At 46.8% G+C, this 58,566-nt stretch overlaps 7 protein-coding genes across 7 annotated transcripts; 5 read left to right on the plus strand and 2 right to left on the minus strand.

Moving 5' to 3' along the window:
• Nucleotides 1-7,325: 7,325 nt before the first annotated feature.
• PtA15_4A635 (uncharacterized protein) lies at nucleotides 7,326-9,533 on the plus strand (the record flags this gene model as incomplete). Its single annotated transcript, XM_053168539.1, has 4 exons — nucleotides 7,326-7,527; nucleotides 8,444-8,557; nucleotides 8,982-9,133; nucleotides 9,495-9,533. The coding sequence occupies 4 exons, from the start codon at nucleotides 7,326-7,328 to the stop codon at nucleotides 9,531-9,533; spliced, it is 507 nt and encodes a 168-aa protein (XP_053019738.1).
• Nucleotides 9,534-11,229: 1,696 nt separating this feature from the next.
• PtA15_4A636 (uncharacterized protein) lies at nucleotides 11,230-13,762 on the plus strand (the record flags this gene model as incomplete). The annotated part of the gene is made up of 15 exons (XM_053168540.1): nucleotides 11,230-11,461; nucleotides 11,534-11,590; nucleotides 11,661-11,756; nucleotides 11,823-11,891; nucleotides 11,958-12,053; nucleotides 12,123-12,182; nucleotides 12,251-12,343; nucleotides 12,405-12,473; nucleotides 12,551-12,634; nucleotides 12,705-12,776; nucleotides 12,881-12,943; nucleotides 13,017-13,181; nucleotides 13,273-13,338; nucleotides 13,427-13,591; nucleotides 13,674-13,762. The coding sequence occupies 15 exons, from the start codon at nucleotides 11,230-11,232 to the stop codon at nucleotides 13,760-13,762; spliced, it is 1,476 nt and encodes a 491-aa protein (XP_053019739.1).
• Nucleotides 13,763-17,611: 3,849 nt separating this feature from the next.
• Nucleotides 17,612-20,924, plus strand: PtA15_4A637 (uncharacterized protein; the record flags this gene model as incomplete). The annotated part of the gene is made up of 5 exons (XM_053168541.1): nucleotides 17,612-17,650; nucleotides 18,654-18,941; nucleotides 19,016-20,219; nucleotides 20,281-20,387; nucleotides 20,490-20,924. 5 exons carry the CDS (start codon nucleotides 17,612-17,614, stop codon nucleotides 20,922-20,924), a joined length of 2,073 nt encoding a protein of 690 aa, XP_053019740.1.
• A 4,883-nt stretch (nucleotides 20,925-25,807) lies between these two features.
• On the minus strand, nucleotides 25,808-27,872 carry PtA15_4A638 (uncharacterized protein; the record flags this gene model as incomplete). The annotated part of the gene is made up of 5 exons (XM_053168542.1): nucleotides 25,808-26,547; nucleotides 26,624-27,283; nucleotides 27,351-27,386; nucleotides 27,471-27,674; nucleotides 27,773-27,872. The coding sequence occupies 5 exons, from the start codon at nucleotides 27,870-27,872 to the stop codon at nucleotides 25,808-25,810; spliced, it is 1,740 nt and encodes a 579-aa protein (XP_053019741.1).
• Nucleotides 27,873-29,256: 1,384 nt separating this feature from the next.
• On the minus strand, nucleotides 29,257-34,080 carry PtA15_4A639 (uncharacterized protein; the record flags this gene model as incomplete). The annotated part of the gene is made up of 11 exons (XM_053168543.1): nucleotides 29,257-29,898; nucleotides 29,969-30,123; nucleotides 30,189-30,321; nucleotides 30,402-30,710; nucleotides 30,771-30,902; nucleotides 30,980-31,192; nucleotides 31,333-31,508; nucleotides 31,656-32,272; nucleotides 32,363-33,121; nucleotides 33,214-33,330; nucleotides 33,452-34,080. 11 exons carry the CDS (start codon nucleotides 34,078-34,080, stop codon nucleotides 29,257-29,259), a joined length of 3,882 nt encoding a protein of 1,293 aa, XP_053019742.1.
• A 3,978-nt stretch (nucleotides 34,081-38,058) lies between these two features.
• PtA15_4A640 (uncharacterized protein) lies at nucleotides 38,059-39,184 on the plus strand (the record flags this gene model as incomplete). The annotated part of the gene is made up of 4 exons (XM_053168545.1): nucleotides 38,059-38,152; nucleotides 38,225-38,329; nucleotides 38,429-38,719; nucleotides 38,820-39,184. The coding sequence occupies 4 exons, from the start codon at nucleotides 38,059-38,061 to the stop codon at nucleotides 39,182-39,184; spliced, it is 855 nt and encodes a 284-aa protein (XP_053019743.1).
• Nucleotides 39,185-55,564: 16,380 nt separating this feature from the next.
• Nucleotides 55,565-55,890, plus strand: PtA15_4A641 (uncharacterized protein; the record flags this gene model as incomplete). Its single annotated transcript, XM_053168546.1, has 2 exons — nucleotides 55,565-55,812; nucleotides 55,884-55,890. The coding sequence occupies 2 exons, from the start codon at nucleotides 55,565-55,567 to the stop codon at nucleotides 55,888-55,890; spliced, it is 255 nt and encodes an 84-aa protein (XP_053019744.1).
• Between the last annotated feature and the right edge of the window lie 2,676 nt (nucleotides 55,891-58,566).

Raw genomic sequence — 58,566 nt, forward strand, 5'->3', positions numbered from 1 at the left:
TCACCCCCAAACTTTCTCTTGGAGAGCTGGAACATATCCTGATTTCCAATAGTGTTCTTCCTGGAAATCGGTTAAAGGTCCAGCTTGCCAGGAACATACCTATTTCTGCGGGCTTTCCGGGAGGAATTTAGACCTCTTGGCAAGCTAGGCCTTTGAACAGCTCACTGAGGGTGTTTTTCCCGGCAAGCTGGTAAAATTCCAGCTCGCACAGACCTCTTGTCAAGCTGGTCAAATTCCATCTTGCAGAGAGATACGTACTTCTCTCAGCAACATAGACCTTTGACCTGCTCGCCAAGAGGTATGCATACCTTTTGGTAAGCTGGAATTTGACTAGCCTGCCAGGAAAAACACCCATGGTGAGCTGCTCAGGTTCTAGCTCGCCAAGAGGTACGTAGTACTTGCCGGCAAGGAACATATACATCTCCACCTGGCCAAGAGCTCTCCAGGCAAGGAATTTGTACCTCTCCAGCTTGCTGAGAAATCTTGGCGAGATGGATTTGTACTAGTGCGTCAGAATTGGTGTGCAAGGCCTGGGAACGCCAAAAATATTGGGGTGCCCAGCTGTTTTACGCCAATGTTTCTTGGTAAATTGGTGTCCTTAATCCCCCATGCCTGCAGAATTGGTGTACAGGACTGGGAAAGCAGGTTTTCTTTGCTTGTACATCCCTTTGCGCCAAAATAAATAGTGTCTGTGCCTGTGCACACCATTATTGGCGTACATGTAGTAAGAAATTTGTGTGCATTTAGCATGACCCTTTTTTTAATTTCTGCCATTTGTGATTTTTGCAAAAATTATATTTCCAACTAACTTTTGGTATTTTCATTTTTGACTTTGGACTACCAAAATGTGCCCGTGTCAATTTGGGTTGGCGTGCAATCCTCCCAATGTAAACTCCATTTGGTATTCAAAAGTCAATTAATCATGAACCTCAAAATAAGATCATATTTTGAAGTCCTATTGTATTGTATGATGCAACCACCTGTTTGCACAGATTTGTGTGAAGTATAGATCCACATATGCTGGGGTGAGATTGAATACACAGGGGGGAAGAAATTAAAATTGCATCTGCAGTGGCAAAGCCACCTTGGCCTCTAGTTTTCAAGAGAGTGACAATGGTTTCAGGAAGCATGCAGTGAGATAAGAGGATAAAAAGCTTAAAAAAGGAGGAGACTGGGATTTGAGAAATGTAATAAGTACTAATAGATATAAGATGAGTGATTCTAGATGGGTTTCATGATGAATGAAATAGTACTAGTGTGTAAGATATGTGAAGGCTGAGTTGTTGGTGAGACAGCAACAGCAAAAAATGATAAACTGAGATACAAACATGAAAGAATGGGAAGAGATAAGAATTTGCTCTTGAATGAATTTAATGATTTTATGATGACATGAGACTTGCAAAGATTTTCAATTCTTTGATTTAATGATGTTTGAAGTTTTTTTTATTTTTTGATTTAATGAAGCAAGGGGAGACATTTTGTAGCTTTCTCACTTGAAGTTTAATTTTTAATTGATTGGTCAGGAAGTAGGGAATGGATGATTTGAGTGAACATATATATTTTTGATAAATGGTTGCAATTTAAAATCAAAATTTAATAAACATTGTAAGCCAGATGTGTTTGTTTCTCTTGGAAGATAGTAAGGGCTGTGTCATTTTGAGCTGTATGTGAATTCTGGGTACCAAGCAAATAAAAGTGGTTTAAGAAATATTTAATCTCAACCATTCATGAGTGGCACTCATGACGACTATGGCATTTGGTACAAGTTCCACATGTCTCACAAGCAAATCTTGGAGGATGTGTATTACAATGACGTTGTTCTTTAGTACTCAGATAGGTGAGATTATCTAGTTCACGTACTTCAGAACCTTTAACTAGAACTTCAGCAGAATGGACATCTTCCAAAAGTATGATAGAAATTAATGAAAATAATTTGATGATTTTCATTTTATCTAATAAACTTGGCAAGTTGATCTAGAAAGTTTTTATTGTTAAGGGAAGTTCTTGATTTATTTGTATAACCAACCTACTGATGGTTGTGTAATTTTTTGGAGGGTGATCCCGTGTGATGAGTACTGGATTCAGGGAGGGATTGCTGGGAGAAGAGCCCTTTTATGATGCCTGAAATAGCCTGGAAAGAGATAGAAAATAGGCAGCCTGGCGTATATTGTTTCATTTATTTATTTTTTCAGAAATTTATATTAAAAAATCCATGAGACTTGTTTCAAAACAAACTTCCATTACCGCACTGCTAAGCCTTAATTGGTATCATCTTTGCATTTTGTTCAAGTTTCAAATATTCAATGCACCACCTCTCAATCACCCCACAAGCCTTTAGGTTTGATCTAGGTTCATGATAGGTCATAGGTAATGTTCAATTCCTATGAAACACTGAGTATTGTTTGGAATAAGATGCAATCAAATTGCTAGGAGATGATTGGGAGAATTCCCGTTGGCATTCAAAGTAATACTAGGTTTAGGAAAGCATGTTTATTTTTGCCAAAAATTATGTTTTGGGGTGTGTAAATTTAAATCTGGAATTTTTAAATCTTCTTAACTGTTTAGATATAATGTGGTCCTGCCAGAGTTGATTTAGAGCCTAATAAGCTAGATCTACCTGCAAAAATCTAGAATTTTGGTGTGTGGACTGGAACATCACCTGCAAGGGTACCAGATTTTACAGGAAGTCACCCATGGCTGCCATACTCCAATGTTTGGCATATTTTTATTTTAGTTTGGCACCCCCTTGGTGGGTTTCTCCTGGCATAGGGAAAAATACTTCAACTATTATAAACCAAAGGTTCCCAGATGCAGGTAACTGTGGTGTATTAAACCCTCTCAGGTGGGTTGAGGGCATGCCAGAGGTTGCACATCTTTGAAAATAACAAATAACCTGTCTGAGGCTTTACCAGGGCTTAGGGGTTCATGCCCTATCAGTAATTCTTGGATGCCAATATTTTGATTCTTCAGAATTTGAACAAATCACAAATCAAGATTCCAAGCTTACTCACCTAAATCCCTGTGTATTATTTTATCAATTTTTGTTTTCTGAATAAGATTTTTAAAATCATTGGTTCAAGAAACATATCAATTGGAAATTACATCTAACAAGCCATAAGGAATGTGACAAAACGTGGGCTCAAATATCCAAAATTCTCACTCTGTGGTAAGCCAATCCTGATCATCTGAGAACACAAGCAGCTGCATATCACATTGGTATCACAAATACCAAGGCCAACTCAATACTTATGATGTTGCAAGTTGGAATTTATGCATGCATAAATTCGTAAAAGAAATTGACTGGGAAACCAAAGATTTCATAAGCAGTCTCCTGCAAACAAAGCTTTATTAATTTATGATTTACACATTTATGCATGCATAAATTTCAACTTTGAACACCATAACTAACTAGAAAGCTGTCAAGAAAACTCAAACCCCCAGAGGAGCATACTTGCTCACTGGATAATATCAATTCCCCCTCCAATCAAGGACAATATCACCTGAAACTTCACCAATAAAGCTTATGAATATTTAGACTATAAAACTCAAAATATAATCCCTTATCTTGCACACTAGTACTATTCCATTTATCATGAAACCCCTCTAGAATCACTTATCTCATATCTATTAATCTTTATCTCATCTCTCATACCCCAGGCCTCTCTTGTTTCAATCTACATATCCTATGATCTTAGTACTGTGCATGTTTCCTGAAACCATTTTCCCTTTCTTGGAAATTATTCTAGTTTTACCTTATCCACTAGGGGCCAAAGCGGCTACACCGCTGCAGGGTGTATGCCCACTTTCCCCCCACTCACCCCCAGCAAGCCACCAACTTCCCTCACAGGCAACAAGCATCCCACTCAATTTGTGTGGGCCCCTTCAATCCCAATGGCAGCTCTGTGTTCCTGACATGGCCTCAAAGGATATGTGGACTTCTCCGGACAAGGATATCTCTGGAAGGCACCTGGGCGTGTATTGTCAACAAGTGTCACTTGATGTGTTGGTGGCAGTCATTACTGTGCAACAGCATCAGAAGATATAGTACATGTAAAAGATAACCATTTAGCTTGACTGAAATCAACAAAATTATGTAGTCAGGAATGATCAATCCCACAACTTGCACTCATGGGATTTATCAATGCTATCATAGGAAACGTTGATGTGTAATGATTGCTAATCAGTTGCTGCAATTTCTCTGCATCATATGTTCTGGGACATTTCCTCAGCTCAAAGTCGATCTGCCCAATGCCTATGCACAATATCAATTGACTCATAGCTCATCTGAGCCCTCAGTATATACAGATTTTCAATAATATGGTGGGTGGAGCAATCAAAAGGGTTCAGAGCAAGGGAAAGTTTTAATCTAGCACAGTCCTATGTGCACAACTCAATTCCCAAATAATTTTACAGTTCAATGTGGCATCAAGCAGGTGTCAAGGAGGATACTGCTGCCGCTTCATCCTCCAGGCTCCAAACACCTTCTTTGACAGTTGTTTACCCAATTGAAGCTAATCACAGCCCAGGAACACCAAATACAGAGACTGGACCAGGCAGTTAGGAGGGGTTAGTGGCGAACTTGATTTAGCCAGAAGTCACCTAAGACAATAATCCTGCCTGTTGATCAATAAACCTTCTCAACAACGTCAAATTCAAGCATATTGCAACTTGTTACAATCATCGGTTTACCGGTATTTTGTTGTGAAACGTCCAACCAACCCAAGAACCACTCCCAACAGCCAATTATGTTGTCCTGCAAATACATCCTGAGGATTATTGATAAATTTGAGCCTGTGTCTCTAAAGTTATAACAGGACACAAGAAATTGGGAAGGCACTGTTTGTATTTCTTTGGAAAAGGACCACAAACAGAAAGAGAAAGTGAGAGTGAGTGTGTGTGTGTGTGTGTGTGTGTGTGTGAGAGAATAGTAAACTAATCTGCTCTGATTTTCAGACTAAGTCTAGGTTTAACAGAGGAACCTTTGATCTTGGTGGAGTTGGGTAAAAGAGAAGGGAAATAAGCAGTCAAGAGACACATAGTTTCACTCTGAGATAATCAAGGTTCAAATAAAAAGTATGCTTACTGTCAATATCCTAGGCGCCTGTGAGTCTGACGGTAGGTGACTATCCTCTTTGGGGTGATCCTGGGTTATCTGGGGGTGTGGTTCTGGTTGTCTGAAGTCTGTGTATCCTCTTGATGCAAGGGGGGCCCTGACTTCAAAAATTTTCAGTTTCCTTATGTAATTACATATGTACATGTGGTTGGTGCGCCTGGTAGCGCTTACACATCACAGTTGCGCATGCGTGCCACAACTCAAGAACTCAGGGAAGGAGTAGAGTTAAAAAGAAGTGGTAAGTTTTAACTAGGTTTAAAATTTCATGAGGAAACAGAATCTTAAGTATAAACAAATTTATCTCTCCAGATGAAAAAGATATGGGGTAATTCATATGTAAAAAAGGTATAAAAGGCAGCTTTAGGTCAGCCGTGCTGACTTTAAGGCTGAAAGTGGCGCTGAAAGTTTGCAATTTTTATCTCCCAAACTGCTGCTGCCTACTTCAGCATCCACTGCGTAGGAGCTATCCTGAGAGCTCAACTTGGCTTTCACCAATCCCCAAGCAACACTGGGACGCTACGCTAAACTGGCGGTGGCATGTGCTATCTGCTAGTTTAGCGTCCTGTAGCTCTTGGAACAATGCCGTTGGCGGTAGCGCCCCTCCGGGGCCACTACGCTACGCTAACAGGCGCTGACAGTGCCATATGCCTTTTTAGCGGCTATTTAGCACTGCTGGCATCAATACCGCCAATAGAGGCCCCATAGTTTTCAAGGGAGCCCCTTAGCAGTAGCCAGAAATCATTTACTGCTAATATAAAACCCTGCTGGTGGTAGTGTAGCTCTGCTTAGCTACACTAAACTACCTACTGGAATTAGTTTAGTGGCCCACCATTGCCCCAAGTGCGGTAGTGGGTGGGCTTTGGGGGTGGTGAGATGTCAACAAAAGTTGAGGTGTCACAGGAGCTATTTGGGAGCTCAGGTGTTTACAAGCTTAATACAGCCTTTCCGAGGAGGCGCAAAGCGCCTCCAAAGGAGAGGCTTACCTTTAATTTCACATCATTGGCCCTTCAGACTGAAGTTTTTCTTGTAAAAAACAGTATTTTATTTTTTGAAAAAGATTTAAAAAGTTAAAAACTGTAGTTTGTGGTTTAAAAAAACTGAGTAGACAGAGGCGTAGCATGCTATCTCAGCTCTCATGCCTTGTATTTTTAGCTTACTTCCCCTCATCATTACTATCACAATCCACCTACTGTGGACTGGCTCTGGAGGAGTCTTCCAGGCATTTTTGAGCTCCAAATTTGAAATTCCCTGAGCTTGCACGGGCTCCAAGGGGGCGGATTGGTTACAGAAATCCACCATGTAAAAAAATTTACAGGATGTTAACTTGCCAGGGGGGAAAGATACAAAGGTGTTTGAAGTGTGGAAAAACTATCTAAGAAGCCTGCAATCTTAATGGTGCAAAAGGCACTGTGAGAATCAGAATTCTAAAGGGAGGTATAGGGGAAATTAGGGCAGGGTGAGATCTCCCCTGCCATTTGGCTTGATTCTGTAGGGCAAGACATGCCACTTGAGAGGCAAGTCCCTCTTTTGGAGGTTGCTACGCTCCCCCAAGGAGCCTCTATGATTCTGTTAAGTTCAAGGTGTTGCTATGTTTGGCACCACCTGAGCTCACAAGGCTCGTAACACCCTGGGTGGCCCTTGAAGTTGTCATTCTTGGATCTAAATGTCACATAGCACCCCCGGTGGAGTTGCTCTCAGCAGGCCCTGTAAGCTTGGAGGGCACTTCAATACCCCACACGCTTGTGGCCCCTCCATTAAAAAAACTTTGCAAATATAATTATATTATTTTTTGCCTACAGCGCACTCCTTGCGCGCTACCTATCTCTGTCACATTGCGACCCTTCTCTCTCCCTGGGCATGTGCACCGCCACGGAGGATCCGAAAACCTTGAGCGTTGACTGAAGAATGGGAAGATGAATTATTGAGCGCGTTGATGTTGGGCGACGTTCTGTGGCATCCGGATGCCGGCGATCTGCCATGCAGGTGTCATGCAGTCTCGGGTACCCGAGATGACGCACCGGGGGGAGGATCCCCTCATCTGAACAAATCAAGAGCTGAAGGTCAAGGATAAGGATCCTTCATGAGTGGATACAGGTAAGTCATCGCTCAGTTGCCTGCTATTTCTTCAGGCGAGCTTTTTTTTTGTTGCATTCTGAACTGACCATCCTGTCTTTCTCGCCGATCCCAAATTAACTCGGGCGCAACGTACAGAATGGAATCGTGCTACCACAGTCCGCTTACCTCCGTTCGACCCCCAAGGCTCAAACCCATCAGGTGGCCTTACATGAGGAAATGTGTGGACCCTTCTCCGGAGTATGACGTGGCCAGATTCGGCCAGAAATTCCGCGAATCTTTCGGGATCCTCGATCCAAATCTAACTCCCTTCTGCCCATCGCTACTACTGTGTTCGATACGTGAGCTTAACACCACACATACCAAGTTATACCATCCTGCAAAAGGCTTTTCCTAGGGATCCTAACATAAATTTCTTTTCCTGCTGTGCATCAGGACCCATCGACCGCTGATCAGACGAGCGCTTGTGGACACTTGCTTGCAAAATCCCTAGCTCCTCAGGCCGGCCGGCCCAAGCTGCGAGGCGAGCGAAATGTCGCTAGACCTCCACGTAGATGATTTCATCTGCAGGCGGGTGGCTCAAAAGAATTTTGCCACAAAGCACAGTGTAAGGTTCCTCGGTTTAACATAGAGCCCCAAAACTCACATTGTAAAACATGTGGCTCACCTTAAATGTCTTTCTGTTTTCCAGGTCATACTCTATGCATATACCCGTTCACATTCATTCACCCAAACGGCGCAAAAGTGATTGGCGATTCAGTCGAGGCGCTATGACATCGGATTATGGAAGTTGATTCCACCGCGGCCTACTAATACCACGAAGTAAGGAAATTTGAACACCTCAAGCTGTTACCGCATACCATAGTAATCCATGGGGATCTATATAAGAGCGTCAGCAAAAGAGTATCGGGAGCCAGGACATCGGGGATGAATCACGTCAGCGTGAATCTTGTCGGCTGTGATTAGCCTTCACTTGAGTGAAATCAATGAAATGTAAAGCATTATAAAAATAAACTGAAGTCATGTTTTGCGCCTCAGGAGCTGTCGCCAGTGAATCCAATTTCCCCATACCGTGCCATTTAATTTCAATTAGGCACCTTTTCTTTCAATTTGGCCCTATTGTAAGAGATTTTAGTGTTTCGCGCCTGAGGGACTGTTGCGAGTCAATTGGATTTGCCCACAAAATCTTCTTCGTTGAATTTCAGTATGTTTTCTTTCAATTTGGCCGTGTGGTGAGAGATTGTGTCTGACGTGAAGGTCTGACGATCCCCAAAGCCAAGCTTCGTCTTGTTCGTGTCGAAAGGCCTCAAGTCACTCAAACCGAGCCCGCGTCATCTGCAAACACACCAGATGATGAGGGGAAATACGAAGGTAAATTGTCTCTACAAAGAAAACAAATTCCCTTTGGTCTTGCGACATGCCTATAAGAACAGGACAGGGGCACATGAGAACCCCGAAGCCAATCTGATCCGGCAATTGAAGATAACCCGTGATACTAGGCATTTTTGGATGAACGGATGCCATGGCCACGATACCAATTGTTTCAGTCTGCCACCCGCCCACAAATTGGTGAACGTCATACCAGGAGTGGGGATATCAAAATACTAAGTTCGGAATCTTTTCGCCCCGCAGATTGAAAGGGAATGGCCAGCGTGCTCGAGGTAGGGTCCGACGATGTTCCAACCCTCGGACTCCAAGCTTCGTCTCCCTCGGTCAAAAGACAGTCTTGGTGGGACTAGTATTACTACCATCAGTCCGGCCAATTGAGAATCCAACCTGCGATATGCCAATCAAGCGAAGAAGATCGAGGACAAGGCGGTTGTCAATGAGGGCCCTAATGATAAACTGGTCGGACAATGGAAGGAAGAAGTCGATACTCTGCGGCCTCGGACCACAGGAGGTCATAGCCAAGACACCTGTGATGTCGGTCTCTCGCCAGACGAACAGGTGTCTCGATATCAAAGCAAGAGCGGGGAAATCAAGATGATAACCAAAGCCGCCATTCAAATAAGCTGGGTAGAGTCGAGTTGTTTTGTCATTTCTTCCCTGCCAGTGCAGATGCATTACCTGATGCTGAGCCATTCGGAAATTTGGAAATTTCTTTGTCTGTTTTCCGGGGGGGCTTAGCAAACATTGTACCAACATCAATAAGACCGTTGTCTGAATGGTTGCGCCGGCGCCGGAGATGGATGTGGTTGTGACTGTGTAAGTTGGTCGTGGTGCGACCTCGGTTCGCGCACGTCTGTGATCTTAATGTATTAACCCCCTCGCGGCATGGACTGACTGCTTCCCCTTTAGACCCCACTAGATCAGTGACCCCCAGGACCTCACCCCACTAGATCATTGACTTCTACCCTGCAGCTTTTTTCGGGAGACCGGGAGGTCGTTGGTTTCTCCGGCGTAGAAAAATATAAGCGCCTCACCATACAAATGAAAATGACAATACATGTCTGAATGACATTGTGAGCTTTGCTCGTGGCTGCAGACTTGGCTGGCGCATTTCTGTGATCATATGTTAGTCTGTCTTCACCGCGGCACAAATACCGACATGGACTGACTACTACATTTCTACACCTCATCAGGTCTTTGATCCCCAGACCCCAAGTTTAGAGGGATGGAAATGTGCTGCATTACCGGCGCTACTTGCCGTGGCCATTTTGACCGCCGTCACTGCAAAAGACACTTCATCGAGGACACATGGATAAAGCACCACAAACAAACCATCATCATTTCAATCATGAACCACAATCTGTCAGAATATTGCATGGACTTGTGCAGGGAGTGGACTTTTTCATCAAATCATTTGTACTTTTTTTTTATCACTGACTGTTTGTAAATACTTCTCGTAGAAAGTTTGTAAACCTGCCAAATACAATGCCCAATAGAATTTGAACTTTTTTTCCAACTCAGTCACCTCCAACAAAAAAATAACAATAAGAAAAACTGGCCGCGCTTCACGTAACCAAAAACAAACTTCCATAGCAACGAGATCAGGGTATCCTGCCCTCTCATTCCTCTGAATTGGCGGCGGGTAGATGTTTGCAAGCTAGTGCCATGGCCGAGTTCGTATGTTTTTCCGGTTTTAAAAAAAGTTTAGACTTGTACTATTGTGGTGGCCACACAACTAGTGGTAACCGGACACCATTTCTCCCCAAACAGACTGCTTACATGACCTGGCCATATCTTTCCTTAGGTCCACAGGGTATATCGATGCCTATTGCAATACTCTACAGCACCTCAGCTCTGGCCAAGCCCAGGGGAGTCCTAGGCTAAAATTCATCGCTCGAAAAGTCACGCCTCTGAGCTGGCTGCTGTATGCTGGTATTCTCTCCTCAACAATATCGGGTCTAGGGGTGAGTGGGGCATTGCGTAAGTAAAAAGGATCCATGAGATGTTCAAGTTCAGCAAAGTATATGCCACCTTCCATGCACTTTATGGCAGATCCCCTTAGGACGGAGCAATAAAAAGTAGGGCGAGTCACCGAATTCGATTGTCCTGCCTCCAGAATTTTTTCCACCAGCGATCAATAGATGTTGAACAGGTGGTAACCAGCGCTGTATCTATTTACCTCAGGGAAGTAAGGCAGTTTGGGTGGAGTTAGAGCCGGGGACTTCTGATCGGCTAGAAAGAAAACTGAATACTCTCCCCAGAACAAAGGTGCTGATGGTCACCACCACAGAATTCTTCTCTAGGCTGGACGGAGAGAGAGTCAGGGGCTAACAACTCTCCGGCGCCAAAGAAAAATAACTAAACTCTACCGGCCAAATGAGAGAAGCAATGAGGCCGAGGGCAGATGGATATCGTGTCCTCGTCTATAAAAGAGGTACAGACACGCTGGCAATCAGATTCTCCCAAACCACCTCTTCCACAGACACTCAAAGCTACATCATTCCCTCTTCCACAGACGCTCAAAGCCATATCCTTCCTCCCCTTCCATAAGCTCATCCTTCCTAGCCTTCCAGAAACTCGTCTTTCCTACCCTTCCATAAACTCATCCTTCATACCCTTTGATAAACTCATCCGATCCCACTCTCAATCACTCAATGGAATACTCCGGCTTTGTTGAAGAATATCCCTGCAGCGCCTCAGATATTGATAGGTATGCATCTATATCCGATGAGGACGGCAAGTTCTGGGGCTCTGCTCTCCCCGAGCATTTGCGACTACCCGTCCCAGTGATTGCACCAGGACCAGCAAACCCGGATGTGCCCATTGCGCCAATGACTTTGGGGGAAAACGATCCTTTGCATTCCGAGGTCACTCCGCCTCAAGATGGTGGGTTCAAAATTTTATCATGACTTCCGTATTGTTGCTGATGTATTCCTGTGACTTGCACTTTTAATTTAGCCCAATTTCTTGCGCCCAACCAGGGCAATGTAGCACCCTCCTTACATGCTTCACCGTGTAAGCTTTCACATTCATCTAGAGTTGTGCAGCATGACTGATAACATGCCGTGGAACCACGCATCTGAAGCATCGGCGCCAGCAAGCCCAGCTGAACCAATGGGGCCAATGGCACCGCAGTCATCTTCCGATGAGGGATATCTATCCTTGTTGCAAAATTTAAAGGGTGAGGCGATGATATTTTCGGGATTTTAGCATTGTTATTGATTCATTTCTGTGGCTCGCATCACAGGCCACATTCTTCCACCCAGCCATTGCAATGGCGCATCCTGCTTGGATGCTTCATATCTTGAGTCAGATTGTGAGCCTCATTCATCGACATTTATGAAGTATGACAAAAGCATGCTGAGGGAACACTTTTACGTAGCATCGGCCCCAGCAATCCTCACCGGATCAATAGGCCCAATCTCAGAGCAGCAACTTCCCCTCGAGGAACATTCAAATTTTTCGCGCACAATCAATCGTGAGTTGATGATGCTGATGATTTCCGCATTTTCTTGACGCACCTTTGTGACTATCATCTCTACTGCAGCCCCATCCTTCACACCCAGTCTGGTCGACGAAAGCTCCCCATCCTCACTGCAATCATATGGTAAGCCTTGACATGCACCTGATCCATACAATATAGCTGAAACTACCCTGTGGAAAACCTCTTTGTAGCATCGCCATCAACTAATCCGGCTGGATCAAATGTGCCGATCCCGTACATGGCGCTTACTCCTGGAGAATTTGAACAATTTCAGGCTTCAAATGGTCAGTTCTTATTTCTCTCCATGAATTCTGCATGAATGCTGATAAGCTTGTGTGCCTTCAGCATTTCCCACAGCCATTCCGCGTACAACCAACTTCGCCGAAGGCTGCCCCCCTTTCTTGGCATCAGATCGTGAGTATTCATATGCGTGTCAATTTCACTCATAATTCCGACAACTAATACAATTCTGTGGAAAACCTCGCCCGTAGCATGGATTTTGACCAACCCGGCCGGGTCATCTCCATCGGTGGCAGTGGGTCCTCAACGCCACGCCTCTAGGCCATCCCCATATGGTGAGTCATTTCTTTTACTTCCAATCCTCCATCATTGCTGATACAATTTTCTGCACAACCTTGACCACAGCATTGTCACAATACGAAAACGCTACTGCATTCAGTCCGCAGATGGCAATGGGTACACATGCTCATTTTGATGGTTCGTTCTATTTCCCTTTGAATGATGGGCCCAGATTGCCCCCATTGATACATCTTCCATTGTTCCTGATAAATCATGTCTCTTCTAATGTCTGTCTACCTCAGCCCGTCAGTTCGCGCCCAGTGTGGCCAATGGCGGCCAGGCGACAACGTTCCGGTCCTCACATGGTGGGTCATTATATTTTCCTGCACAAATATCTGCACTGCGACTGATATGATATTGTCAAAAAATTAACCGTAGCTCCTCAACTGCCACGCCATGCAAATGGTATTCGAGCCGCGGCAGCCGGCATAGTTGCCCCCGGCCCCTCTTCCCTTGCCAGCCAAGCGGAATTTGTTGGCGCATCCAAAAAGACTGCCAATGTTTCCCAGTCTGTAAAAACAGTGCGGGCGAAAGGCAAACGAGGTGACTTATCCCCATTTTGCTCAACGTTCTTAGAAAATTCATAATAAAAACAAATTAGAGTGACTAGAACTAACTCTGATTTCCCCTTCAGCCGCTGAACCAACTGAAGGCGATCAGTCAGACGAACCACAAAACAAGAAGCCACGTTGCATGCTAGGTAACTCATTCATTTCCCTCCAAGCTCTCAGAAACGTGATCATAAACCCAGATAAGAGCAACCAGAACTAACTTCTTTTTGCATTCAGGCGAAGATTCAGCAGTCGATAAGCATGTGCTCGAGTGGCCGCATGGGAAATTACAATGCCTTGCCTGTCTCAACAAGGGCGTGACAAAAGTGTATGAGAGGAAAGATCTCTACAACTTGAGGCGGCACCTCAGGGGTCCGCACAAAATTGATCCGGGACCCTCGTGTAAGTTTTCTTATTCACCCATTTCTGCAGGCAAAGAAATTCCAGCACTGAAGATTTTTATTGTGTTTTTGACTTGTACCAGATGAATGCACGTTCCCTAAATGTGAAAAAGAATACAAGCATTTAAGTGACCTGGTGAAACACCAGGCGAAGTGTAAAAATCGACCTTAGAAATGTATGTCCCTTGTCATCCAAACGACCTCTCACTCCTTGTTTTCTTTTCCTAATCATCTTCGTGTCAATTCTTTCAGTTAGTTTATGAAGTTCCGCACAAGCAGTTCCACCAAGGTCAGATGGACTTTGCAAGCCCAGATGATTGGCCCGATGGCAACCCTTTGTGGGACAAACATCGCGAGGTTTTGTGTCCAGGACCCGTCCGACGCAAAATAGTGCCCACTTCCCATCGGCAGGATGGTCCGGCTCCAGTCCCCGCAAGGCGGCTGAACCTCTCAATCTTTCCTTTCGTGCTTATTTTCTCTTTTTATCTTGTTCTTCTTGTGCATTAATATTGCTGTAGTTGGAAAGCAGTACTGTATCTACATTGTGATTATTTGTAATAAAATGTACAACAGCAGGACGTTTGGATTTCAATTCATATAACACATTTTCCGTGACTGTGCTCCAATATCAAAAAATTGATCAGGTCTTTGGGACTGCTGAGCAAAAAAAAGGTACATAGCCCTTTGCTCCACCAGCCACCGGCGCGTCTTGACACTCCAGGGCCTTGGGGTCGGGCAGAATGGGGAAAAACTCTCAATAAGAAGTTTAATGAGTGGCTAGCAGGTTTAATTTCATTGTTGAAAAAGAACAAAGTGGTGCTGCAGGGTGGTTTATGTCGTTGGCAGTAATCATTTAATCCCAGGGACAGTTGCACATGACATAATACACATTCCTGGCACCCTCAACCATAAAAAAAAACTGAGAAATAACATGAACAAGTGCAGGTATATTTGTTTTCCAAGAAGCTTGGACCCTTTCAATTTTTTGTTTTGTTTTGGTAGATTCTTGCAGATCCCATATCTTAATAATTATTGAGAGGTGTCAGATGCAGCCCAAGGCTAAAATTAACCCCAGAGCCATCATCCCCCAGAAGACAGTCAATAAGTAGACTTCAGTAAAAAGCAGGTTCATATTTGGAACCAGAGACACTAAATTACCCCTCCTGCGGCTCCTCATGGTACTGGACAGGTGCCCTCAGCCTAAATGGAGGGGCCGACTGAGCCCAGGATTGTTACACTAGCTACAAGAATGTCAGTCGGGCTACCAATGTAAGTTAAATCCCAAAAGACAAAATTTACACTTGTAAATAGGAAGGCTGCAAGCTCTGCAGCCTAGAGAATAGAGGAGCAAATGCCGGCCAGTCTACCCACTCAGAAGCAACAGGTAGCGCGGTAAATAGAAAAGCTAACACATGTTATATTCAATACCATGGATAGTGTTACAGTATCTGAGCCGGCTATTTAAATATTAGCTGGAGAACTATAAAAAGCAAGACGTGTATAAAGAAAGAAAACACAAGGATGAATGAATAGGTGAACTAGAGAACACCCTAGATTTCACTATCCTTCTGTGTTAATATAAGAAAAGACAGAACAATACTGCACAAGTGCTTCACCAAAACCAGGCACAGGCAGAAGGGTAGTGCCAGTAGCCACACCTCCATAAGGCATAAAATAGAGGGTTCCCAAGAGTTTAGCAGGGCAGAATTGTCAACCACCTCTATGACCCTGTGGATTTCCTCCTTTTCTTGCCAAAACATTGCACTCTCTCTGTTAGATATACCTGTCTTATTCCCTTATCTGCACCAGGACTTTATCCTGGTGAGCACCCCATTTCCCTTCCCCGTTTGTCAACCTGTAGGCAACTGAATGTGTCTGAAAGGGTTGTTACTAGCAAGATGATGGTGTAGGATTCCAATGATGAGCATGTCAAGACCTATGAAAAGGTTTTACTCAATCAGTATAACTATAACTGAGAGGCTTGCTCAATGAAGGTGCATCCAGATCAACACAGGGTTTTAATAGGCATCCAAAGAATGAATCAACTTGGTTTTGTGGTCTTACCTACAAAAAGGTAAGGGTAATCAAGAGTAGATTTTATTCCTGAATTTAATGACAGGTGAGAATTAAAACACTGTTTAAATATAATATGGGTTGAAAATTGCTGTAATAATATTCTGGGGGATAAAAAGTACATGGGGGAGTGTTTATATATTGAGGAAAAGAGAAAGAGGGGGAATATTGAGGCTCTCCAGGACCGGGGGGAAAATGGAGGCACTAAGAGAAGGACAGATTCTCTGAGGGATCAGTATTGGCAATGATCAGAGCAGTGCAATTATCAGTACTGATAGTTGGACTACAAATCAAATCACTGCAAGAAAAGGTTAAGCAACTGCAAGCAGTTGACATGAAAGAACTCCAAGCAAGCTTGTTGTATTACACAAGCCTTTGTCAAGGCTTACTGTTGACCAAGCTTCAATACACAGTCACTGTGCAGAAAAAGCTTATGTGTGTTTGGGTGGATCTAGAACAGCAGTTCCACAGCAGTAACCCACAACTGCTAGCAGTTGCTTGAATTTTTCTCTTGCAGTGATTAGTGATTACACTAGATCAGTAATGATCTGTAGCAGTGTCACACTAGCTGATAATTGTGAAATTGATCCCATTAGAAAATCTCAAAGTGGACCTGGGTACCAGTACCCGCGTTCCAAAAAACTGGCACCATTGAGAACTGCCTGGCGGGTACCAGCGGTACTTAAGGCGGGTACCACAGGTACCACCAGGGCCTTTATTTTCAATCTGCTCCACACACATACATTCTTTACACTTTGCTAACTATTTATTTATCATTTTCATATAATTGGAGCTTATTTAACTTGGGCAAACTACTATATATCATATTGTAGCAGGCATACATATCAAAAAAATCAAATCAAGCAAATAATAGTTTTTTACGGCGGGCATAGATCAATTGTTGTTGAAAACAAACACTTTTACTTTTTTATTTATTTTCTTCCCACTCTTCTTTCCATCATTGATTCCGGCTTGCCATGAGGCCAACACACCTTCTTTTATCATGTTATTTTACAAGTAGAATGCCATGGTCTTCCCCCAGCTTATTGAGAGGGGTGCAAGTTGGTGATGCTTTGCCAAAACATAATCTCAACCAAAGCTAAATGCTTGCGTGAAATTGACAGACTTTGTGACAAAATCAAGTACAAGAGGTATCAAATTTAGAAAACCCAGAATCTGCATCATGTTTGACTCACCTGGACAGCTTAGAACATACATTGCCATATTTACAAGGCCACCATGCAGGGTACCGGCATGATTCTGTTTCATCCACCACTTAGAGGGTTGACTGGCTTGCTGCCATCCAAGATGGGACCTCTGGCGAGCCAGATATCAAATGTGTTGGTCAAGCCATTTCCCCCTTGTACAGATTACAATCAGATTTGCACAGGGGTTTGTTTGTGTAAAAGCAGGCGACTTGCCTTGGAGGTGGAAGGTGGGGCAGTCAGGGGAATCAGCGGTGGTTGGGGCTTGTAAAAGGAGATCCACATTTCCTGGGCTAGCAGGATGGCTTCAGCCATCCAGCTGTGCTCCCAATTAGCCAACTTAAAACACTTTTCCTTAAACAAAAGGTGAAATACTGTAATCTTTCTTTGGTTAGTAAGCAAAAAAACCCGGTTGAGAACAAGAGAATCATATGTAGAAATAGAGATCCTGTAGAGAGGAGAAGCTGTAGTATTTGTTGTTTAGCTTTAAACCATATATGCAGGTGTTCCTCAGTGCTGGAGGGTATTTTAAATCACTGATAACTGTTGATAAGTGCTTGGTGATTTTACAATGGTTGATAGGCAAGACAAGCTGGTGGTGGATACTTGAAGTGTTAATGCCTTGGAAAATGCCAATGACGTGATCCTGGGCCCCACCCAGCAGGTAACAGTTACATTCCCCCTTGGGTATGGGTATACTTGCCTGACCAAAGGCAGTACCTGGTATGCCGGCTTCTGAGGACATGTCCTATGACCCGCTAGAACCTCCACAACCGGCCCAGGTTAATAGTGTTGGAATTACCCTCATCTTTGCTCTCACACTCCCAGCCTTTTTTTCTCTTTTCACTCTTCTGTCACCTGTTTCACGTGTCTGCTTTTGCGGTGTTCAAAATTGCGTCTGTCATGGTTTACATAAAACCATCAAGCCAACCAATTTTGGCTGGGAGATCTCAGCATGCATGAAACTTAGAGTGACATCTCCAGGCCAAAATTGCAGTTTCATCAAAAACTCTTGTGCAATTTTGAACACCATATATGCTTGGGACTCTTTTCCTTAAGCACTGCTCCCACAAGTTGATCTATGTGTATGTAGTCTCCATTCAGACCCCAAGGAATTCAGTCCCTCAGTGAACAATCTGTTCCCTTGAATGACATGCATTAAGCCTCTTCAAGGACTTACCTGAAACTGAAGGCTCCTCAAGTAAGTAAGTAAATCAGTCCTTTTTCCAGACTTTGTCAATCTTTCTCCCATGCCCTTCTGTTGCATCGGGCTGTAATCTCTGCATATACCTGTTGGACCCAGATAGAGGTTCCAGTGCTGTTCCACTTCAGCCCACTACCTCAGAGCTGGACTGTGTTGAGTTCACATTTTCCTGCCAAAAACTGCTGGATCAAGGTGTGCCAGCCCACACATTTGTTGTCTTGTTGGTGATGTTTGGTGGTTTCCTGCCGCATCAGTTGTTTTGGTGATATGTAGTCCAAGCTGAGTCTGTCAGATGATTTTCGGACATGGTCCCCCGTCCCTGCTCATTAGCTGGCGGGAGAGTTGAAAGAAGTTGGGATGTTTGTGTACAGGTCATGTGAAGCCCCTTGTCGATGGGTTTTCTTTTCCGAGTCTCGGTTTCCCGGGGAGTGGCGATGAACCGCCTCGCAGTCCTGGGCCGCCTGGCCAGCCTCCGCCGGCCCTTCTCCCTCCGCACCGCCTTCGACCAGCCCAGCAGGACCAGCCCCGCCCAGAGCAGCACGACGCCGGCGGGCATCTTCGGCTATCCCGGGCTGCGCCAGCCGGCCGACCTGCTCGCCGCCGCCGGCCACACCCTCCAGCGCGCCGCCCTCATCGTCGCCCGGATCACACACCGCCCCGCCGCCGAGCCCGCCGAGCCCCGCGCACGCTTCCGGGCCTGCATCACCCAGTTCGACCGTCTCTCCGACGCCCTCTGCCGGATCATCGACCTCGCCGAGGCCCTCCGGAACCTCCACCCGGACCATGCCTGGCTCGACGCCGCCAACCAGGCCCACAGCCTGCTCTCCCGCTACATGAACACCCTCAACACCCACCAGGCACTCTACCAGGTCAGCCATCCCGCGCACACATGCCTCTCGAGAAAAGAAAAAACAAAAAAAAACTGACGACCTCCTGTCCACAGACCCTCCACTCCGCACTCGACCATCCCGAAGTCAACCACCCCGACCTCTTCGCAGCCAAGACAGTCGCGCTCCAGTTCCTGCGCGACTTCCAGCGCCACGGCATCCATCTGCCCGAGGACGACCGCCGGAAGCTGGTCGAGATCTCGGACGAGATGCTGACGGTGGGCCAGCTGTTCTTCAGCGGGAGCGCCGGGAGCCTGGAGCCCACCTGGGTGACGCGGGGCGAGGCGGGCGAGATCGGCTCGGGGTTCGTGGCCGGGCTCGACTTCGCCGGGCGGGGCGGAAGGGCGGCGCTGGACCCGAGCGAATGGCCGGCACACATGCTGCTCAGACAGCACCCCTCGGAGGCCGTCCGGCGCCGGATCTGGCTCGCCCAGCGCCAGGCCCCGGACGCCCAGGTCGCCCTGCTCGACGGCCTGCTCCGGCTCCGCTACCAGTTCGCTCGGCTCACCGGGAAGGACAGCTGGGCCGACGTCGTCCTCGAGGACAAGATGGCCGCCAACGCGCGCAACGTCACCGGCTTCCTCGACGGCCTGGCCGCCAGGACCCGCCCGATCGCGCTCGCCGAGCTCCAGCGACTGGCCCCAGGACGCCCGGCGATCGCCCCCTGGGACCGCGACTTCTACGGCCATCTGGCGGCCTCCAAGGCCCAGAAGGCCGGCCACCCCGCCCTCCCGGCCTACTTCTCCGTCGGCAGATGTCTCGAGGGTCTCTCGCTTCTCTTCACGCGCATCTACGGGATCTCCTTCCACCTCGAGACCCCCGACGGGCCGGGCGAGCTCTGGCACCCCTCGGTCGTCAAGCTTGCCGTCCTCGACGACCGCGAGGGCCGTCTGGGCACCATCTACTGCGACCTCTTCGACCGCCCGGGCAAGAGCCCCGGCGCGGCCCACTACACCGTCCGCTGTTCGCGCCGCACCGACCTCGACCAGCCCCACCTCGACCCCTCCTTCTTCCACACCCTCGACCCCTCCACGCCCCTCCTCGACCACATCTATCCCCACCCCCTTCCGCCAGACCCCCTCCCCTCTCCCGCCGCCAAAAGAGAAGGCCTCCCCGGCACGTTCCAGCGCCCCATCGTCGTCTTCAGCTGCTCCTTCAGCCCCCCCTGCGCCCACTCCGACTCCTCTCCTGGCCAGCCGAGTCTGCTAGCATGGAGCGACGTCGAGACCTTGTTCCACGAAATGGGCCACGCCATCCACTGTAACTACCCTTCCCCTCCTCCCCTAAAAACACAGTGACTGACGCCTCTTTGTGTGTGCAGCGATGGTGGGCCAGACCGAGTTCCACAACGTCTCCGGGACCCGGTGCGCGACGGACTGGGTCGAGCTGCCGTCGATCCTCATGGAGCATTTCGCGAGCTCGGCGGAAGTGATGGGGCTATATGCGCGGCATTGGCGAGACGGACGGCGGCTGGATGCGGCGACGTTTGCGGGGGAAGTGACGGGGCGGGGGGGGATGGCGGCGACGGAGACGTACCACCAAGTAGAGCTAGCGCTGCTGGACCAGCGGCTGCATTCGGCGCGCGTCGCGCGCTCCGCGTTCTCCTGCACCAACGAACACGCCGCGCTCGAGCGCCAGTACGCCCTCTTCGCGCCGCAGACAGAGGACCGGTGGGTGGCCCGGTTCGGCCACTTGTACGGCTACGGCGCCGCGTACTACGCCTACCTCTTCGACCGCGTCATCGCCCGCAAGATCGTCGCCCGCCTCTACGACGACAACGGCTCCGGCCCGGCCGGGATGCTGGACAGGGCCAAGGGCGAGCGCATCAAGACCGCCCTCCTCGCCCCCGGAGGCTCCCGCGACCCCTGGCACTGTCTCCAGGACCTCCTCGGCCACGACGAGCTCGGCTTCGACGGCCCCGCGTCCGCCGTCATGGCCGTCACCCGCTGGGGCCTCTGGAAATGATCTTCCTCGCCAATCGTGTTTTTCTTCCGGACGTGGTGCTTGTTGTCTCTGCTCCACTCTTATCTCATAGATTCCTTGGCTCCTCCGAGAGAAAATACAGTACAACCTGTATCATATCTTTTTTTTTGATATGATACGTGGTATTAAAAACAATATGATCCTTGGTATCAGCCAATACCAGTCTTGCATTGGATTGGTTCCACCATTGGAGAGAGGATCAGGATCTGGTCTAGCCTTCTGATGCAATTGGGGAATGATCCTTTGGAGGTGACAATGCTCAACCAGTGAAAGTTGGCACTCTGCTGTGCGAGATCGATCAGTGCACCGGCCTCTTCAAGCACTTAGGTAACAGTGAGAGAATCAGTGGGACTGATCAGCCCTGGTTTCCAGATAGTCAGGCAAGGTTTGGAGAAGGGTGCCATGTATATCCTCTTATTGGGCAGAGAAGGAGGGCAAGAGAGACAGAGACAGATAGCCTCTAGAGCTATCAAATATTCAAGAGATGGGTTTGAGCGCTCAATATCTGTTGAGAGTACTGGGAGTGAGCCACCTTCTTACAGCCATTCCGAAAAAGCTTGGCTTTGTTGGAAGGAATTTCCACCCAAACTTGTCTTGGATTTGCCAATAATCACTGGCAAGGTTGGACATATGTATATTCATGCCCACCTCATTCTTACATGCAGGGTGCATATACAGCAGCCAGATGCCCTCAATCATCTTGTTCCTTTCATTTTTTCCTAGTTCTGAGTTCAGAATCAAGCAATTTGGCTGATTCTGTCCTCGATGGCATTCTGGTCATGGTCGCGAGGTTGGAAGGTGCTGGTCCCAGCGGCCGGCGTGTTTTTTTTTTTGCTACCGAACGGCTTGATTGGTGGGATCCTGCAAGCGACTGCGCTTGCAGGTCAGGAAATCATGTGTCTAACCTTGATGTTGGATGCACATACATTGGCAAATCCAGAACAAATTTCCAGCGGAAATTCCTTCCAAAGAAGCCAACACCAGGGGTGATTTTGACGCACTCTCCAGAGAGTGCCATACCGTACCCTTTTTCCAGAACTGTGCTGGATGCTTTTGGTGAAAGGAGTGTAAGAAATAATGAACAATGCTTGAACTCATCCACAACTGTTCTGAAAATGATCCTGGATTCATCCATAAATCATCCAGAAGTCATGCAGAACTCAACTGGAACTCAATCAGAACACAGTTGAAACCACTAAGGCACAATGACCACAATTAAATCATAACTCAATTTGACCTGTTTGTTGATTTGGATGATTTCTTGGGGTTCAATTCATATTATTCACATACTCATGAAGGTGTTCATTGTTTTCACTTTGCTAATTTTTCCCTCATGTGCGCTCATAAAAATTTGTTCCAAATTGCAGGCTGGGCCTCTTCCAGATCAACAACACATACACACCCGTAAGAATGATGTGAAAGGCCCGCCTTAATTGTCATATTTCCCTAAAAAAAGGCAGTTATCATCTATAATTGAGTCAAAAAAGGATGAAAATAGGGTGAAAGTATGTTTCAAGTGAAGCTTGGAGGTTTGTGGTATGGTGTATCAAGCCCATCTGGGCACTTGGCCCAGTCCCGCTGGGCACTTGGCCACGCAAGCTTGGGAGTGTGCACAGCGGGCTGGATTGGGCGGGTTCCGCGGGGCCCGATTCTTGGCACAGAGCCAAGCCCCGGGTGAGCCTACACAACCGCTGGGCCGATCCAATCCATTGGCTTTGAGCTCCTCCGGCCACCCTCTAACCTCACGAACACAAAATGACCACCAGCACAACTAGCAGGCCGCTTGAGTCAGGTGAGCAGACGTGTTGCATCCATCTGTACACACTTTTTCTACAACTTTTTTCTACATTTTTTTCTTCTGTTGACCGTCATTTTTCTTCTTTTTAATTTGTTGTTCCAGAGTACGTTCAGTGATCCCACCAAGTCGCCACTGAAGATTCAGGCAGACGTGGGGAGGACTCTGCATTGCAGAGTGATACACCCCTGAGCTGTGGGGTGCATCACTCATCGTACAAGCCCACGGTGATACATTGCTCGGCGTGTGTGGCACGCTTTCTTGGGTATCGGCCCAGCGGGACTTGTCTCTGGACCCCCCAAACTTGGCTATGTGCCAAGTGGGAATTGTGTCTCGGCCACACGCGCTTGGGGCTCGGCCCAGCGGGTTTTGGCCTGGGCACAAGAACTTGTTGATTTACACCCGGAAATTGGGCAAGTGCCCAAACGGGCTTGATGCACCATACCAGATTTCAGCCAAACAACTTGGCTTCTTAACGCATATAAGCTTTTGAGTTGTTTTTATGGTTTTTTGTTTTCCAATGTCTCCATGCACATGCATGTGAGCTGTTTTTCATTTTGACAATGTCACCTTTGTGTACGCGCGTACATTGGGGTGACAGATCACCAGAGCAGACTTTCACAGCTCCATGACAAGTAAAAACTGGTCAGAAAGCCATTAAAGCCCCAGCTATTCACATTTATGTTGTGTGAAACCCCTTGCACATAGAGAAATTGATCAACATAAATTCACCTGCAATGATTGATAATTAGGCATTGATCAAGTAAATATCATTTCATTATAGGTTATAATTGAGTTATCCTTAAAGAATGAAACAGTTCTATACAACATTGCATGAGGTCCTGTGATAATTCCTCATAAATTATGACAGACTTCCAATTGACTTCTGAACTATTTATAAATCATTTCCTAATACACATCTGACTGACATCAGAGCCAGAACAACATAAAATTACAGTCAGGCACTCTCTGGAGAGTGCGTCAAATTCTCCCCTGGTGCAAGCTTTTTTGGAATGGCTGTAAACTCGGTTGCCGCTTGGCTGGTCTTGGGGGTATGGTTCTGGCTGCTGGCTGGGCTTGGGTATCATCTGGAAGTGGGTTGAGACTCCACTTGGGGAATCTTCAAGGCTTGATTACATGATATCCTGTGTGCGTGGGGGTAGTGTGCACTGTTTCACTCATGCTGCATGTTACAACTTGCACCCTGAGGAACAGGAAGGAGCAGAGCAATCCACAAGCACCCAGTGGACACTAGGCTCACCAACAGCTTGTTAATGTATGCTCCATTATCTGTGCGTCCCAGGAGCGTAACCTTTCAAGCAATTGCCACACTACTTTGCCGCTGCCTGTAGCTGGTAACTTACACTTCAAGCAGCAGCATAATTCCAGTTTTTGTATCAAAGAATTACCTAGATGGCTAATATTTGGCCACAAAGGTGATATTCCAAAATCACACACAAACCAGACTGCCATTGGGGAAAAATGGGGGCTATACTGTGAGCCAAGCAGTACCCGCCAGCTTGTGCCGGCTACCTCCCATTGGGCACTGCAAGACCATCTCTACATTTGAGATCACCTCTAGGATCCCCATTTAATGAATTTTCACTTGGCTGGAAAACATTTAAAACAAAAAAAAAATGGTTGTGGCAACTATGGGCCGCTACGCCACACTGCGCTATTTGAGAACTACAGGTTAGAGTAGCGGCAATCATTTTTTGCCAGTAAGCTGCAGCATGAGCAGGATTTTACGGCGCTGAAATGAGCTGTAGTTTTTTTCTGTGCTAAGACTTTTTTCTAGCATTAGCGCAGAAACAATTTTGCTACACTAACATTTAGCATAGTGGATTGGCTGCTAACAGATTTTTGCCCCCCCCCCAGTAGTGTAGCGGAATAAACTCCCCACTGTGCTAGGGCTTGAGAAACCAGGCCAGGTTTTTCCCTGTATTGTGTGACTACAAACAAAATCTGGCCTGTTATCTCTTCCCACTTTCATCCCTGTAGTTGTGCAGGGACAAAACTGGACTGTTTCTTCCCAGTTTTGTGCCCAGGAGGGGTTAGCATATACAAAAGCTACGCTAACAGTTAGCCTAGCTTTATTCTACGCTAATTCTACCCATAAAAGATTGTAGTGTTGGCAGCTGTAAAAAAAAACCCACTAGCGCTTTCTTTGCACTTTTTTTTTTCTTTTTGAGTAGTATTAGCAGGCAATTCCAGCCGCTGACAATAACACCTCTGTAGCTTAGTGTAAAAAAGCTAACACCACGCTTGCTAGCGCTAATTTTAGCGTAGCTGGACCATTGTTGGCTGTGGTGTGCTCTTTTGCACATGCAGAATTGGAGATCCACAAGGTGCCAAGTTATAAGCATGGTGTACCAATGATAATCAAGATTCAATGTGTTTTCTCCCCTCCTCTCTGCCTGTTCTTTTCTCTTTATCATTGCTGTTGGTTTCCTTTTGTTATGCCGGTTTTCTTGTATGTTTTTGTTTTATTTTCTCAGTTGTAGTGCGCACAGGGTATGATGACATGTCCTGCAAGATGTCACAACCCCAGAGTTTATTTTCATCTCAAACTCATACAATGGGGGGGAGCATGGAACCTGTTATGTGCCAAGACAGACCTATCAAATTTTATTTATCATTGTTTACCAATTACCCAATTCTTTCAATCACTTTCTGTAATGAAGATTCTGAGTCCTTCACTATCACTGCAAGCCTGGATTGCTGAGATTGTAGGTGGCCCGGATCACAGGAGCCGGTGGGCCTCCCGCTTAGTAAACGAGTTTAGTTTGCGCCAACTTCAAGTTCTGGGTCATCGGCCCAGCATGGCCCCTCAGACCACCGCTTTCCCTCAGCCAACCCTTGGGCAGCCCGAGCTCGCCTGATAGCCATCCTTAACTGTGCTAGCTTACTCCTCTTTGCTATGGGGGGAGGGGGGTGGATTGTGGAGCAAAGGGGAAGAATCACCTGACCTATCCTCATGATCTGTCAAGCTCAAAACTGGTACGTAAGGAATCACATTGGAAAAAAGAAATTGGAAAAGAGGTGGCCGTGCATTCAGCTGCAGTTGTTATCAATCAATCCATTCATCAATCATGGCAGAAATTCCATGGATCCACAAGGCAAATAACTCGTTGTTCATCATCCCGGCGCGAGGATGGCGTTTGAGCCATCCTGACAGACCCTGGAACCGCCACGCCATCGTCTCGTACGTTTTGCGTGTCTGGGCATATAAAGCAAGCCCTCTGTCGCGGCAATCCGCCACCATTGTGCGTGCCAACCCTCGGTTTATTATTGAGCCCTGGGTTTTCAGGTTATGCAGGAACGCGTCGAGCTCGAGCGCCATCGCCATACAGTAATCCAGTCTTGCCGGAACCAAAACTAACTCGAATTGCAGCGCGAGATACTTCGACGAGGCGCTCATGTTTCCTAGCTTTTGGAATGCGGCGCGCAGGACGCCCGGCCATATGTGCTCGTCGATGAAAGCCAGGAGCTCGGATACCAGCGGCGCCATTTTTCGCACTTTTTTCGCGCTCGGTCGGGTCATAATCAGGAAGAAAATATGCACAAGATGGTCGACATCTTGTTGCATGTTTTGCCGGAATCGGACTCCATCTACCATAGGTTTCATAGTGCGTACGCTGTTCACGATGTGGTGTGCGTATGTTTGCCGGTCAAAAGAGTCCATGAACCGGGCCAGTTCCGCTGTGGCACTGCACTGTGGATACTTTTGGGCCGATTTACGAGCCTTAACATGCAAATTCCAAACCAGCAATTCGAAATCCATTCTCTTTTTAACCGCCTTGCTGAGCGCTTCAAGAGCAAAACAAAAAAATTCAGCGTTGATGAACCAGTATCATGCGGGATAGTTTTCAAAGAGCAAACGTACCCGCAAGAAAGTGGAATTCGACTCTCCAGACAAACTGATCAGTGATGAATGAAGGAGCCAGCTCCCGTAAGAAAGGTGCGGATAAGCCGTCTTGAGACGCACGGAAAAAGTCGACCGCTGAGAGGCGCAGGACCTGGTTGTGCTTGAACAGTTGGTGGAGATCCTTCCTCGAGATGAAGTGATTGGTGAACAAGAATTCAATGATTTGGAACAGCCACTCGAATTCTCTCTTTGCTCTCATATTTCCAGCTCGGTTCTCTGGGTATGGATATGCAAGGTCATCATGATGAACCATTATTTGCTTGACGGAGTTGACAAGTGAGTCCACATAGCCACCCAATCCTGGGGCTCTGATGGAATCAAAGAGCTCTGGTGCCAGAGTGTTGAGTAATTGAGTGATGTGCTTATATGTTTGATTTTTGGAATACCTCGAGCTATATTTGTGCTTTTGAAAACAGAATGTTCCGAGCTCTAGGAGCTTCAATGTGATCAATTCTCCAACCTTCTTATCCAACTCATGTATCATTATTCTTGCATTCAAAAGCTTTTGGTTTGTGTGCTCATCGGTATATTCTTTGTGGAGTGCTGGCCAAGTCGCTTGGAGATCTTGGAAAGCTTCCCTAAGTTTGACAGCTTGAATCCCAAGCCTTCCCACCTTTTCTTTAATTTTCGAAGTCTATGTTTAGTTACCATCAGAACAGGGCCTCAAACATATATACAAACTTACGCTCATTTTCTGCCAATGTCTTTTTCAGCTTAGTGGCTGTCAAAAAAAAAAAAAACATCGTTAGAATAGAACCACTTGGCACTACCACTGGATCAAAAACACAAATGGGGAATGGTTGACCTTGTTGAGGAGTCAGGGGCTGGAAGATCAGGTGTTGCTGGTCAATCAAATGGTCAAAACCAAGGTTTTGCAGTGTTTGCCGAATTCCAGTACTACTCCGAGTTGGATTTTCTTCTTCTTCAACAACTCCCATAGCATCTGAGGCTGAATTTCCCCCCTTCTCGTGACTTTTCAACAATGGATGATGCTGCGGAAATATTGATCCTTTATGAGAAGTATAGTCAGAGGAGGGATAAATGTTGTGCAAAGTAGTCCACGGGTGCATGGAATGGGTTCTGCCCCGAAAAATGATGTATATTTACCATTGAAATCGAGTGCTTCAGGTTCCAGTGGCAGATGACGCTCCCAAGCAAAGGCGGGGCAGATCAAGACCGCGCCCAACAAAACCTTCGAAGAATACATCCTACCCGAGGTTCCGAGATTCGGGCCAAAAAACACTTGTTGAAAAAAGGCGGGCATAATTCATTCCTTATATGCTTTTCCCAATTCCAAATACAGGTCCTCGGGCACTATAGGGTTAGGATTTCTGCGCGGCTGGCACAGTCATCAGGTTGGGCGTCGGACCGACAGCCTTGAACTTTGCACCAGGTTCATAGTACAATAAAGAATAAAATGACTACATATCCCTTGATTTTGACCTACTGAGCTTTGAACTATTGACCTGGATTTTTTCCTAATAGGTTATTCTAGTTAACTATTTGGATGTGTGAAATATTGGAATAATGTTTCTTTCGACCAAGATGCAATTGTTAAGCTTTTTCAAGAGAACGATAGGAACTGGTTTTGTCTTTGGAATTCAAGATCGCGGAGTTAACATTCAGACGGCATTGTCCCAAGCTTGGTGACGGTGTTTGATGGACCTGAGCTTACAGCAGTTTTTCAGTATGAGTGCGCTAGCTTACAAGTGTCAAATCTTACAAATATGTTAATGAGGGAGGTTTAGATTAGGTAAAGGGTAGAGTCTCAGCTAGAGTACGGCCGATATGCATTGAATTTATACTCTGGGAATCGTCGAAACAAAAGAGTTTTCCTCAAGCTAGGTTCAGACTCGATGAGGGGCAACTTTGACCAACGAGCTTCCGAAACAATCTACTGTGCTTTATGATCTATCAGGTTTGGGTTTGAGGTTCAAGTGCTAATATTACGCGAGCAATGTTCCTGGCGGGTCCAAGGGGCTGAAGTCTGACCAAGCTCGAAGGGTATCATTTTTTCTACCTGATGTTTAGTTGGGCAAGTGTAATCCGACTTGATGCTGAGACTCCAGAGGCTCTTAAGTTCTACTACAGTTCGAGTTTTGACTGGGTGCTGCGACTGAGTGGCAAACGAACTGATTCCTGGCAAGATGAATGAAGTGATTATCAAAAGGATGAGAAAAGGTATAGACTTACCATTGCCCTCCCTGTCGAGTGCAGCCTCTGAGTATGGCCCAAAAAGTGCGAGATCTCAACAAAACCAAAAGTAGCCACATAGTAGTGATCGAGTTTGTAAGAAGACGTTCCGAATGTTACTTCAAGAAGGTTCTTCCTAGTCCCTTCCACTAGACATACTTTCAATTCTGATACACCTGCAAGCATGGGATGATTGCTACCTACAGACTGTTGAAGGTAACATGTAATCAATTACGTGGAGTTCATATTTTTGGTACAAATGTGGCGAATGAAAATGATTCTTGAGGGCAGAGTACTATTACTAGACAGTTTCTACATGTAGATATACAAGAGCGATGTTAACCTAATATGTTGAAAACAAGTTAGTAGCACAGAAAAAAAGAGGAAGAGTTTCGAGCCTATCTCAATGCTTGATTGGCTTTATCGCGCAGGATTCCACCGGAGCGAGACTTAGGCGTCGCCAACGACTTGAACTGATTCTTCCTCTTGAGCGATGTCCGGTTAGAGGTCTTAACGAGTTCAGGCTCCTCTTCTGGTTCCTCAAGCGGAAGACATTCTTGCTGTTCATGAGTGGACTCGATCCGGTCTTGATGATGCTTGTCAGTCTCGTCGTCTTCATCATCCCGAGATTCTGCGTTTTCGGCCAGTCGTGACCCTCGGACAGGTCGGTCCAGCATCCTTCTTGATGATCTTGTCACAACGCTGCTACCCCGGTGATTACTTTCAAATCCTTCTGAACCGCCAGCGCAAGTCTCATCTTCGTCTTCTTCCTCCTCCTCCGCCTCCTCTTCCCTCTTATCATCACTACTTGGAGCAGAATCTCCGGAGTCATTCTCCAATGAGATGAACCGACTCGTACTGGAGTGTTCCAGTAATGGATTTGACTCAGTCAGCAATTTCTTTCTTCGAGGAGTTTGGCCGGTCTTGACGTCTTGGCGGATTTTATTGGTCAGATGCAGATGGATATCGTTCCGAAGGCCCGTGACCATGTCTAATGATTTGCCGACACAATTATTCGACATCGCCGATTGCCGCTCAACCTTTTAATTTAACGATATCCCAATCAGTAACGATAGTGAACAAGAGACCGTCAAGCTGGGGAATACACACATCACTCAGTACATGTTTGACACTCCCTTCTACAGTTCGGACTTGATCCTTGATTTGAGAAACCAGCTTCTGATGATAAACACCAATCACTTGATTGTCAATCTTGGCAACTTCATTCTGGAATCCTGCATCGAGCTTTTTAAACTCTTTCACAACTGTGCCAGATTCAATGCGTAAGTATCAAATCAAGAACCCCAGTTCAGTAGATTCATCGACTCACACTCTCCGCAGTTTTGATCAAGTACATTGCCCAGAGTTTCCATCTTGCTCGAGTGCGCCGTGTATGCGTTGATCCTTTCACGTTGATCAGCACTCAGATTATCCAACAAGGAAGTTTGGCCTTTTTGGAAGGTCTAAAAACATGTACTGTCAGTCTTCGACTCAACCCTCCTGTGAGGCCGAGATGAAAGAATGGGGATACAGGATGCCTCACAGTTTCATAGACTTCCAGTTGTTCATTAGCTGATCCAAGGGTTCCATTCAATTGGAGATCGAATTGAGCCCGATCTTCATCGAGCTCTTTCTCCAATCCACTAAACCTGAGCCTCTTACGATCTTTGCCATCTTTGAGTTCAGCGAGAGATTGAACAAGCAAATCGGTCTGGGTCGCTTTCCGTTTAAGGTTAGAGACGTGCTGCCGTTGGATCAACTCGATCAATTCCTTTTCATCCTGTTGTATGCGTTTCTCATCTTCTAGTGCATGTTGTCTCAATCTTTCGATTTCTTCCTTGAGTCGAGCCGCCTAAACAACACATCCATCATCAGCCAATTGATTTGGGAAGAAGAAGAAATTGGGGTGGACCTCTTCTTTTAATTCTGCCTTTTCGAGTTCGTGGAATTTGATAATCTTTTCCCGATCCTGGTGGAACTTCTCATGGATGATTTCAAACGAACTTTGAACGGAATCCTTAGTGCTCTCTAAAAAATTGAAGGCCTTTCGTACCGGAAGGAATGTTGTATGATAATTCAGCTTGGCTTGGCTGAAATAAATTCCTTGGATAATGAACATACGTCTGATTTAACCTGATCCAGAATCAATTGGATATTGGAGAACTTGTCCAGCTCGAGATTCTGGATGATGGAAGCGAGATGAGTTTGGTTCTCCTTGACCAAGCCATTGGGCACTAGATCTTCTTGAATCTCTTTGACGAAGCTTTCGACTAATTGAGTTTTGATTGCCGCCATCGAATCTGTTATATTACTTATGATTTGTTTCAGATCAACCTCGATTTGATTGTTGATTAAGTTTTGATTGGATTTCATGCTCTTTTATTTGAACAAAACACAAGGAATATGTTAGCTGTCTGTTTATTTCGATTGGAGCTTTCGGCTGATGTTGGCGATAGAGCAACCTCAGGACTGACCTTAACTAGACGTTGTTCCATATCATTCAAGAAACTTTTGACCCCTTTATTGATGTGGGTGGATTGATTGGCAAAATCTTTGAGGTCGTTTACCAGGTTTGTAGCACTTGAAGATAAGCTTTGATCGACCTCGTTCAACGTGTTCTGATTGTAGGATTCAACTGCAGCCTTACGAGCTGAGAAATTAGAACAATTCCAAAATGATGTTTGTTTAAGATAACAGGCAACAATCATGAAAAAAAAGAATCCGTCGTTGTCAGCAACAGGCAAATTTTGAAATGGATGCACAAAGGCTTCATAGGCAGATGAACTAGTCGTATTACCAATTTTTTCGCGAAGCCCTTCATTGTCCTCGTATACTTCCTTGCACTGATTCTTCCATTTCGTCCGACTTTTCTCGAACCTCTCCTTCATCGCCCTTTCCCCGGACAACTCGAGTTCGAGGCCCTCTTTGAGACCTTTCATAGTATCGAAGTCGGAAGATTTAAGATTAAGTTCGTCTTGAATCTTCTTGATTTCGCTCTCTCTAACGTTCAAGATCCTGAGACATTTCTCGAACTCTTTCTTGACGGCAATGAGCTCGAGCTCGATCAGCTCGATCTTCCGCTTACTCTCGATCAACGTCCGGCTCTTGTTTTCAGAGTCCCGCATCAGTTCGGCCCAGCGTTCCTCGCTGAAATAGATCCCGTTCTTTGTCCGAGTCGCTATCAAATCGTGACGTAGCTTCTCGATCTCGTGGACGTATTGGTTAATGAGAATCGACTTGTTTATCTTGTTGTTCAGCTCCGGCCGGTTCTTGATCGACTTGGCCCGTAACGCATAATCTAAGGTCGAGATCGTCTCGTCCAGATTGAGTCGTGAGGGTGAGACAGTGGCAATGATGCATGTTTTCGTCCTACCGCCCAAGGAATCTTGCAATAATCGAGTCAGCTTGGACTCCCTAAAAGATGTGATGATAATCAGTCATTGTTTAGCCTTGAGGTAACAGCCAGAGATAAAATGGCAATGTCAATGATGAATAGTGCCATACCGATATGGGACGTGACTGTTTTTTTCAACCAGGGCGTTGATAACTCGGCCAAGAGTCAAAAGACTCTGGTTGATCATTCCAGCTTCGCGTGCCCGACCAAATTCCTTGCCAGCGCCCGACCTGCCGACGTTTTCGCTACCGGCCAAGTCCACTAAATTCAATTTTCCGATCTTGAGTTGGTCCTCTTTGCCATCTTTAGTATTCTCCTTGACATGGATCGTGATTGAAAAGACGGAGTGGGATCGCGACGACTGCTCATTGCATTTGGTTGCAGCGATTTGTCTCCGCGACGAGCCCAGAGTGAGGATCTTGATCCCTTCGGTGGCTGACGAGATCGCCGTCTCAGTCAGATTTTGGATATACACTCCCGATCCACCAGTGGCGCCCTTCTTAGTGTTGGAGTCCTCAAAGATTTTGAGATTGGTCGACCCACTGGGCGGGTTGTTGGATTCCGTGTTGGCCGACGATTCGAGGTAGTTGAGGTCCCTCAGTTCCTCGTTATAAAGCTCAACGAAACTCACCTTGACTCCAAACTCCACTTTCTCCTCCTCGCTACAATCTTCCAACATGTTGAATAGTGAATGTAAGACGCGAGGAATGATCCCTGCTTCGTTGGTAAACTTTCTCAATGAGGTTGGAATCACCAAAGGCGTGGAATCGTAGCTCAGCCCTAAAGGGGATGTTGGACCCGAGTCTGCTTTGGTAGTAGGCATGATGGTGGTGGCAGTTGGGATACTTAGATCACCAGTCATCGTATATCTGTGTAGCATGAAAATGCATCTAAGTCGGCCTTTTTTTCTTTTTTCGCCTAATGCTGCAGGTTCTTTCTCAGATTCAAACACCTCGCTCACGTTTTACCTGTTCCGGTTTGACCATATGCGAATATCGTACAGTTGTAACCTTGCAGAACTTCCGTCAAGATCGGAGCCACCACATCGGTGAAAATCAGAGCTTGGTCGGCTTCTGGGCTGAGGTTTTACGCGTGAATGAGAGTGCCAACAAGAAGAATATCATAAATTCATTAGATCGTTATGCTCTTCACTTTTGATTTGAAAGCCATTAAGAACAAAGTGGATGATGATGACTTACCCAAACACATGATCGAATGGATAGACTTTGATATTTGCGCTCCTTTTGGGATCGTCGACCAAGGAAGAGCTGTAATCGGTGTTTGCCAGGCCGGCACCTTCCTCGCGATTTGAGTGGATATCATGGACGCGCGCATGAGGCTGGTCCGAAGTTGCGGCGGCGGAGGGATGACTGTTGAGGTCCACGGTCAGTTCACGTCCTCTGACGCCGCCGGTTAATAAAACCGCCTGAGGGTCTGCAGCGCGTTCAGCATCGGTCAGGCCTCTGCAGCGAACGACAACCTTGATGTTTGCTCCAGGTAGAGGGCCTTGAGTAGGCTGAAGTTGATCTTGAGTTTCAGACTCGGTAGTTGTTCTTCTCAGCTCATTTTGGTTGATCAGCTTAGCAGGACTAGATTTTTTCCTAGTGATAGTTGTGCGAGAGGAAGATGCTGTTGATGCTCCTTGAATTTGGTTCAGTCTTGATGATGGGCGAGTAGGCGCGGCTGATTGGGTAGATACAGTTCTTGTTCGAGTTGGACGCGGCATTGTTGATAGACTGTTCGATGGAGCTGGAGTGTTATTTATTGAGTTGGTAGTCGATGACGGATTGTTGGTATTCCTGTTGGATGGCCGAGCTAGACGCGACATGACGAAGGATGTATGGAGCGAGTATGCTACACTGATGGATGCTTGCGATGGTTGCTGGTTGTGTGTTGGTGTCTTTGGTGAGCTTGATGGTATGGATGTAGACTGGTTGTGCCTCGACTCGCTGGTTTACGATGCGAAGGTGATACCGGTCCAAGTTCTTGATCGTTTGTGCTGAGGATGGTCGGAGTAAGAAAACATGACAAGACGCGTCCCAACCCCTCCCGGGCCCCGACCACAGTGGGGAAAGCCCGGCCCACATGAGCGTCAGGCCCATCTGTGTCGGACTCCCACTGGCACAGATAGAAACTCCCATCGATGGGCATGGGTACTTAAATAACTTAGCATCAAGCTGCATGAGCAGTCCTTGATTTTCTAACAAGTTTGTATGACTGATTTCAAAATCAGCCTTGCGTGAACCTTCCTAACTATTCCTCTCTATGAAATATGTTTGCCCTTGGGGGAGTTTGCTCCATCTTTTTGTGGGTGTACAAATTCTAAACCGGGATTATCACAGGAGGCAAGGCACGGGGGCGGGGGGAGCAAGGAAGATAAAGGATTTTCTTCCCTTTTCCTTTGGGTTACAATACATCTGATACCATATATAGCGTTCATCTCTTCAAGGCTGAGAAGCAGGACAAGAGACGGTACGAAAGCCAAGAGTAGTATAAGTAGCAAGGAGCATAGAATGTCAGCGGTCAGAAGGTTACGCTAAGCCAGCTGAAGCTGTTACATAACTTAAACAGACAGTCTTGAGTGGAAACCAAGGCTTTACACGCCAGGGAACAGAGCAGCTTCCACACGTAGGATAAGTAAAGGTGATACAAAAGAAATGGATTTGAAAAATAACCATACAGATTATAAAAAGGATGCGCCTAGTGTATCAGTCAGAGTGGATCCCCAAACACCGATCTAATAAGGACTGATTTTTGGTCTTTTGGTTGTTAGCGGGGGTTTATTGTTTAGCTTTCAACAGGGAATAGCTCACCTTATTTAGGACAAAGGCAATATTGACCTATAACACTAGGGCCATCTGGTCTAATCCAGTAAGTAGTGTTGGCTCCACACTTTGGACATGTGCCATGCACTGGAACGTAATCCATAGCCTTGACTTGTAGTTGAAGAAGGTGGACTAGAGGTACCATAAATACTACAAGCTTCATTATGTAGTATTTTCGCAGGTAAAATTTGGGAGAATCCGCCTGAATGATCTGAAAGAGATTGAAGAAAATGGAATGAGCTGGGAGTCTTGACAAAAATGAAAGTTAAATCACTCACACACGCAAAGCTAACACCAGCGAAAAAAGTAGGAGGAATAGAAAACAAAACAGAAGATGTGAGTAAGCAACAAAGAGAAAGATCAGATGAATAGACATCATACCTTCACGATGGCAAGCAAATGTCAAGCAGAGTGAGAGTATTTGCTTGATGAAGGGTACGCAATGGAAAGCCGGATGTGGATTTCTAGCAGTCTCCAAGCTGGTGGCAAGCTTTCTCAAAATGCGCCAGCTTTAAAGAAATCCAGATTCCAGCCGCCGTCAAGGGCGAGGATGGGGAAGCCTACGCTCCGCTCCGACCACGGAAACAAAAAAACGGGACAATGCGGGATATAGATATCTTACAGGCTGTAAACTGAACTCAGTGGAGGGTTGGGTTACTTCCTATCAATATCCGAGGGCCTCCCGGAAGTGACCTGGATGCATGTATTGTCTTTTGCTTGGCGTTGGATGATTTCTTGATTCTTCCGGTTTCAATGGACGCATAATCTTGAAAATTGAATGTGAGCTCCACAATATTAACACTGCTCTTTGCAGCAGGCTATAAATGAGGGTAATGTAAAATCTAGGAATTTGCCAAAATTCATTTTTTTGACTTGATTCATACACGTTTCATGCCTATGCTCAGGGAATTTTCCAGTTTTTCATACATTTTTAATGCCTACCATTGCTGCCAAGAGTGCGGGGGTGCAAAAAATTAGGGCCTGTACCATGGGCCACAATTTTGAAAAATTTCAACTTTCTTTGCCCTGTACACAAAAATTGAAAACTAGCGGAGGGTTTGAATGTTGAAATTCTTCACATTTGGGCTCAAGCCTACATTTTGGCCAGGCTCAGTTTTTGTCCCAAGAAACTTTGAGGCAAATAAATTTGGAAAATTTCAATTTCCATGCCCTAAAATATTGGGGGCACCAAGGTGGGGTACCAAAAAAGGGCCTGTGCTTCAACTTTGCAAAATTTCCACTTTTCTTGTCCTCTACGCAAATATTGAAAACAATAGGGGGGTTCAATTGTTGAAATTATTCACATTTGGGCTCAAGAATACCTTCTGGTGATTTTCAGCTTGAGTTTTAAGAAGTATTGAGGGAGATAAAATTGGGAAAATTGAATTTTCAATGCCCTATGGTATAGGCCCTAAGACAAGGTGTGCTGCTGAGGGGAGGGGGGGGGGGGGGGCGCTTTTCTGGTGCACTCTCAGGAATTCATACATTACTACCCTCCCTTACCCAGGAAAAATTTCATACACGTGAAGTGCTTACCATTGAGGCAAAAAAAGCCCATTCATACGTGCCTACCATTTTGGGTTTTTGCCAAGAAATTTGTACATTTTCATTACCCCCATTTATAGGGGGTTTCCTGGGTCTTTTTGCAGCAATTGACAATCTGCTTGAAAATTTTCAAAAGCAAGGTTTGTTGAAAGTTTTTGATTTCCCTGGAAAAAATCTAGACTTTTTGGGTCTATATCCACAACTGCAATGGTCTTAGAGGTGACAAGAAGGCATCCACTTCCCATTGTCATCTGGCAGGCTCCCAGATGCAATCTAGAGCTCAGAAATCTATACTGGAGGACTTCCTGCCGATCTGGAAACCCAGATTTTCCCAGATTTTGGAGGGAAATCTAGGCAGATCTAGGATTTGGGACAATTGAGCCCAGATTTCCCCGCAAAATCTGGAAAAATCTGAGTTCCCAGATTGACTGGAAGTCCTCCACTGAGGACTTCCCGTGCGATCTGGGACTCTTGCAGATGTCAATATAGACCCAAAAATTCTAGTTTTTTGCAGGGAAATCTAGCTTTCTTGCGGTCCAGATCACTTCTGGGAGACCCGCAGATTCCGACGGGAAGTCCTCCACTTTCCCCTGCAGAAATCTAGACATCTGCCGGGGTCCCAGATTGCACAGGAAGTCCTCCAGGTCCTCTGTTTGGGAGGTGAACATTTTCAATGGTCAAGTTGGCCGTGGAGTCGCAGTAACTTGTAGAAAGGGAGTCAGTAGAACATAGATGACTCAAACATCATTCCTATAGCCTGCCACGTATTTACAATCAGTTTTGAGTAATGAAATGCTTGTTTGAAGCCGGTTGGGCTGGGGTTTCGTGACATTGTTCAGACCGGCAAAACTGGCTAAGTATTGCATTTTTTGCTCGTGAAACACATGATTTTGGCTAGGTTGACCAACACATGCATGTATTTAATTGTTTGAGGGAATTGTGCCCTGCTCTGGCTAGCTCTGATGCAGCTTCGAGGGGAGGTGAGACCTTCAACTGATTTGAAAGGGACTGGTTTCGTTGTGTATGTATTCACGTGGTTTTGTACTACACAGGTGAGAGTTCTGGTTCAAACAGACCTCCATCAAACGATAGGATCATAAAGGTGTATCTCTGACCTCTCGAAACTTGATTCAAATATGCCAGCTTTTGAGGCAAGTCAGACGGGAATCCGGTGACGTGGCTTCCAAGGGTGGGTGCTACGTGTAGTAAGCCGGGTGACACGGGGGAATGAGACGGGGTATATGTAACACGCCAATAAATTTTGCTGACATCTCCCACCGCAACGAGTTACCACCACGCCATCCCCAGTATCTGGGTTCGATACTCGAGAGTTCTTCAACACAGTCTTGGTCGACAACCGGACGAGACCCGTTGCTTGTCCCCCCGCTTGGAAGGAAGCCCGTTACCCGCCTTGAAAACGGATCGCTGATCGAAGTATGACCTTGCCTCTTTATGTGCCCTTCGGGTACATAACTTTCCTGGTGGGCTTGCTATGGCTATTTTCCCGCCATTATCGAAGTCGAGCCCTGCGTAAGTCCAAATCATGTAGTCAATTCAACCAATTTTCCTAACGTTATTTCTCGTTTCATCTGTCTGGTGTAGGTCGAAAACCTCCACCGCCTTGGTTCCCTGATCCCCACACGGCAAGGGATGTATATGTCAGCTTGTTGAGTATGGACCCTCCACCGTCGCAGCCGGTCTTAGTTGGTGAGCATAAGGATGAGCTTGAATAGAATTCCCCAGGTACATCGTCTAAGAAATCGGGTCTTCTTGCTTTCATTTGTTTCTTCGGCCCCGCGAATCTAGCTGCGTTACTGGCCCGAGCCATGACGGATGTGAAGAGGATCATGTCGCTGAAAGAAGCGAAACAGGCGATGACGAACTTGCTTCAGAAGGGACTCGTCGGGGATGAGCTGTGGGAACGACTGTTGATGGCCGAGAAAGAACTCGACGTTGAGCTTTCCGAGGTCGTCGCTGAGGCCGATGAATACCATCAAGGCTGGGGAGGCGTGATCTTCTCGATCGCTTCTGAGGCCCTCCAGGCTACCATGTGCCAGGAAATTTACAAGAATATCCCCAAGCAGCGGGCGGAAAAAGGTAAGAGCTCTCTTGCCTCCCACCCTCTTCAAAGACTAATCATACTCAGTCGAAGCAAGTGTGGTAGATTAACTGATGATCGGTAACTTGGTACACAAAGCTGCCGAAATCGCAGCAGAGCGAGCGTTTACACCGAACCCAGGAGAATTACGAATCTTAGGATCTAAGCCAGCAGTTCCGGCAGCGCAAGCGAAACCAGTCACCCCTCCAGCGCCACCCTCACAAGCCAAGCTAGCGATGCTGGAAAGTATTCGTGCGGCCCAAGCCAAGCTCAAATCATCGGAGGAGAAGAAACCTGTCACCCCGCCTGCATCTTCTGGTCAAACTCCTGCCAAAGGCCCCTCCCCAGGGTCCTCCCGGGGTGATAATTCCGATAGCGACAATGACGGCAGCACTAGTCTCATCAAATCCGGCCCTCCCTCGGCTTCCAAAAAAAAGAAACCTAAAAAGAAAAAGAAAAACTGATTGTCGCCCTGTCCAGTCTATCGGCATAGATGCGCAGTGTCTTCCTTCGCCCCCCCCTTTTTCTTCTTTCTTTACCCTGCCTGTTTTGTTGATTTTTTCTCTTAGATACAGTTGTTAGACTGATCTCAAGAGGGAAGGTTGGATGTCTTGTTTCGTAACTCACTTATCTAAACCAAACGCAATGTTTTTGTTTCGTTCGATAGAATTTGAACATCATTTTCTTGAGATACACCATATTACACATTCTTGGCTGGTTAGATCGAGATCAAGCATTGCTTTAGTTACTACTGCACCCTTTCAATACACACACAGGTTTCCTTTTCGGCTGTGGAAATCATGTGTAACTTTTGGAAGTCTATCTCTACTTCTGCTCTTTCTTTTGATCAAATTCTTCAATTTTGTTTTTTTCTGTCTTGGTGTTGTTTTGATTCACATCAAACTTCTTCATCACCCTTCTGATAAGCTTGTTATTTTCCTTCTTCTTTTCTCTCTGTTTCTCACTCTCATGAATCTAATGATTCTTTGAAAAAGCAGAAAAGAGACACATGCCTGCATAAGAAGGTACATTGGCTTTGTGGGGGGGTATGTGTAGGGCTCTCAAAGTTACATCATACCAGTATATGTCATGAAAACATAAAACCTTATTTTCAGGGACTGTCAAAATCTTTCACATGTTTCCCTGCAAAAAAAGGTGTTCATGGCAGTATGTCATTGTTGCTTGCAATATGATGTTTCTATGTTTTCAACTTTGAGAACCCTAATTCCATCCATGGATTTTAAGATCAATTCAAAAGGAAATACAGAAAAGTATTCCATATCCTGAAACAAATGGTCAAAAATGGGGCCAGATTCAACCTGTTATTTTAGATCACTTGATACAGTTTAAAAATGCAAGTCAGGTTCAAGCTGCCAAATTGCCAATTTCCCACTTGCAGGTCTACAGAACTGAAGGGAAATCTCACCAGGAAAAATAAGCTCTCACTAGACTACAGGTGACATCAAACTAATTCCAAGGAGCTAACCACAAGTTGCACAGTTGGCTGCATGGACAGCCTTCTGTAGGAAACAAAGGGGAAATTTTAGTTTACTTGTGGTAGCACCAGAGCAGGAAAAAGCAACAGCCATTGTTGCTTTTTGAAGTTTATGTCACCTGATGTCTGAGGACAATTTATTTTTCCTGATGGCACTGTAACAAGCTACTAATGAAAACCAAGAAAAACAACTGTGTGGTCAGTTGATGATATTAGATGATCCCCAAGAAAAGGGAAAAAACATGTAGTCACCACTAAAGTAATTTTGATCCATCCTCCATCTTTTGCCATTGTTTCTTACCCCAATTTTTTACAGAAAAAAATTAGTCAACATGGAAAATCAATGATACATTCACCAAGTTTTAAGAGACTAGGGTGCATGCAACCTAGAGTAAGTATGGCACTTCACACCCGGGTACCCGCACTGGCCTGGACAGAATTTCACTAAAATCAGACACCCACACCTGCACACGCACCCGGATGCAAGTGGCCAGTACCCGCGGCCCGCGGGTACAATTGGGTCCCAAGACCTAATGATTGGGTCCCATGTCAGCCTTAGAGTCAGCGCAGCTGACCTAAAGTCTGCCTTTTCTACCTTTTTACATATGAATTACTTCATATCTTTTTCATCTTGAGAGATATCCTTGTTTTGACTTCAGATTCTGTTTCCCCATGCAATTGTACCCTAGTTACAACTTACCACTTCTTTTTAACTCTACTCCTTCCCAGAGTTCTTGAGTTGTGGCGCGCATGCGCAGCTGTGACGTGTAAGCCAAAGACTAGCACATTGAATCAAATTGATTTGAGTATTTGTATTCGTATTTGATTCGAGTCGAATAATTCCTGGGCAAATTTAAGCTTGAATATTCAAATAAATTTGAATAATGGCTCAATGCAAGCTTTTCTGGGGCCCAAAGGCCCCAGATGAGTTTGAAAAGGCCCAAAAGTGGGTCAGCTACGCTAACCATAGCTGTTAGTGTAGTGTAGCGCAGCGCAAATGCGCTCTTTTTTAGCGTAGCGTTATTGCAATCGCGCGCATCTGCGCTGAAGCTACGCGCACAGGGTGCAAAGCTATTTTAGCTTTTAGTGTAGCGTTAGCACAGATACATTCTAGATTTTAGTGTAGCGTTAACACAGATAGGCGCAATTGCGCTAGCGCTAAGCACGCAGGGCGCAAAAGAGCACGCGCTGTGCTGCGTCCGCCACTATCAAATGTGCGTCCGCCACCGTCAAAAGTGGGTCCGCCACTATCAAAAGTGGGTCCGCCACTATCAAAAGTGGGTCCGCCACTATCAAAAGTGTGTCCGCCACTATCAAAAGTGCGTCCGCCACTATCAAAAGTGTGTCCGGCACTCTGAATATGTAGTGCGTCCGCCATTATGAGATATGCCTCCAGCAATATTGTAAGCATCTTTGGCACCATGATATTTTTGACAGATGACCTCCTCAAAAATGTATGGCCCAGAAATGGGCCAAAAGAAGTCAAAAACACAAACAATGTAATTTTTTGGTGTTTTTAATGTATTTTGGAAGTTTTTCCGTTGAATATCTCCAAATATTCGAATATTTGACGAATCAGTATTTGAAGGTCCCAAAAAACATGTCAAATACCACTGTGCTAGTCTTTGGTGTAAGCGCTACCAGGCAAGCCAACCACATGTACATATGTAATTACATAAGAAAACTGTGAAAATTTTTGAAGTCAGGATCCCACCTGCATCAGTAAGATACACAGACTTCAGAAAACCAGAACCACACCCCCAGATAGCCCAGGACCATCTCCTTGGTATGTGCAGAGGCTGTAGCCCTTTTTGGTCTGGCACAGCTGTACTTACAACTTTTCCAGGTTGTTCAAGTTGAATTTGAGGATCCTCTTACAAAGAGTAGATAGACCACCTCCCAATCATATCTTTCTCTTTCTTCTCCCTTCTTTCTTTTTGTAGTTCTCTATCCCAAGAAATACAAGCAGTGCCCACCCATTCTTCTTTGTGTCCTGTTGTCACTTTAGAGACACAGGCTCACATCCCAACTGTTAGCGCAAATAAAACTATACTGTTTGTTTATCAGAAAACTGTTAGAAAGGAAAAAAACTACACTTATTGTTAGTGTAGCTTTGATTAGCTCAAACTAGTGCAAGAAAAAAATTGTGAGCAAAAAAACTTCTGCTACGCTTCTGTGACAATTTTGTGGCCTTCCTGTATGTTTTCAGGCAAAAAGACACAGGCTGATCTTGCATTGTGCCAGTCAGACAGGCAACTACCCACGCTAAGTACCCAGGTACCAAAACTCAACACCCGCACCGGCCCACAGGTACCAGGTACCCAGAGCCATCTCTAAACTAGAATCTGGAGTCATGGTTCCCATTCCTTAATTGTCTTGGAAGGATTGAAAATATAGTGAGAATTCAATTAAGAGCAGATTGTTCATTGGCATCTTGAAACAGCTTCAAATCCAATTTGTTTAGATAGTAACAGCAATGGGAAGATGCATTACTAACATTAAGGAGCCCCTTTCTGATAATTTAACTATTTTCTGTTGTATCTTTTTTTGTATTATACCTTTTCTTGCAGGCCTTGTAGTGACAGTGTGCTATAACTACATTTTTCTTACATTTTTTTTCCCCACAAGGAAATTAAATTTGAAATCACTTTGATACTTGGAGTGTAACACTCAGCCAGCCATTAATTGTGATTGCGGCTCAGCCTTCAAGTGTGCCTAATTTTGGGTCCGCGCGGAGGGTTTGAACTACATGTACGGGTAGAAAAAAACAGCAGTCTACATAATCTCTACCAACTAGGCTAACCACCAAACACTCTCTAGAGGGCCAATAATGCAAAATACTCTCAGATACAATAACAGATCTTGTAAATGAACTTGTGTTATCCATTTTTTGAAAAAAAAAAAAAATGGATACCGCAACCCAGTCCCCAGTTATTGGTAACTGGGTGTTAATGTAACTGGAAAAATTTAAGTTACAGGCAGAGTTATCCAAATGGATAATGTATCTGTCCACCACTGATACCAATGCATTTTATTTTGATTGGATCTTTGTAATATGGCCCTGTTTGTTCTGTTGGACTTAGGGTTGACAATTGGGTGTGTTTGGGCCGCCCAAGGTCTAGCCTGCCTCAGCCCGCAACTTAATTGGACAGGCTGGGCCTGGCTAAAACATTAGATTTTGCTGTCCGGCCCAAACCCGTGTCCGCAATGAGACAGACACGGGCTGTCCAGCGGCGCCTTGTTGGGCCAAAGCGGGTGGCCCGCAGGCAGCCCCCTGGGGGCCCACAGGCCATCTACAAGCACTCTCAAAAAAAGGTATTTTTGGAGGAGCGTAGGAGGATATACAAGAACTCTCAAAAAAAGGTATTTTTGGAGGAGAGTAGGAGGATAAATTGATTTTTGCAATTCTAAGTACATGTATGCAACTAGGTCAACTATAAAATAAAATTTACAGATGATTTAAAATAAAGCAAGAAGAAAAGAACAGACTTCTTTTTCTTAATCCAGTTTTGAGCGTATAAGAGTGTGAGCCTGAGTCTCTATAGTGACAGCAGGACACAAGGAAAAAGGGGGGAATATTTGGATTTCTAATACAAATATAAGAGAGAGAGAGAAAGAGACTGAGCAGATTCAAGATTAAGCAGATATTCAAGGTTATTCTGGTGGGAATGCACATCCACTCATGGCAATGCTACCTCTTTAGAAGAGTGCTGCCAAGCTGTGCTAGAGAGTGCTACAGCCTCCTCTCACCAAAGTGTCAAGCTCCAGGGCCAAGGTAGCAACCTCGTTGATGGTTGTGAATGTGGTGCGGGAAACAATGAGCGCCATCTGGATGTCCCGCTTCAGACCTTGGCGGTACTGGCTGAGGAGAGTGGGGATTTCCCATCCCGCTGCGGAGGCGTGCTGGACGAAGGTGTGGGTGTAGTCCGCCACGGAGCCGGTCTGCTCCAGCGCTCGGAGGGCTTGTTCCGCCTTTGCCTTCTTTTCCGGGTCGAAAAACATGCCCCGGAAGGCCGCCGTGAACTCCGCGTAGGTCAGGGTGGGTGGTTCCACTGCTGCCTGGTCAAGGAACGGGGCTGCCCACACGCCCGCGGGTCCGGTCATGTACGAGGACACAAAAAGGATTTGTGTCGTGTCGGTCGGGAACAAGTGCTTGTTCACAGTCATATAGATGCTGACCTGGCGGGCAAAAGTCTCCGCCACCGCTCCGCGTTCTCCATTGAACTTGTCGGGTTGGGCGATCTTGGGGGTCTTGGTTGCGAGTCAAAGAGGTTACAAAACCTCTTTGACCCTGCTCAAAGGGGTTCTGTAGCCTCTTCAACTGGAAGGAATCCTTCCGGTCAAAGAGGTTTTGTAACCCCTTTGACTGGAAGGAATCCTTCCAGTTGAGAGGTTGATCTGTAACCCCTTTGACTGGAAGGGATTTCTTCTGGTCAAAGAGGTTACAGAACCTCTTTGACCAGAAGGAAGGCCTTCTCAGTCTTTCCGGTTTTCGTGGCAGCCTCCACCTGCCCAAAAAAGAGCAGGTAAACCGGCCGGGGAAATCACTTGGAGTCCACAAGGACTCCACGTGGTAGCCGTGCGCGAGGTCGGACCAGCGGCTTCCGTCACAGGGAAACACGGGGTCAGCACCAGGAGGATCACGCGGCCACCCTGTGATCATCCCGCGGATTCCATGGCACCTTTTGGCTTCGCGTGGAATTCCCGTGGACTCCCAGTGATCCTGACATGAAGGTTGAGCCCACGGATGGATCACGGCTCCTTCAACTGTGGGCTCCCCAAGGAATTGCCATGATACCCACGCGCGGGTCGGGCTCACAAGAGGCAATCCTGATGTGATGAAGTGTACACCACGTGCCTCAGCTTTCCGTGGGGACCACCAACGGTGGCCCTGTGGTTTGGTTAGGTAACCCGGGGGGGGGGCAGAGCGGATCAAAACCGCGGGTAATATTGCAGAATGTAGTACCACCAGGGTACCACACACTGCATTGCATAGAAAGTGGCCGTTGTAAAAACATAAAAAAAAAGAGATTTAGGGTGTTCAAAGTTGACTTGCATAAAATCATAACCCCATAAAATCATAAAATTCTAAGCTGAAAAAATATGTTGCACCCAAGCACTCAAATTAGAGCAACATTTGTAGAATGATACATATGAAATCATCACTTGAAAGTTTTATGATTTTATGATTTTAACTTTGAACACCTTAATTGACTATAGAGAAAAATATAAAAAACAAAAACAAAAAATAAAAGAAAATCAAGATGAATGAGAGAAAAGGGAGAAACAGCGGAATCAGAAGGTGTCTGCAGCGACACCTTTGTCTTTGTCCTTGAGGACCTCCTGGGCTCTGCTCACCAACATCGCCTCCACCTCTTCCTCAGAGGGGAGGGATACCGCAATGCCAGCAAGATCTCTCGCGGTCTTTGTAGCTGAGGGATAGCCGTGTTCATGGTGGACACAATACCCAGCTGAGCATCCAGATTCCTGTTCAGAAAGCTGCTGATAGCACTCAGAAGGACAAGGTTTGCAATATTCTGTTGGATCTCTTGTTGGGAGGGAACTTGAGGAGAGTGGATATCTTTAAAAAAGCACGTGGTCACGAGTCAGTAGCAAGCCAAGTGGGGAAAATTGCTGAGCGTTGATAGACGGGCAGCTTACTGTAGACACCAGGGCCAATTTGGTTGGATCAACCAAGCCAAAAACTTTCAAAAGTTTGTGGTCCATTTTGCTGGCCTTGATGGAGATGACATCAGCATCCAATCAAGCAATTTCTGGAAGAAAGGAAACAGGATGAAGTTAACAGGGGTTTTTAGTGAGGGACTGGAAGATAGAAGTGGATGACAATGAAGGCTTATGGGCCATGATCTTGTTGAAGTCCAAGTAACAGAAGTGAGAGTGGGTTTGGGTACAGTCCTCAACACCAGCAGTGGCCAACTTGAAGCTGTTGACAGCCCAGTGGAATTATTCATCCCAGTCAGACTTTTGGAGGGGCACACCCTCTTGCATTGCGGGCTTGTTGACTTGGATGGCAAAGAAGCCGGCCTTCTTGAGGTCACACACTTCATCATGGAGCGCAAGGGCCAATTGTTGGGATTGGACTTCTTGGAACACATCCACATGGGGGAAAGACCAGGCCAAAATAGTCACAGGAGTAAAAGAAATAGATGTGATCAGGATTTGGTGAAAGATACATCATAATTGGTTTGGTGGCTTACCCAGTGAGCATTCCCTTGACATGGAGCTTAAGCATTTTCCTAACGCCCATGCAAAACCTGCTGATTCAAATAACCAACAGGGATGACTGTGGGCAGCAATGTGATAGAACAGTTCATATTTCAATCAATCTTTGCTGCCCAAGAGCAACAAGGCAATGTAAATTTTGCTCACTCCAAAGGTTGGATAAAATTTGAGGCGTAAGACTGAAGGCAACTTTGCCAAACATCAGCGCCGGTGTGAACACCGCTCTGCAATCCCAAAGGGAGGTAATGTCAGCTGTTGACAGATGCTGATCAGGAACAATCAGAATCACTCACACATTCACCCGGCCATCTGTCAGCGGACTTAGGATCCCGGGCTGTTGCGCAGGATTTCTTGGGTATTGTCCAAGATGGATCGCGCCCAGGCTGCCGCGGGCTATGAGGAAGTGGGACTGAAGGGTCAGAGGGCGGGGTGGCGGGGCCAGGGATAAAGCCGTTGCTTCCCTTGGGAGCCGTTGAGTGTCCTCAAAACGCACACAAGCCAGCGGATATCACTGAAATAACCCAGCTAACACCAGCAATGCAAGGGCACCTGTGGGTTCCTTGTTGTTGAGAACAACAAGGAACCCACATGGATCCCAGAGGCGGCTGTGGAATTGTTGTGTTTTCCCCATTGGAATGACAAGGAAATCACAGGCGGGTGGAGACGACGGGCTTTCCTGTTGTCTCCACCAATTTCCCACGGGAGGGTGGAGACAACGGGGGGAGTAGTGAATTCAATGTGGGTTGCACGTATCCAGTGATCCTGTTGTCTCCACAAACCGGCGGGCCAAGAAGCACCCCCGCCCTGTACCCGCTGTGGTGAGCCTAATCAAAACTTTATTACATCACTCAGACACCTGCTATGAAGGAATCAGTGCCAAACGCCCTCTAGAAATCACCCTGGTACACGTAATCCACACCCACAGACACTTCATAATAGCCTAGAATCATCTCTACAGTCGCCTCAAACCCTTCAGTATTAGCTTTCATGGATGGCCCTCCACAATGGGTAATAAAATATGTACAAATTCAGGTTCAAAGTGGGAGAAAGTCCACCATCAAACAGAGCCAGACTATTAAGAAAGACCCTGAGTTTTCACTACATCTTACTCCTCTATATTCCAACAAGGCGTAACTCTTTCTCAGATGCATGGTGATCAGGGTGTAAACGGGTTGGGTTTGGGTCAAAAAACAGCGCCCAAACCCGACCCAACATTTAGCGCAGGTCAGGTCGGGTCGGGGCAGTTTTTAAAATATGCTGCCCAAACCCAACCCGATGTCATACTATTTTGGGTTGGGTCCGGGTTGGGTCGGTTCGGGTCTTGGGTTGTCCCGACCTCATAGGCCCCAAAAGCCCCCAACTTGACTGTCATAGTCGGGTTGCAGGCTGACCCGATTAGGAAATAGGCTGCCCGAACCCAACCCGACAATTTTACAAGCCGGGTTGGGTCGGGTTCGGGTCATGTCATTTTCTTCAAGAATGTGCCCGAACCCGACCCAAAACCCGACGGGTCTTGGGTTGGTTTTGGGTCGGCCCGACCCATTTACACCCTGACATGGTGATGGATGCTCCATGGTTATTGTTTCCTCTTATGTCATCCCAAGCCATGTAGTAGATGCCTTATCCCCCTGTTGGAGGATTTTTGTACCCTGTTTCCCATCTTTCTCTTTGTCTCAGAACCACCAGTTTTCCCCTCACTATAAATGTAGAGCCTTTTGGCCCATTCTGTTTGTCCCCTATCAGATGTTCATTGTCTCTGGTCACAGTTTAACATTAGATATCATTAGAAATATACTTACCTGGAAAGAATTACCCTTATAGTGGAATACCAGTAACCAGTCCGAATTTACTCCTTTTCCCATCATTTTGTCTAGAAAGCACTATTCTCAATAATTCATCAGCCACAATTTTCTTTAAGAGTCCATACTCTTATTCTTGTTATGAGCCGTAGCGCGGACTCCGCAGCGCAGACTCACATGTACATAGACTACACGTACATGTCACGGACCATACTCAAGGTTCGAGAGGCTGGAGATCCAAGCCTCTTCCTCATCCTGCAATCTACCATCTTGGATCCAGAACCCCCAGAACCCCAGAACCCAGACTCCATCTTCCTCTCCACAGAACAGACCATAACATATTGCAGGATCTACTTAACGGAGACAAAGACAAAGAACCCAACAGACCAACAAGAATCAGATCGCTCCGACTCCGAAACCCTGAACATCCCGACTCCAAAACCTTGAATATCCCGCTCCGACATCAAAACCTTGAACATCCCAACTCCGAAACCTTGAATATCCCGCTCCGACATCACACAGCAATACGATGGATGCCTCCGAAGCCCCCAAACTCCGACAACAACTGGCGGACATTACCAAGAAGGCCAACGACGAGGAGGAAAAACGCCGCCAGGCTGAGGCCAAGTTGGAGGACGCACTCCGCACTCCAAACCCACCCCCTCCCCCAACCGCAACCAAGACCCCCAAGATCGCCCAACCCGACAAGTTCAATGGAGAACGCGGAGCGGTGGCGGAGACTTTTGCCCGCCAGGTCGGCATCTATATGACTGTGAACAAGCACTTGTTCCCGACCGACACGACACAAATCCTTTTTGTGTCCTTGTACATGACCGGACCCGCGGGCGTGTGGGCAGCCCCGTTCCTTGACCAGGCAGCAGTGGAACCACCCACCCTGACCTACGCGGAGTTCACGGCGGCCTTCCGGGGCATGTTTTTCGACCCGGAAAAGAAGGCAAAGGCGGAACAAGCCCTCCGAGCGCTGGAGCAGACCGGCTCCGTGGCGGACTACACCCACACCTTCGTCCAGCACGCCTCCGCAGCGGGATGGGAAATCCCCACTCTCCTCAGCCAGTACCGCCAAGGTCTGAAGCGGGACATCCAGATGGCGCTCATTGTTTCCCGCACCACATTCACAACCATCAACGAGGTTGCTACCTTGGCCCTGGAGCTTGACACGGCGATGAGCGGAGCGGAGGCCGGGACAGCGCCGGCGAAACAGAAGATCGACCCCGACGCCATGGACTTATCGGCGTTAAACGGACGACTATCCGACTCCGAGAAGGCCCAGATGATGCGGGAAGGACTCTGTTTCCGATGCGGAGCGCAGGGCCACATCTCCTGCGACTGTCCGACCAAGAAGGGGAAAGGCCGCGGAAACGCCAGGATTGCGGCAATGGAGGACCAGATCCGACAATTAGTGGAAGGGATGGCGGCGATAGGCGGAGGCGGACCAGCGGATAAAGGCGGAAAAGGCCGGGCCGACTTGTCAAAAAATGGAGGCGCTCAGGAATGAAGGTTGTGCCTTTCCTGAGCGCGGCGGAGTTGTCTTGTAGTATTGGTGCTAGTCAAACTTTAACCAGAAATGAAATTGATCCCAGATGTTTCATCTCTCGCACCATCACAACTCCCAGAGCCACACCCCAGAACCCCTTACCCCCTGCCTCCTTTTTGATTGATTCCGGAGCGACCCATGATGTGTTGAGCGAGTCCTACGCCGCCGCGGCGGGATTACTCCGCAACGCCACCGCCTCAAGGCGGACAGTGTCGGGATTCAATGGATCCACATCCCAAGCGGCATATGAGATTGACCTGACCCTGAATGAAGAACCCCGCCCTTTGAAATTCATCATCACCCAACTGAAAGACACGTACGACGGCATCCTTGGGATGCCATGGATCCGCAAACACGGACACCAAATTGACTGGACCACCCGCACACTCCGCTCCGACCACTCCGACATTGCAGCTGCCTCCGCAGCTTCGTCCACTCCGAAAACATCCTCAACAGAGGGCCAAGGGCCCATGATGGGGAAAGCTAGGATTTGTGACGAGGGGGTGTGTGTTTTACCGCCCCCGCAATGTGAGTTCGATAGACTACCCTCTTCCATACTCCCTGAAACGGCTGGCAAGCTTTTTCTCCCCGTAGATAGTACTCCGCACCCCGACTGGAATCCCGCCCCCCCCCCACCTGGAATGGAACCCCGCCAACCCCGCCGACAATTTTGCTACCGCTTTGGCGGTATCGTCCACTCCGCAAACATCCTCAACAGAGGGCCAAGGGCCCATGATGGGGAAAGCTAGGATTTGTGACGAGGGGGTGTGTATTTTACCGCCCCCGCAATGTGAGTCCGATAAAGTTTCTCCACAATCATTTTCCAAAGCAGCTGGCAAGCCCATTTCTCTCCTAGAACTTTACACTGCAGAGATTAGCGCCGCCAAGACATTGTGGTCGACCTCCGCCCGGCTAGCAGCGGCGGGAAAGGCTGCTATTGCAACACGGACCGCCGAAGAACTTGTCCCGCAGTGCTACCATCGATTCATCGACATGTTCCGGAAATCCAGCGCTAAGAGCCTACCGCCACGAAGAAAGTATGACTTCCGCGTTGACCTAGTCCCCGGAGCCACACCGCAAGCAAGCCGGATCATTCCGCTTTCACCGGCGGAGAACCAGGCACTTGACACACTGATTGCGGAAGGACTGGCCAGCGGAACAATACGACGGACCACGTCACCATGGGCGGCCCCAGTTCTATTCACCGGAAAGAAGGACGGAAACCTCCGCCCCTGTTTTGACTACCGGAAACTCAACGCACTGACAGTGAAGAACCGCTACCCTCTTCCGCTGACCATGGATCTGGTTGACAGCCTGCTAGACGCCGACACCTTCACAAAGCTGGACCTCCGCAATGCCTACGGAAACCTCCGAGTGGCGGAAGGAGATGAGGATAAGCTAGCCTTCATCTGCAAGGCGGGGCAATTTGCTCCGCTCACCATGCCGTTTGGACCCACAGGAGCGCCGGGATACTTTCAATACTTCATGCAGGACATTCTCCTTGGACGAATTGGAAAGGACACCGCCGCATACCTGGATGACATTATGGTATACACACAGAAAGGCTCCGATCACACGGCGGCGGTCAACGGAATCCTGGAGACCCTGAGCAAGCATCAATTATGGCTGAAACCGGAGAAATGTGAATTTTCGAAACCGGAAGTGGAATATCTTGGACTCTTAATTGCGTGTAACCGGATTAGAATGGACCCCGCAAAAGTGAAAGCGGTGACGGAGTGGCCCGCACCGCGGAACGTTACGGAACTTCAGCGGTTCATCGGATTCTCCAACTTTTACCGCCGGTTCATTGACCACTTCTCGGGGAAGACCAGACCTCTACATGACCTGACCAAAGCGAAAACCCCCTTCGTCTGGGATGACAAATGTAACTCCGCTTTTGAATGCCTAAAGACCGCCTTCACCTCCGCTCCGATACTTAAGATTGCGGACCCGTACAAGCCGTTTATCCTGGAATGTGACTGCTCCGACTTCGCGCTCGGAGCAGTCTTGTCTCAAGTCTGCAACAAAGACAAAGAACTCCACCCCGTTGCTTACTTATCCCAATCATTGGTGCAGGCGGAGAAGAACTACGAGATCTTTGACAAGGAACTATTGGCCATTGTTGCCGCTTTCAAGGAGTGGCGGCAGTACCTGGAAGGGAATCTGCACCGCCTGACCGCCATTGTTTACACGGACCACCGGAACCTAGAAAGCTTTATGACCACCAAGGAGCTCACTCGGAGACAGGCGCGGTGGGCGGAGACCATGGGTTGCTTTGATTTTGAAATCATCTTCCGCCCGGGCCGCCAAGCCACCAAACCCAATGCCCTATCAAGAAGACCGGACCTAGCCCCCGCCCCTGGTGAAAAACTGACCTTTGGGCAGCTGCTGAAGCCCAATAACATCACGGAGCGGACTTTTGCGGAGATATCGGAGTTTGAATCCTGGTTCGAGGACGAATCAATTGACTTGGCGGAGGCGGAGCACTGGTTTGAGGTAGACGTACTGGGGATAGGTGCGGAGCACGGAGCGGAAAACGAACTGGCAATGGCTGATGCGGGGATCATTGCAAGAATCAGAGAATTGACCCCACTCAATGCCCAACTGACCGGATGGATAGAATCCTTGAAAACCCCCACAGGAAACCGGAACAGATACACGGAGACTGATGGCATCTTGTACAACAAAGGGCGGATAGTGGTACCGGCGGACCCAGCACTGCGGACCAAGATCTTGAAGAGCCAACACAACACCAAAGCGGCGGGCCACCCAGGCCGATCCCGCACCCTTGCCCTGTTCCGACGGAGTTTTGTGTGGAACGGCCAGAAGAAGTTCTTCAACCAATACGTGGATGGATGTGATTCTTGTCAAAGAGTTAAAGCCTCGACGCAACAGCCATTTGGGACACTGGAGCCGCTACCAATCCCGGCGGGGCCGTGGACGGACATCAGCTATGACCTCATCACAGACTTGCCTGAATCCCGCTCCCACGACAGCATACTGACTGTTGTTGACCGTCTGACAAAGATGGCACACTTTATCCCCTGCAGGAAGTCCATGAATGCGGAGCGGTTAGCGGACCTGATGGCGGAGCACGTTTGGAAACTCCACGGCACTCCGAAGACTATTGTTTCCGACCAAGGGAGCATTTTCGTATCCCAAATCACACGGGAATTGGGCAACAGACTCGGCATCCGCCTCCAACCATCTACGGCGTACCATCCAAGGACAGACGGACAGTCGGAAATCGCAAACAAAGCGGTGGAGCAATATCTCCGCCATTTTGTGGGCTATCGACAGGACGATTGGGCTCCGCTCCTGGCAAAGGCGGAGTTTGCTTACAACAACAACGATCACACGTCAACAGGGGTATCACCATTCAAGGCAAATTACGGGTTCCACCCATCGTACAACGGAATTCCATCGGCGGAGCAGTGCGTACCGGCAGTGGCGGAGCGACTCCGCCAGCTTGCGGAGGTACAGGACGAACTGAAGCACTGTCTAGAAGCGGCGCAGGAGGCCATGAAAAGCCAGTTTGAATGCGGAGTGCGGAAAACACCAGAATGGAACAGTGGAGACGAGGTTTGGCTAGATGGGCGCAATATCTCGACAACACGCCCCTGCCCCAAATTGGAACACCGCTGGCTTGGACCATTCCCAATAGCTAGCAGAATTTCAACCTCCGCTTACAAACTGACCCTTCCACTTTCCATGCAGGGAGTCCACCCAGTTTTCCACGTGTCGGTACTCCGCAAACACAAGCCCGACGAGATCGCCCACCGACAGCGGCGGACCCCGGAGCCAGTAACAGTCAATGGCGGAGATGAGTGGGAGGTCGACGGAATACTGGACAGTCGGCGGAGAGGGCGGACGACTCAATACCTTGTCAGCTGGCGCGGATTTGGACCGGCGGAGAATTCTTGGGAGCCGGAGGCCAACTTGAAAAACAGCGGAGACCTAGTGGCGGAGTTTAACTCAAAATTTCCGGAGGCGGCGGCCAGGCATCGGAGGATGCGGAGAAGAAAGTGAGAGGGCAAGCTTTTTCCCACTGGGTTTTTTAATGCTGCCCGGGGACAGAATGCAGAGCCAAAAGAGGAGGGTTTTTTTATTATTTTTTCTCATTGATCAACCAGAAAAGGGGGCGGCTTGGGCATTAAAGGGGGGATAATGTTATGAGCCGTAGCGCGGACTCCGCAGCGCAGACTCACATGTACATAGACTACACGTACATGTCACGGACCATACTCAAGGTTCGAGAGGCTGGAGATCCAAGCCTCTTCCTCATCCTGCAATCTACCATCTTGGATCCAGAACCCCCAGAACCCCAGAACCCAGACTCCATCTTCCTCTCCACAGAACAGACCATAACAATTCTTGTTCCATATTACTCTCCCAACCTGAGAGGCATCTTTTCACGCACTCATCCCTCTCTAAGCTCTATTCCACCAAATAGTAGTTCCACACCGCAAGAATACCCGGGTACCCGCTTGATTTCTCCCAGAAATCCAGCATCTGCACCCAAACACGCACACGCTGGCAGGTACCCGCTCACGACCATGGGCGGGTACCCGCCAGCAGTTAGCAGGTACCCGTGACGGGTTTGTTGGGGCCATCTCTACCCAGAACCCTAACCAGCAGCTGACATGTATTGCCTTGATGCTTGTAGAGGCGGCAAATTTAACAGTAAACACAACAAGAAGAGACAGAACCCAAACTCTTGCAGAAAGGCTTGGTTACCCAAACTCAGAATCTCAGTCAAAGAAAAAATTGGTAAGCCAGAGCTACCAGAAAGACTGATCAGGAGTAGATCAGGCAATAGACCGCAAATTGTGTCAAACAGACAAAGACAAAATAAACCCATACAGACAGGACAAGCTTAAGCTATTACGCTGATCAGAATCCTGCATTGGTAAGCAAACAGAAAAGAAAAGAACAATCACTTGATGAAACAAAAGAGATTGACAAAGAGAAAATGTTTGTTGTGTTCTAGCAGATATGAGTTATATTTACTCTTGACTCAACACAACGGTACACCAATCACAAAGATTCTATCAGAATAAGCAGCATCTTGTGCTGCTTCTAGGTAAAGATTAATTTCATTGAAAAGATATTTAAAGTACAAGTTGTAATTAGAAGTTCTCTAATAAGTAATTAAAACTCTTCTAGTTGCTCCCACCAGGGGGGGATCTGAGGTACTCTCCAGAGAGTGCCAGAACATAATTTCTTTCTGGATGCTAGATTTCAACTGTATAGAGATTATAATTCAAGCTTCAGCCGTTGATTTTGTGTTCAACTCAAGCTGATCTCATCTGTCACTTAATACAATAAAACATAATTCTTTCACCTTGATCAATTCATGACTCTGGCACTGAAACTTAAATTTAACCTTAATTGAAGGGTCTGCCTTTTTGCACTCCAAAGAATTACCCCGCGCACTCCAAAAAGGTGTGAAGTCTGTGTACAGCAAATTATTTGGTGTGCATGTTTGAGCACTCCAAGTTCTCATGGAGTGGAGGATAGGTACTCCAAAGCCCACATTTTATTGGAGTACACCGGCAGCCACTCCAAACTTTATGGAGTGCATCACCACCCACTCCTTTCTGGGCTCCCCTGGTCAGCCGTAGTTTAAGATATCATCTCATCAATCAAGATATCATCCATACCTGCATCCACCACGCCCACCAACAACCAAACAACCAACACCCATACCCACCAACAACCGAACACCTCAGCAAACCAACCAACCAGCACGATGTCAACAAGGAATTGTTTGGACGATGTTGTTGTGCCTGCAGAGATGCTCAATCAACTCCAATCAATCATCGCAATGTTCCAGGGAACCCAACGAACCCCATCAGCTCCACCTGATGACCTTATTAATCCAACCTCACCCCTTCCTGACATCGTTGATCCGGATCCCAATCATACAGACAAACCTCCGATTCCACTAGATCTTGGGAATCTTGGCAGTGCTAATGAAGATTCAGGTACAGCTGGGTCGTCGGCTCTGATAGTGATACAGGATCAAGTGACTCCCGTTCCAACAACTCCTGTTCCGACATTGATAACAGATATTGAAAAATTTCAATACAACATTGGTGGTCAGTCTTTTACCTCTATTGCGGGGTTTTTTTTTGTCACACTAATTGTTTCTGATGTGAATTCCTTTGTTTTAGATCCATTGGATCCCCCTCCTTCACATCAGTTCAAATCAATGAATGATTTGTTCCAGTTTTGCCAAACCTGGGCAAAAAATCACGGATTCGCGGTGGCCAAGTCTAATTCAGCCCCCGGAAAAAACGTTTATATTGGATGTGATTGTTTGGGAGGATACCGTGGTTCAGGAGCCAAGAAGTCCAAATAACAAACCTTGACGAAGAAGATTGACTGTCCTTTTGAACTCTACGGCTCGATCCCAACAAGCAAAACGATTACCAAGAAATATTGGACACTGCAAGTCCGCCATGCCGCGCATAATCACGGGCCATCACCTGGAGCCGTTTCCCATGCAGCTCATCAACATCTGATTCCTGAGCAAGCTGAGGAAATTCGACGGCTTTTGAAATCTAATCTCAAGCCATCTCAGATTTTAGTACAACTCCGAACAGCCAATAAGGATGCGTTGGCGACTAATCGGACTATCTCTAATGCAATTCAGAGGATCCGTCGAGACGAACTAGCCAGTAGCAGCACCACAGAAGCGCTCTTAAGAATCCTCAAGGAGACCAACTGGTCCTGGGAAGTGAAGGTCAACAATAAGGGCTCTATTCAAAATCTGTTTTTTGCTCACCCTGGATCGATCCACCTTGCTTGCATTAATCACCATGTCGCATTGCTAGACTCCACGTACAAGACCTGCACCTACAACATCCCGTTGCTTCACATTATCGGCCAGACTGCAACTAACCGCTCTTTCAGTATCGGCTTCTGCTATTTGACCGATGAAGACAATGATAGCTATCTGTGGGCTGTGAACAACCTAAAGAACTCCATCTGGAGATCTGAACGGACTCCAAAGGTTTTTATCACCGATTGGGATTTGGCTCTACGAAATGCGTTAAACGTGGTTTTTCCCAAATCACAAGCAAACCTCTGCGCATGGCACTTGAATAAGAATATCACAACCAACTGCAAGAAATATTTTGCTTTGGTGGACTCGGATGAAGAAAAACGCAGCTGGGATTCTTTCATGGAATCTTGGGCGCAGCTCACCTCCTCAAAAACCCCTGAAATATACGTCAAACGGTACAACAAGTTGAAACTTGCTCTTGAAACTCGCCCAGCAGTCCTTGCATACCTTGAAAAGATGATGTTTCCTGTCAAGGAGCTGTTTGTAGTCGCGTGGGCTTGCCAATATCCTCACCTCCGGAATCTGAACACCTCGCGAGTTGAGTCGGGTCATGCCTATCTCAAGTCTTTTATCAAAAACTCAACCGGTGACCTTCTCAAAGTTTTTGAGTCTCTATCAATAGCGGTCAACAGCCAACTTCACTCGGTCCATGAATCCATTGGCAAAGATACCACAAAGGTCCTTGTAGGCATGCCAAATGTTTCCATGCCTCTCATCGGACATATCTCAAGTTTTGCAATCCTAGAATGCAAAGCCCAATTCGACCGTCTCAAGAAACTTGATCCGACCAAACCATGTTCTCAAACCGTGACAACAGGGCTGGGAATTCTGTGTGCCCACAAGATTGCAGAAATTCTCAAACAAGGCAAAGCATTGTTGCCAGCGGACTTCCATCTCCAATGGCATTTACAGTACAATCCCAAGTCAACGGTTTGTTATTATTTAAACTTGCTTTCCATTACCTGCTTGCTTTGGAAGCTAACTTTTAATTTCTTGTTAGGAATCCAACGAACTTGAATTTGATTTCAATGAAGAAATCAATAAGATATCATCAGTACTTGCCAATGAACGGCCCAGCGAGCTGAAGAAGATTATTGAGCAATTCAAGCTTATTGTGGCGGGTACCCATTTAGAAGTAAGGATTGAAGCACCTGATGTAAAGAAAAATCCTAAAGGACACCCGTTGTAAGACTCAAAAGTGGTTGTGAAACCCTTTTGCTGAATGGAGAAGGGGATGATGGAGGTGCAAAACTCTGCCCTTCTATACTATCAGATAACAAGACTCACCAAGCTAAGCTTGGCAAGTTTTAATCAAGTGATAGGTCTGGTCTAGTTCCAGATGAAGTTGTTCGATGACAGGTATGTGAGAGTTGAGAGGATTTATGATGACGGAAAGGGTGAAAGTTGACTTGACGTTTCCGGTGGGGGTTGAACACAGGACCTCGAGAGGGTGATATAAGAAGTTGAGAGGAGTGTCTGGACTGAGGAGGGTATATGTCCCAGTTGGGAGTTGAACCAAGAACCGGGTAACTCGTGACAGGTGCGTGATATGCAACCAGGAGATATGAGAGTATGAGAATATGAGGGTGAGCTCAGTGGTTATTGCAGATAAGAGGGATGATATGGTATGTTATAAAATTGTAAGGGTGATGATAATGGCTGATGGGTGATATCTGTATAACTGGTGGGTACTGAACTGAGGAAAAACAACTGGGGGGAGGAGAGAGCTCCTTTTATAGACAAATGTGAGGGATTTTAGCTACAAGGGGGACCCTGGATGAGGGATTTTAGCTGGTGGGCTGCGTACAAGTGGTGTCAGAAGATGCTAAATACAGGCAGAAAGTGGGGTGAGAAATGAAAGATGATGTCATACCATGCAAGGAGTGCATAAACAAAGCGGGGAA

Source organism: Puccinia triticina, chromosome 4A (genome assembly GCF_026914185.1).
Source record: "Puccinia triticina chromosome 4A, complete sequence".
NCBI classification, from domain to species: domain Eukaryota; kingdom Fungi; phylum Basidiomycota; class Pucciniomycetes; order Pucciniales; family Pucciniaceae; genus Puccinia; species Puccinia triticina.